We start from the raw sequence: 61,211 nt of genomic DNA, 5'->3' as shown, positions 1-61,211 counted from the left end.
GCAGCTCCAAACTCTCTATTCATTTCTCTTACCACTAGAGGTCTGCTTGGACCTAATTTGAAAGCCTGACTCCAACTAGCCCACAACCGACCTGAACCCAACCCGAGCCTGAGTGTTGAGTCGTTTTCAGACCTGACCTGACCCTGACAGTCCCCCTCTGTAGGATGTAATATGTAGACTGTCAGTGTCACCACCTCATCTTTGGGGTTTGGCCTGATCGGGTTTCCTGGTCCCCAGTCCCTGTGCACACAATCCATCTCCTGCCACGCCCTGCCTCTGGGGTTGGCTCAGCAGCTGCTGCATGCCCCACTCCTGACAATCTCCACACCTCACTGCACTGTGTGTGTGCTACAGAGTGAGAGGTGCAGCGAGGTTGTGGCGACCAGCAAAAGTGGCGCACACAGCCTGGACCACCGCGCCAACCCCACAGGCAGGAAGAGGTGATAAGAGACCATTGAACCAGTGCTTGAGAGTGTTGGTTGTTTTTAGGGCTGACCGAACCCTGACGCTTGTAGTCGGGTCCCATCAGATTCAGGTCACATTGCAAGACTCTTACTACCACTTACTAAAGCCAGAATTGCTGGTAAGTAATAGCAGACACACAGTGGATCATTTCTGAACCCATGCAGTAGAGGGCAGTGTTGGCACATACGCACTTCCAATTCATTACCATATAAACCATGAGAAGGTACAGGAAAAGTAAAAAATGTTAAGTTAAGTAAAATTTAACTCGGTATGTTACATCATATAATAAATGCTAAGAAGCAAAGTCATGACCATTTTTTTCATATTATTATTATTATTGAAACTTATATCTCTCACCTACCTTATTTCTATGATTTGCAGTGTGTCAAAGGAGAAGCAAGAAGTTATATTTTCAGTATTACCAACTCTTACAATTTTATTGTGACTCTCATGAAATTTGGTTTTATTCTTAAAGTCCCAGCTCCAGGAGTCATGTGACTAGAGTGTTTCTGAGCTTTCATTAAAAAAAAAAAGTAAGTTTCTAGCCCTCAGGAGTGCCGAGAAAAGTTTCTAAATGTGATAAAAGTTCATAAAGGCTCAAAACTAGAAGACAAATGAAAATAATCCAATATTTATAAATTTTTAACTCATCTCATGATTTTTAAACTAATCTCATGATTTGGGGGCCTGACATGTTTTTTGAACATGTTGAAACAATACTGTGTTTTACTCTGAAGCTTTCAAAATACAATAAAAGATCCAATCCTTCCTCAACTCACAGAACATCCTTTGTACTTCTATGGCATCTTTCACCTGAAGCTCTCTAAGCACTGTATAAACATTAAGCTTCTTAATACCCCTGCATAGTAGCAAGTGTTATTACTGGAGAAACTGATGTACAAAGAGGTTAAGAAACTTATCCAAGCTCACACAACAAGTCAGTGACACACCTGAGAACAGAGACCAGAAGACTTGACTCCTTTTCCTCTGAATCAACCCTCTCATAAATTATCACAGCCTCTTATGTGAGAGTCCACTGGCATGTCCAATGACAAGATAATTATTATGTTTATAGAGTTAATTGGTTAGGGGCTATGACTGAAAACAAGAAGGTAGGAAAGTATAACAAGTAAGTTAGAGGAGGAAACTGAAAGCTACTATTTACAAACAGTGTGTTGTTCTTATTAAGGCATTGCCAGCCTGAAATTAACAACTAAATTATTTTTATTTAAATATTACATAAAATCAACAAGAGTCTGCTGTAGGGCCTTGTCTACATATGAAAGATTTTTTAATATATCTTTAGTTTTTTTGGCATAAGTACCTGCATCTGCACACAAATGATCTTTTTCTACCTTATTTTGCATCTTATCCTGCTATATATATAATTACTCCATTTTGGAAGCAACATATTTTTGAATGAGTTATACTGCTATAAGGTTAATGCGGATGCAACCCTATTTCAAATTAATTATACCACTTTAGGTAGTCCTTCCATTGCAATCCCACACTTCATTGCTTCACATCTGGATTGACCTGTCTGGTTACCTGTTACCTGCACTGCTTTGGGGCCATCTTGACCAGATGTCCCCCTGTATTTGAATGCTGGCACACACTTAAGCAAACCGGCTTATGACTCCAGCTTGTGGCAAATTCACAGACCCTGAGTCCATTATACTCACCTTCCTCATGCTTTCACATGGTCCTGTCAGGATATCCTGGATTTCCTTGCCTTCTGGGGAAAGTTCAGTCTTATCTTTCCAGTAATCACCAGAATGCAAAAATAGACCAGTGGCTTGTAGAGCAAATTAAGGGGTATTCCTAGGATGCATGCCAGTGCCATGCCAAAACCAGTGAACTGCAGAATAATTTCAAAAACACCAAATTACACAGAACACCAAAAGGCAAAAATAAGACCGGTAGTAATACTCCCGGTACATGCGCTTGAATTTTGCTCAAGGCACCACAGAACTTCATTATATGTTAGACAGTTTGACTGCAGCCTGCTACACCGTAGTGCAGGGACCCTATCACCAAGGAAATAACTAACAAGTCTTACCAGCTTCAAGTGCGTAATAATGAGCCATAATGGTAAATTAATAGTCACTTTAATACAAATGATATAGCATGTGCTTAGAATTACAGAAAGAACTGAGTGTGTGTATGTGTGTGTGTGTAGCATGCACACAGAATACAGTTTTTTAGGAGATATTAGAACCTATGATCTAACATAAACTCATTAAACCTTCAGCATTACCAAGACAATGAAAATCTTCTTGAAATCAAACCACACTGTATCCATTAACAGCAACAGCTGCTATTACAAAATCTAGATGGCTTTAAAAGTGGCTAAACAGTCTGCTCTGGCTTGGTGGGAAAATTAAACTTGCCATTTACCTTTCTGGCAAAGATAGCTGTCTATGAACTACAGTACCAGACTATAGCTGAAAACCCCAAACCCAGCCTCTCCAAGACAACTATTAAAGAACATACTTAAACTGAGGCTCAGCCTCAGGAACACTTAGAAGATAGGGAAACTGAAGAATGGAGAGGTTAAGTGATTTGTGCAAGCCCACGACTGAGAGATAGGTACCCAGACCACCAGTTGGGCACCTATCCATGCATTTAAATTTTTGAAGAAACAAACAAATAATAAAGCCCACACAGGAAGTCTGTGGAAGGTCTAGTAAGCAACCCTCAGGAGCTGATCCTACTCTACTGAAGTCAATGGGAGTTTTGCCATGGAAGTCAATGGGAGCAGGATAAAGCCCCAAATTTCCAAAGTCCCAGTCTGGGGCATTAATTACAAGGCCATTCTTTGTTTCCTTTTTTAAAAAAATTATATTTAAAACACTTTAATGTTTCTAAAATAATGTGTTCTTCTGTGTAATTATTTACGTAGTGATAACAATGACTTTTATATTACCTTGCAGCATTTCTTTAGATACTGAGTTGCCATAATGCAGCAGTTACAGGGAGTCCGGTATTTGCTCTCACCTTCCCTCACAGTAATCATTATAACAGTAAATTAGAGAGTTTACCTCTGCTACATGGGCTGAATACTCCATTTTTTTCAGTACTCTGAAGTACAGACCTATTGTGATGCTTTGTTCGTTTCACTGCTTCAGCTAGCTGGGAGAAGTGACATTAGCATTTTTGTTATAACAAAGTGATTTTTTCCTGTGATTTAGAATGAGATGTGTCACGGAAAAATAAATCTAATCTAATCTAATCTATCTATCAAAAATTTACATCTTTCATTTTAAAATGTATTTTAAAAGGCAGTTTCCATTCACTGGGGTTTGCACAGGTGTACCTCTCTAATTTCCCTAACCTAGACAAGTTCTGACTCAAATATACACACTTAGGCCTGGTCTACACTAAGGGGGGGGGGGGGTCGAACTAAGGTACGCAAGTTCAGCTACATGAATAGCGTAGCTGAACTCGAACTACCTTAGTTCGAAGTACTTACCCGTCCAGACGCCGCGGGATCGAAGTCTGCGGCTCCCCCGTCGACTCCGCCACCGCCGTTCGCTGTGGTGGAGTTCCGGAGTCGACGGGAGCGCGTTCAGAGTTTGATATATCGTGTCTCCGAGATAGACGCGATATATCGAACTCCGAGAAGTCGAACGCTAGCTGCCGACCCGGACGGTAAGTATAGACTTACCCTTAGGATCCTAATGGAGGAACAAGAGTCAGAGGATCCAGAGAAAGGAGATAAATGCTCAAGAAACAGGATGTTCAATAGTGGCTATAGATTGTTAACTGGGGAACTGCTTGGGTTGGACTGGGAAGGGAAGTCCATGTAAATGAGATACCTGCTTTCCGCGTGCCACAACTTCTGCCCCCAGGACACTCAGGACATGCCTCTTCCCACCCCTTATACTGGGTTGGAGGGGGAAAGTTGGCATCAGAGCCACTTCCACTGGCAGAGGGTTCCCATGAAAGGGGGGAGATTCTTCACTGTCTCTGGCCAGTTTAAGGCCACTTTGCACTGATTATGGAATGTACAATTGATGGGATATGTTCTGGGCTGGACTCATCACTATGCTAAAGCCACTTTGTGCTCTTAGCCCAAAATATATTCCATCAACCACAGCTCGCTCTGTCCTTCAAAAAAATAACCAAACAAGGACATGCAGTGCCCAAAGCTTACGTTATTATTACATGATAGCTAAGAATTTAGATGCACAGAAGTGAGGAAATTCAAATGTACAGTTTCTGCAGAAACCATAGCTCACCCACACTGTACATATAAAATGGCATAAAACCTAACAGCATGCACTATAATTAATACAAGCTATTATATATGTACAAGCAAACCAAGCCACTGTTGCTGGGGGAACCAGTACATTTAATTACTCGGTAAATTACACTGAATTACTTAATTAAAACAATATTGAATTAACAGAGATTTTCTTTTCCCATTGAGCTTGTACATAAATATTGGCAGTTTTTAGAAGCTATTGGGCCAAATTAACTGAAATCAATGGAGCTACATCAGGGATGAATTTGACCCATTGGGTGTTGGGCTGATGGAGAAAAACTACTGAAATCATGAGACTATTTGAGGCACAGACCTCATGTGAGTCATATGAACACTCTGGCATAACACGCTTCTAGCAACAGAGGAGCAGAGAGTCAAAGAAAGAGATTGAGATAATATTTTTTTTACCGAACTCAGGAGAACATGGGGGAAGCGCTGTGTGTAAATGCTCTCAAACCTGGATCATGCTGTTGCTGTTCAGAGAGAAAGGGCTCTCAACGCAGCCAGAGTACCCAGTCCGTGGAAGTGGAGTCTATGATGGAGGTATTCAGTATCCCAGCCAGCGTTTTAGCAGAGAGATAAATGAAGGAGCTCAGTGTTCCATTCTGTTTGGAAGTCTGAAACGTCTGCTGTTTTTTCTAATCCACTAAGGGTCAAACTTTCCATTGAAACCACACAGAGGACTTCTAGCTATCTCAGCTCTAGTCTCGTGGATTCCCTGCTGAGAAGAATTATAATCGCCCCATGATTTAGCTTATGAAGAATTCCCTAGATCTGATGTTTTCAGAGAAGTCCCACTCCAGCTGTCTCTGTGCAAGACAGGAAGGGGAGCCAAAGATTTACATCTTGCTAAAGGAGGCATCCTGCTGTGGATTATAAATCCTGTTACATCTGGATTAAATAGTATACAGGCATCCAGCTCCAGTGCAGTTGTGCTATATGTGTTTGGAGGCTGCACACCATTAATTATTATTTTTATTTAATGTAATTTCTGTAATTCTAATATCACCATAACTTTGCATGGTGTTTTACAGCAATGAATAGACAATGGGTCAAGTTCAGAGATGATGTATAAAAATGTATCAGTTACATATTGGTAAGAGAGTCCCAGTATGAAGGGTAATTGTGGGGGAAGGGAGCAGAAGAAGGTGTAAATTTAGACTTCTGTAAACCTCCCTTCTGAATTTGGTTTGCAGTCCCCACCCCAAACAGATTACAACCAAAATAGAAGGGTAAATCAGCCCAGTTATTGATTCATTCTTAAATATCAGCTTCACAAGCTATACCATATACAAAAGCTGTAGCACTTAAACAGTTGCTCCCATTATGGCTACTTATAGAATCGGCACATGAGTGTGGGAAAGGAGATGGAAAAGAAAACAAGAGCTGAAAATGAGGAGAAAAGAGAGAAAATCATGAATAAGTAGGAGGAATTTGTCTTTGATTTAGTTTGCTTCCCCCCTCCCAGTTACCAGATCTGAACAGAGTGCCACATCCCATGGATTCACTCCAGTGGTTCCAAACACTCCAGCTACAAAAGTCTGGGAGGAAGAGACCACGGAGTAACAGCGAACCTTCCCAAGAGACAGATTTTGTGAAGAGATTCCAGTGGGTGAGTGTGCACTATGTATACAGCCATTATAAGATGTTTATCCAGAGATAGTCATTAGCCATGAATCACAGTGTAATTACCAAGCATTGTGTACAGAATAGACATCATGCAAATAGCCTCTGTTTTTGCTGGGGGACAAAAGGATCTAAAAAAATGCCTTTTCCTTATCTAAGCAGAGACAGGGCCTCCCATTTGGAACGGCTTCATCCTACTTGAATCTGGAGAAGCTGTGCGAAGGTTCTTACTCTACAGTTTACAAGGGGATTAGCAGGTGAGCAGGTTCCAGAGGGAGCTTCCTGCGATTTTGCCATTTATTTAGTCCACTGAAACCAGTGGAGCTTCCCAGGAGTGAATTTGAAATTAGAAGATTCTGAATATTCAAAATGAGAGAGGAGCAAATAAAAGGTTTTGTTTTCCCTTTACTGGGATATTACACACACTGGTGAGCCCCATTAAGTTTCTCAGAGAAGTTATTTGTTAAGATGAAAGGCGCTTTGCCCTATCAGAGCTGTGCAAAGTCATCTTAAAGCTGTTCCAAAGGAGGCGCTCTGGATTCCCCTGGCAAAGCAGAATCTTCGGATGGTGTGAAGCTGGTTAAGTCTTCATTGTGGTGGGCTGCCTGGAGGCAAGGAGGGTGTGTTTTGGCATGTGGAGAGGGCAGAGTGGAAGTATAATACATTCCACTGACACTCAGCCAACAGAATGGTTCTTAGTGGACTGTTTTAGCCAACTCAAATTTGTGCCAGTGCCCAAATGGCAGCAACCTGTCCAGGATCAGAGGAGCCAATCACCTTTGCTGCCCCTTCACAGTTGTGCTGAATATGACCTTGGCAGAGTTTGGGACTGAGCCTTTAACCGCCTTATTAGAAAAGCACAGAATAGTCCCCAGCAGTTAGCATTAGTTGGCATGTTAGGCACTGATGGGCACCTTCTGAGTCCATTTATGTCCTTTCACTCCAACCTTTTAGAATAAATGGCCAGTTGGTGGCTTTGAAAGTAATCAGTCTGGAGACAGAGGAAGGAGTGCCTTTTACCGCCATCCGAGAAGGTAAGGACATGTAGTCAATCCAAACATTGACGGGAGAGTGGGAATATCATTTTTCAACAACATGTATTTTAATTTAAAACCTCCATATGTGGCAACTTCCTAACTTCTTTTCATTTTCTTGCCTGCTCTGCTCTTCTGCTTATACTTTATTATGAGCATTTATGTAATTCTGTTTGCCATTGGTGGGTTTAGGAACAAGCAGAAGTTTGGTTTTGTGATTAAGGCACTGGATTAGGACTCTAGACATCTGGGTTTGATTTGTGTGTCACTTAACCACCTAACCTCTCTGGGCCTCAGGTTCCCATCTGTAAAACATGGATAATAACACTTCCTTTCTTGCATCCTTTATCTGTCTTTAGATTTTGACTGCAAGCTTTTCAGGGCAGACACCATCTCTTACTGTGTTTGAACAGTGCCTAGCATAAATTGGAATGTGTAAGTGCTACAATAATACAAATAATAAATAATAACAATTGTAGATCATTGAAAATGTCCATGGCAATAAAGATATGAGTCGACAGTGACTCTTTAATAATACAGTAATACTTTGATGAAGATCCCAAGTGCTTTATATAAAGGGTAAGTATTATTACTAAGCATTTTACAGCTGGGAAACAGAGGCAGAACGAGACTGAGTAATTTACCCAAAGCTACACAAGAAGTTAGTGTCAGAAATTGGACTACAGCTTAAGTCTCTTGACAAGCAAAGCTGTGCTCTAACCACTAGATAAGGCTGCCTGTGGGGGAAAAATAGCATGTGATCATATAATTAAGGATTGTGTCATGCATATGAACAAGGGCTTTGCAACCTGGATGCTCTTTTAACGTTTTGTAGGTAGTAGATTATCATACTGATGGCTGCTGATATCAGGAGCATTAGAAATTCCAGTCTGATGGAATTTTTAGATACGGCTAACTTTTGGGAAAATGCACCATTTCAACATGGCAAGAAATGTTTCTCAACATGAGACCTCACAGAGCACTGGACTAAATGTCTGCAGCTTTCTTGATTTCTTTCCTTTATGTCTTTGCTTAAGTTCTTGATTTTTTTGCCCCTACAAACATAACTTCCCAAACTGCCTGTTTAATCTACCATTAAGGCTGCTTTTTAGTATGCTATAAGATCCCAAAGGAAATATAATCCAGTTTCTTTTTTACACTGAGGAGAATAGAAGTAGAAATATGTAACCTTTCTGTTGTCTAATATAAGTAAGATCTATAAATGGAAGGGGTCATGACACTCCAGTTTTATAGTTCCACTGAGTATTGCACTTCAAAGCTGGGGTTGATTTTGCCAGTGCTCACATTAGTGGTATGCAGCGGGAGACCAGATGGCCCACATTCATAGGACAACCCTAGAACAGAGGAGGTCCAACCTCTGATCTCAGTTACACCAGTCTAAATCCAGAGTAGCTGCAGAGAAGTCAGTGGAGCTGCTTCAGGTTTACACCAATGTAAACGAGATCAGAATTGGTGTAGATACTTTACCTCAATTCTGGGTGAAAGCAAAGAGGGATACCGACCTGTCCCTATTTGCAGGGAAGTTCATCTTATAGGGCCAGTGACACTCAAAGTAGGACCATTGGCTGATCTACTTACTACAAGAACTTACCAGTACAATACGCTTTAGAAGAGAATCCCTCCAACATTTACTTGCTTAGAACTCTGGTGCTAGTTCTTTGCTCAAACGATCAGGCTGCCCTAATTTTAGGGTGAGCTGCTTAATTGAGGTGCCTTAATTGAAATGCCAAGAGCCTTTAACTGCCATTCACTCAGATAAAACTAGAAAGTTCCTAAGAAGTGTCTATTTTAAATAGTTCTTTTGTGCTGTGTTGAGCTTTGTGACATCTGACATCTTAAATTTACAATGTGAGTCAATAGTTCAAGTGTCATTAAACAAAGCTTTAGATTTATTAACATGTTGCACTCTATGTTACTTTGAAGGAGTGGCACTAAACACTTAACAGCCAAAGGGGTAATTTATCTCAGAGAGCCTCAAAAGGATTAAACATACTTAAGGCTCAATTATGGCTGTAATGCTATGGTTGAGGGATGCTGAGATGCACCAGCTGAAGAGCACTGAGACCTCTAAGAGGCACTATGTCCAACGCAGGACACAATAGTCTTGATTCTTTGTTTCACTACAGATCCTTTGTGCTGCTCCAATGGTACAAAAGGGCGGGAAACCCACAGGATCTGGCCAGCTGGGAATTCCTCCATGACAGAGGAATCTCTGGGTATCATAAAGCCAGTGTAGTTGCATTATGTCTCTCCTCTCCACGGCATAAGTAAGGGATATGGCTGAAGTATCTTTATTCGATCCATAGGCAGACAGATATAATTTTTAGAGAAGCCCTGAGGCTGCTCTCTTATGTCAAGGGCTTGACTAACCCTGCCCTGGACAGCCTTGGAATCAGGAGGTCTCAAAAGGCCGCTTTTACCAGCCTCCGGGTGTCTTGGACTGAGCACAATTTGAGTGCAAGAATTGGACTCAAAATCTCTGGAGCACCAGGGATCTGAGGGCCAGCAGGCTCTGCTACATCCTTTCTCCTCCCTCTCCACTGGGAAAGCTATTATTGTCTCAAGCCTCAGGCAGAGCAAGGCTTCTTCAATTACACTGCAGTTACAAACCTGTGGCTAAGTCAGGCTAAGGAGCTGTTTAATTGCGGTGTAGACATTTGACCAAGGCCTGAAGTCCAAGCTCGCAGGACCCTAGAACCCAGGCTCCAGCCCGAGCCAGACATCGACACTGCAATTAAACAGTCCCTTAGCCCAAGTCAGCTGGCACAGGCCAGCCGCAGGTTTTTATTGCAATGTAGACGTTCCCTGATTGGGACTATCCCCTAAGCAAGGCACAAAGTGCTGAGACTTTGTGCAATCTCTTTCTGCCAGCCCGTCTCTGCTGTGCCAGGCAATCTAGACCTCAGAATGCAAAGATGAGTGTAACAAGCTTGTTTTATAATAGTAAGTAATGCGGTCATCAGCACACGTTACAGGAAGAACTACAACCATGAACCAAACATTTTCACTTACCTAAATTGGCTACCAACATAAAGATTTAATCTGGCTGTGTTTCATTTTAAATTGGTATTTTTACCCCTGGAGTAAACCACCGCAGTGTCAGGATGAGAGCTGTGCATAACTAACTTTTTGGTTCAGTGGCCGAATCAAAAAATCAAAAATATATTTAATTTCAGTTCAAGCTGAAATGAATTTTTTTTTAATTTTTCGGCAAACCCAAAAAGTATAAAAATAAAATAAAATTGTTTAGGTTTGAACAAAACATTTAGATTAATTTTATGGGGTTATTTACCTTTTAAAAAAATAAAGCTGAAGTAAAATTTGAATAAAAAAGTTGTTTCAAATAAAAATGTAAAATGTTTTATTTCAAAAATGTTTCAACTTGTTTTATTTTTTTTAATGTAAACAGTTTGGTGAATTCAACACAAATTCATGAAATGTTTCAATCAGTCAACCCAAATCTGCATTTTTCAGCCAAAAAGCGTTTTTCTGAAAAATTTTGTCCAGCTCTAGTCAGGACATCATGTGATGCCTGCCCTAAGTTGGAATGCACCGTGCTTGAGCCACATGTGGCTTGTGAATCTGCTGGTTGAGTCAATGCTCTTTTTAAGGCAGAGATTGCCTGTTAATATGTGTGTGTACAGTGCCTACCACAATGGGACCCTGATCCTGATTGGGGTCCCTGAACTGGACTGTATTGCAAGCAATAAATACTAATCGCTCTAGCAATTAATGTCCATTCAAAATTCTAGAGACATTCTGTTGGGAAGTTTCCTTCATGAGATTGTCAGCTGGAGCCCATCCTAGTGTGAGAAATGCTAAAGCATGCCCACGGGGGAGAGTTGAGTCTAGGGGGCTGTATACTTGCAGTGGCTCTGAAGTTATTATATAAGTTATATAAATGCAGTTGAGATACTGTTAACTTAATAACTGCACTCTTGGCACTCAGAGAACAGTTCTGTGGAGCATTAAGGTGTGAGAATTAACCAATATGCTTTTCAGAAACAGAAACGGGCTAAATCCTGCCTACCATCTAAACCAGTTTAAACTGGCATAGATATCAGCACAGACTCCCTGATATTGCACTTCTAGAAAGTGACTCCAAATCCTCTTCTGCACAAAGTCAACCTTGCCCCAAAATTGGGTGGCACTTCCCATGTGCAGCCTAGGAAGTCATAGAATGTGCTGAATCAGTGAATCTTCTCAGAAACCATAAGAGAGGACAAGTGGTGACAATGTTGCCAGCCTTCCTTTAGGGTGAAATCCCCCTTGCAGTACACAAGGGGCCAGACTGGTGCATGAGGGCATAGTTTACATGTAACTCCCTCCCTCAGCTTCAGAGTATCTGGCTCAGCGCTTTTTCCAGACAGCCTGATTGATGGAGCCATGTACAACCCAAGCCATAAATATGCTACTTCCACTGCCAAAAGCAGCTCTTGGGATCATCGCTTCATTTCTGTTTCACTAGCTTCTCTTCTCAAGAGTCTGAAACATGCCAATATTGTGCTCCTGCATGACATTATCCAGACAAAGGACACGCTGACATTTGTCTTCGAGTACATGGTGAGTTGCTCTTTTGCTAGTTTGGTGATAGTATAATGAATGTTAATATTTAAAAGCATTATAAAAGGAAGGTGTTACGAACAATTTCATTACAGTGATTATTTCTTTCACTCTTGATATCTGACTTCAGTCTATATGGCCTTGGCTCTTCCTGCTTCCTTTCTCCCTTTAGTGACAGCCACATTCAAGAAGGGTCTCCCATCGTATTTACACTACACTGGCAGAAACTGATTTCCTTCATTGCTACTATGATAAAGTGATGAAAACCGTGCTGTTGAGCCACAGTTTCTCTCACCGTGGATCTCAGTCAACAAGCTCCCTAATTTCAGCATCTGTTTTGGTAAAAACCAACAAAAAGACCCCTTAAACAAGCAGGAAAATACATGAGCCATGGTTTCCTCTATTTGCAGTTTTATGATGAATTCTGACAACTAGTAGCCCCTGGTCTTAAACTGTTAGGGATGAGCCAACATGCTGATCAGGGCCCTGATTTCATGTACCACTTAAGCATGTGCTTAACTAAGTGCTATGCTGGATCAAGGCTTAAGTGAAGTGTTTCTTTCCAGGGTGAAAAAAATTACAACTTTGCAGCCTGTGTTGTATACTACACTTCAGTCACAAAAGGGTCACTGTCATTGTATGTGTGTTGTACCACTGGCTAAGAGACCTGTGGATTTGACTTCATAGTGTGACCTAGTCAGTCTTCCCTAGAGTTGATTCACCTGCAGCTTTGTCCTAAGTCTTCTTTCCTTCTCCCCTCCACACTTATTTAGCACACGGATCTGGCACAGTATATGGCCCAGCATCCTGGAGGACTTCATGCTCACAATGTCATGGTGAGTACTTTAAGGGACAAGTATCCCTTAAAGCATGAAATGTATGTTTATATTCCATTATGGAGAGTCATTGTAAAATGCTGCAGTGCTTAAAACATCTTAAATCTTTTGCTAATATCTATTTATCTCAAATACCTGACAATCAGTTGGGAGAAAAGATCTAGTTGTTAAAGATTCAACCTTACTCACTCTTCAATTGAAGACTGAAAAAGTCCTCACTCCAGTTTTCTGACTATTCAAGAAGGATTTCAGCTTTTGGCCTCAACAACATCTTGTGGCAATGAGTTCCATCTCTATTTAATTCATTACTTTATCATCTCCCCACTAACTGGTCTCTTCTCAAAACTCAACCATTTGTCTCTCCTAATATGGAATTATCTTCATGTCTCTAAGCTTTCTAGATCCCATTTATTTCTGCTATATCTTTCTGAGGTAGGTTGACTACAAGCGAACAGGGTGAGGGTATGCCATTAATTTATAGAAGGGCATTGTAATATTTTCTGTATCTTTTATCCCATTTCTTACACATCCTCAACATTTCGATTTCTTTTTTTGACCTCCACTGCACACTGAAAAGCGGTTTCCATTGAGACGTCCACAATGAACCTCCAGGTCTTTTTTCCTGAGTAGTTTCAGTTAATTTAGAACCCAGCATTTATGCATAATTCAAACAACTCCTCCCAATGTGCCCCATCTTGCATCTGTGAACAATGAATTTCATTTGTCATGCTCTCCTAGCTTTATTAGGCCCCTCTGAAGTTCCTCAAAGTCTTCTCCCATCTTGACTAATTTAAATAATTCTGTCATCTGCAAATTTTGCCACTTTACTGGTCGCCCATTTTCCCAGATCATTAATAAAGTTATTAAACTACACCCTTTCTGTTGGTCAACCCCCTGTAAATCTTTTGCCTTGCTTAAAAATAAGGACTTATCTGAATCCTTGTTCAGATTTCAAACACTCTCAAAGTTCAGAGATGTCCAAGATCCAGTGTTTTGGTTTTGGCACAGTTCTACTTTTAACAAAATCTTTGTTAGATTAATATTCTAAAACAAAATGGAAGGTTGCAAGTTCTCTGGAGCAAAGACCACATCTCCCCCTACATTTATATAGTACCTAGCACAATGATTCTCTGATCCTGGTCAGGGCATCTTAGTACGACTGTAACATAAATGTTAAATAGCTGAAATATTTAAGGCTGAATTCTGGTTCCATTAACTAAAGAGGAGTTTTGCCACTAATTGTAAGGGGACCAAAATTCAGCTCTTAGGTTGTTAAAAAAAAGGAAGATTTTTTAGTGTATAGTAAAATAATGTAGGAAAAGCAGGTTCATACCCTGCAGTTTCTACTCTCCTGTAGAGCACTGCATGAGCAAATGGCTCCTAATATTTTTTTAATTAAGGTTACGATTCAGAACGGAAACTTAAAATAATTGGAATGGAATTCCTAAGGTAGCTGTGCTTGTGGAGCTCAGCCCTCGCCCATTATAATTCCAAAATTAATGCCAACCATGACTGACAAGGGAGATCTCAGAAGCATGTGGGCAACTGTCACTTGCCCCTGAAGATGGAGCTGCTCGGTGTCTCCACTTCCAGGAAACGATGGGTTGGTGCATCGCAAAAGTGCTAGGCCACCAGGAAGGCTTGTTAAAAAACAAAAACAAAACTGTAACGTGTCCTGACTGGCACTTGCATCGGTAAACACCAGCCAGCTGCCCTCCTTAGATGTTTTCGTTCCTCATTGACAAGAAGACTGGAAAACAGCAAAGTGATTTACTATGAGCCTGCAGGAGGGTGTCATATGGCTTGTTTCTTTCATCCTTGCAAAGCAATTTTGGAGATCTCACATGGAAGATGCTGTAAAAATGCAAAATATGATTATATATCTGATTTTTGTTTGCCGCTTTTCCAGTAGAAAAGCTAACCATGGATGTCACCTTTTTTCCTAGTCTCCAGGAAAGGTCTCAGATAAAAAGTGTTTCCCCTCTGGAGAAGGCTAATAACTTATGCCATTAATTGTTTGCTATCCTTCATGCCTTTTCAGATCCTGTTCTGGGCCTGATTCTCATTTACTTTAGGCTCACTTTCCGCTGCCAGAGTAGTGAGAATCTGTCTTTATTTTTCCCTTCTGTATCTTCTTTCTTCTCCTTCTCCCTCTTTTCTTCTGTTGTTTTTCTTCCTCTGCCTTCGTTTTTCCTCTCTGGTGTCTCCCTCAGTGATTTACACCAATACCAGGACGTCTGACATTGCAGATGCTGAGTCTGTGCTTTGGGAAGCCTTGCGTAATCTTTGCTCCTAAAATAAACAGTCAGATTCTAAAGGGAAGCAAAGCTTTTGAAATGCCAATTTAGGATATGAAGAGTGACAGCTCCTTCACTGCCACAGTATAACACACTGAAAGCATCAGGGAGACTAGGAGGAAGCATATAACCATCAGCTGATGTAACTATCAAAGATTCCATAATTTTTATTGTTGCAATTTTCCAGTCCCCCTTCTCAGCCTGTGCCATTGCTGAACAAGTTGACAAAGTTTTTACTGATTCCTCCCTCCCTTTTGCACTGTTTCATTGTAAAGGTTTTCCTGACATTCAGAGTTAATATACTGATGCAAAATCCCACAAATCTGCTTAAGTTTGTTGCCTGTTTTTTCTAGCTCTTCATGTTCCAACTTTTGCGAGGCCTGGCTTACATCCACCAACAACACATTCTTCATCGTGATCTGAAACCCCAGAACTTGCTCATCAGTTGCCGGGGTGAGCTCAAATTAGCTGACTTTGGTGAGTCACTGCCTAGTTACAACTAGTGCATCTAAGAGCCGTGTTTTCACATACTTATATTTATGCATCTAAAGCCACCAATGGGTATATGAGCATAACCTCTCTCACTGCACTTCAAGAAAAGCATTTCTGTGATCAATCTGTAGACCTGATCCTCCTCTCCTTATACTGGTATACACTGAAAGTAACTTGTTTTAAAACAGTGCAATTACCGTAGTATAGGACTCATTCCAGGGAGATGAGAATCAGACCCTTACATTAAATATGTGGCATACAGAATAGATGATTATATAGGGAAGAGTAGAGATTTTATTGGCATGAACTGGCTTTGCCAAAACTCAATTATACAGGTCATCCCAAATGTGTGCTAATAAAACCTTCCTTCCACACCATCATGTATTCTGCATATGCCACATTTTACAGGACAAAATTATGTTAGAAATGTTTGCAATTTACTTTTTTTTTTTACTTGGCAGCATTTCTGTTACCCTTCCTCTCTGTAAAGCCAGTTCGTCTCAGCCCCATACAGCCAATGATACGGACCTTGTAGAGAGAAAAAATATAACTAAACTTCCAGAAACCTTGAAATAATTTGTATAAAAATCATAATGTTTTGATTTTAAGGTCTGATAATTTGTGATCTAACAGGGCTACAAACAAAGGCCTTGAATTCTCCCTTACGCAAAGGCCCCTTTAAACCTCTCAGACAGTTACACCCACTTTAAGGGCCAAGCTACCGCAGTGTCAAAGGGCCTTAGTATAACTGAGAATTCAGGCCAAATGCTTCAGAGCTGTGGGAAGGAGGGATTCTCAGCTCTCCAGTGGTATAAGGCTTCCTTTTTCCAGCCCTGATGAGTCTCACCGTATTTTGGGACAGATCCTCAGCTGGTAGAGTTGCCACTTTTGAGTGGACGTATTCCTAGAGGTTTCATCACATGACATAATCTTTAATTAAAAATTAATCTTTAATTCCTAGGGACTGCAGGACAATCCTGGAGGGCTGGCAACGCTACCAGCTGGTGTCAATGGTCATAGCTCCATAGAAGTCCATGGATGGAACTATGACAATTTTTACACCAGCTGAGGATCTGCCTTTCTATCTTAATCTGCCATGATCTAGGACTGACTCTGGGACATCCTGCACTTTGGATCCGTATTATTTTGAGGAGTGGGGAGAGAATGTCACATTTTGCAGGAAGGAAAGGAACATTCTGAAGGTGTCTGTTCATTCTAAAATAGTAGCTGTCTGAAGCTGCTCAGAGGTTTGCAATGCCCATAGTTGTCTCACCCGATTTGAATCAGTGGGCTAAGTGAAACACTGAAAAGGTGGAAGATAAATGCAATTTATCCCATGGCTATAAATACTGTGTATGTATAAAATGTATGTAAATATTATATACACACAAATCAGCATATGTGCTGAAACTGGATATTTCAGACAAATTCCAAAACATTTTTAAAATATATGTCGTACATATCTTTAAACTGTATGCTCTCTCCATTCTTCTGAAAGAGAGAAATTAAGTACCAGAAAAGTAAGTATAAGTGGGTCTTTAAGTAGAGACCTTAGAAGCCAAGGTCCATCTGCTTCGCATAAAAACTGGTGGCACTTTTTTTAAGAGCAGGGCTTTGCCCGGTGTCCTCAGTCAAAACATCCTTTTTTCCTCCTCACTGTTTTACAGAATGCAGCAGGTTGTATTCTACATACTTGGTATGTATCTGTTGATTGTAAAGTGCTTTGGGATCACTTAGGATGAAAAGTGCTACAGAAAAGTAAACTGTTCTTCTGATTATTAGGACTCAGGTACTGTCCAGGCAGAAGGAAATGATATGTCACAATGAGTTACAAAGGGACATGGAAGTGTAACTAGATACATGTTTTTCCTATTCTGGCAGGTCTTGCTCGTGCCAAGTCCATCCCCAATCAGACATACTCCTCTGAGGTGGTGACACTCTGGTACCGTCCTCCTGATGTGCTCCTCGGAGCCACTGATTATTCTTCTGATTTGGATATCTGGTGAGAAACCAACTTTGACACATTTTGGTATCTCTCAGGGAAACTGAACTATCATTTGCCTCATCTTTAGATGACTGAAATGGAGTCAGCCAAGTTTGAGCAAAGATTGTCTGAGGGCTTGGCTACACTTCAGAGTTACAGCGCTGGTGCTGGCTTTACAGCGCTGTAACTTACTCCCCGTCCACACTGGCAAGGCACATACAGCGCTGTATCTCCCTGGCTACAGCGCTGGTTGTACTCCACCTTGACGAGAGGAATAAAGAGAACAGCACTGCTGTTGCAGTGCTGGAGTGCCAGTGTAAACAGTGATTAATCTTACTATGCTGTAACTGACCTCCGGAACCTTCCTATAATGCTTTTTAAGTAAAGATAACACTCTTTGTTTTGTTGTGATGCCTCTCTTTGTTTTGTTGTGAACTCGGGGCTCCCGGAGCTGCTTATCTAAAAAACAAACACAGCTACTGTTTGCTCGAGCAGAGGCAGGGGGATCTGGAATGTTTGCTTGAGGAGAGAAGCAGCATGGCGTGCGGGGGGTTGGGGGATCCATTTCAGAGCAGCTGCTTATCTGGTCTGTGAGGGAAAAAAACAAAGAGGGCTATTTGCATTTAGTGAATGAGAGAGGGGTGGGGGAAGGGGTTGGAACTTGCAAGGCAGGGCCCTGACACAGTGTCAGATCCAAAAATCCACTCTCTCTGTCTCCCCCACGCTCCCTGTCACACTCCACCCCACGCCCCTCTTTTGAAAAGCACATTGCAGCCACTTGAACGCTGGGATAGCTGCCCATAATGCACCACTCCCAACACCGCTGCAAATGCTGCAAATGTGGCCACACTGCAGCGCTGGTAGCTGTCAGTGTGGCCACACTGCAGCACTTTCCCTACAAAGCTGTACGAAGACAGCTTTAACTCCCAGCGCTGCACAGCTGCAAGTGTAGCCAAACCCTGAAAGCTGTGTCAAGGCCTGTGAGTAGTGAAGGTGCTGTGCTTATACTGTTGGGTTCCTACAAGAGGCAGTCATCAGTAGCTATGCTTTCAGGAATATCATCCTCATATCTCACCTACATACCTCCCAGAGGTGCCATGAGTCTCAGTTCACTAACCTTTGCAAAGCACTTTCAAATCTAATGCAAACGTGTATTATTCTGGAGGTATCTGACTGGCTGAGGCTGTGGTATCATTCTGGAAAGACTGCTTTCTGGAGGCATAATAACTAGAAGAATTACACCAAGAATAAATTTGACCTTTGATAACAAAACACAGCTGTGGCCATCAAAGAGTCCTAGATGGGTTTGGAGTTAGAAGGATATTGGGATTATCTTTACTTCTGTGATACCTCATCTTGTACACCACTGATCATTTCCTAAACACACTCCACAGTTAAAATAGGCAAAGCCCCATGTTCTATACAATTACACAGCTGAGTAAACTACTGCTCAATTTCACTCCTTCCTCAAGTGCCAGTAACTCCTTGTAACTCCATCATTCTGCTATGACTGCTTCTGTGCCTGACGTTTAGCCTGTCTTTCCGGAGCTCAACAGCTCTGCAAGGACAAAGACCTTATTAGGGTCTGGGGGACTGGGCAGGAGCCTAATAGACTGACAAAAATCTGCAAGAAGCACAGGGAGACTTGTGTTAGCAGGTGCATGCCCAGCAGAACTCCAGCGCCACAAGGCAGGCATCTTCTCCAGCAGCATGAGCCTTATCAGAAGTTCTGGTGGCTTGGGTCTAGAGGGCAGTGCAGGGGAATGGGAGTGCTAAGTCTCTTCCTCTCTCCAAGGCTACTGCCACTTTAATCGCATCAAATTTTCAATAACTAAAATAACCTGTTTCTCCATTATAATGGCTCTCAGCTGCTGGGCAGATCTAAATTGCAATGTCCTCCCCCGGCCTCTCTCTAAGCAGCCACCAGTCCATTACCTCCTCCCCAGGCTAAGCCACCTACAGCCACTCAAGGACTGTTGAAGAAGATGCCTGCCTGCCTAGTGGAACATGCAGTTGTACTCAAGGGTGTCAGAGCCTTCCCAAAAGTAGGGGAGCAGCGGGCCCCACCCCTGCCCCCCTCCACCTGCCCGGGCTCCCTGGCTGGGCTCCACACTGGTCTAGCTGGGGGGCGGAGCCTTGGGGGGGGAAGAGGAGGTGAAGCGGGCAGGGTCCACCCCAGCAAAAAGTGGGAGGGCTATGGCTCCCTTGGTCCCCCAGTTCCAGCACCACTGGTGTACTAGGCAGACACCTCTTGGTATCTGACCTCCTGCTCCTCACTGACTCGAGGTCAGTCCACGGGCCTGATCATCCCCTAAATATATAAACCTGGAGTTCCTGCTGTACAAAGCCGGGACCTCTGTTGCATAAGTTTGCCCTAATGTACCATGTAGGACACAGGGGCTTGACTATAAAGGTTTCATCCAGCACTCTCTGTCACCAATAGCACAGCATAAGGGACTTTGAGTCCCACTCCACTACGTTCCAGTATAGCACCTTTGTTATAACACCTCCTCATAATAATAGCATTCAAAGTGTTTGCCTTTCAGAAAGACTTCATGCTGAGAGAATGGAAAGTATGTGAACTCTATTCACTGACTTCCTCTAACAAGAGTCATTTATTATCTTCATGTAGGCTCCATATAAGTTCAATTTTTATCTATTAGGAAAAAAAGTCCATTCACAGAGATGTTACTTGTTTATCAGGACATGGCAATTTACATGAAGTCAGGTCAGAATGCCCTTGGAAATGGCATGTAACAGTGAGTGTTATAGCCTTGGTTTAAAGGAACCAATTATAAAAAATAAAACATGATGGCAATTCATCCATAATGCGCGTGAGCAGCAATACTGTCAGTGGGAGGCACATGGAAAGTGAATAGGGCCTTGAATAGATTAAGAGAGATATAGAAGGAGGCTCAGTAGCTCTTGGACTAACTTGCAGAGCTTCTTTAATCTCTTAGTATCCTTTCTCTTGCTCTCTTTCTCCCTCACTATCTTTCCAAGACCTTAGAAGATTAAATTAAGGGACTTCAGGGAGACTAACAGAATGTTTTGGGAAGATTACACTGAACATCAGGGCAATTTTTTTTTAAACACAAAATCTGTATGCATGAAGAGAGTTGGCTTTCAGCAGCTGCTGGTTTCATGAGTACTGCCAGCTTGTCTGTATATCTTATTTTCAGTCAACCCCGCCCCCACAAGTGCCCAATATAATCTTACAGGAATATTACACCCAGGGCAGATTCATGCAGACCTGGAACCCCTGTGAAGTCATTTCTTGGGGATCTGTCCACTGCAAGGCCCTAAATTCAAGATACAACCTTCTTCTCACTCCTGCCTCAAATTTCTCTGCTCTCTATGCCAGCTAGGGCACTCAAAGGTGTTAAGGACAAAAGGAAATGCATCTAGAACTAGGAACTGGACGTGAAGACGATGGGAATAGTGGATGAACAGGAGGAGAGGGAAGCCTGCAAATTACCCTTCTCAGTGACATGATAAAGAGGGAGATTGAAATCCTGAATCCCTGGAGGGCCCAAGTTCTTATCACCACAGAGATCACCATGGCCCAGGAGCATGAGCAGCAAGTATTTAAACCTGTCCCTGGTGAATTGAGAGATGCTGTGACAGCAGATTTCGTAGCATTGTCTAAACCTTGAATTGAAGAATCTAATACTAAATTTTACATCTCACTGCACATCAGCAATTGGTATCTTATTTTACAGCCCACATGTACATCAGGAACTTGTTGAAATCACAACTGTAGGCCCCTTCCTGAGGGATTTCACGAAGGGATTTAAGATAGCGCTCCCTATTATTTAGTATTGGGGTTGGTAGGAAGGTCTGTTCAGGTTGGGTCACAGGAGGTGGAAGAGAAAATCCAGGACTGAAAAGCCAAAAAAGGCAGAAAACATACTCTTAATTGGGTTAGATGCAAATATCACTTGCCCCAATTTTACACCAGAAACTAAGGAGAATAGTTGTAGAAAAAGTAAGAACCAAGACAGCTCATCACACATACACATTTAAATAAATGAGGTTGAATGCTCATTGGAAAATTGTTTATGTTTAGTTGTTTTGGGTTCAGTTTTGCAGGGAGGAATTAATTACTTCTGCAGGAAAACTCTCTGAATGCACAATGCCTTCTATGCTTTCTCTGGCGTGGTGTGACAGAGGCCAAAAGCCAGAAAAAAAGCCCTATCTGTATCACTGTGTAAGTGCCAGGGACCATGACTACAATACTATCTACCACTCTACCCAGAGTTACATTAACATCTAGGCCAAGATGCTGGAGGATAGACTTTTTTTACCTATATATATATATACTCTACATGCTGCTTACTTGAATGAGTTGGTATTTTCTTTTTTGCAGGAGTGCAGGCTGTATATTGGTTGAAATGCTCCAGGGTCAACCCATGTTCCCAGCAGTTACTGGTACTCTGGAACAGCTGGAGAAGATCTGGGCGGTGAGTAAAATACAGTCAGGAAAATGAGAGGAAAATATCTATATTGTTAAATTTTACATCCTGAGCATGGCTGCTTTATACAAGAGACGTAATTTGGTTTGAATCCTCAGTCCAATGTGCTAAGTTTACAGCCATATTCTATAAACCATTTTATATTTGGTAACTTTCCTGTAGTCACTAGAGTACATCAAAATGATTTTCCTTTGATGTTTGTCATCTCATCAAAAATTTAAAACCAATTACACTGACATCAAACTGAAGGAGGCATAAAAGGTATGTAGTTACTGCAAATCCTGTTCCCTTACTTGGCCAAGGCATATAGTAGATTGTCCTCTTTCAAGAGGTGCTAATATTGTCCTTGTGCAGCATTTCTCAAACTGGGGTCCTTACTCCAGAGCGTCCGCGTGCCCCACTGATCAATTCCTCCCCTGCCCTCCCTCCCTCCCCGTCCCAGCGTCTCCTGAACACCGGGGAACAGCTGTTCAGCGGCATGCAGGAGGCGCTGGGAGGGAGTTGGAGGAGCGGGGACAGGGTGCGCTCGGGGAAGGGGGCTGAATGAGGCAGGGAAGAGGAGGTTTAGGGGTGGAGTGGGAGCGGGAAGAGGTAGAGCGGGGGTGGGACCTTGGGGGAAGGGGTGGAGTGGGGACGTGGCCTTGCGCTGAATGGGGAGCTTGGGGGTCCATGAAAAAATTTAAATCAAAATGGGGGTTGCTAAAATTTGAGATCCACTGTCCTACCGGCTTATGCTGCTGATTTGTGATTGCTGCACTGAAAATGGCAACAAGATTCTGGGCTAGTCTACACTAGAAAATTAGGTCGGTAGCTAAACTGACCTATGTCCCCATGTAAACAGCATTAGGTCATGGAAGATTCTTCTGTTGACCTAGCTACTGCCTCTTGGGAAGGTGGATTACCTATGCTGACAGGAGAATCCCTCCCATCAGCGTAGGTAGAGTTTACACTAAAGTACTACAGTGGCACATCTGCAGAGTTGTTACTGTAGCTTTGTACATGTAGACAAGCCCTTTAAGGACACACTCTTGTTCCCATTGATGTTAATGTCAACACTATCATTGACGTCCGTCAAGAGGAGTAGATTGAAGGCCTAAGCCCATACAAGAGACTCCTCATGGAACTATATGCTGCTGGATAGTTAAGAGGATTAGGAAAAATCAACAGGGTCTGCCATTGTTCTGTTTCATAGACCCTCTCAGAAATTCTAGTTTTAATTTTTCATCTGGTTCCAACTGATGTTGGACTCGAACTATGGGTCTACTGATGTCCATGGGACTCCTGGTGCACCAGCAGAAACCAAGAAGAAAAGACAGTTACCTTTTCTGTAACTGGTGTTCTTCGAGATGTGTTGCTCATGTCCATTCCATACTAGGTGTTGTGTGCTTGCCACATGCACTGGTGCCAGAAGTTTTTCCCTTAACAGTATCCGTACAGGACCAGCTCTGGTGGTCTCTGGAGTGGCACCTGCATGGTGCAGTATAAGGAGCACCACCGGCTCCCTCCACCCTCAGTTCCTTCTTGCTGGAAACTCCAATAGTGGGGAAGGAGGGCGGGTTTGTATGGAATGGACATGAGCAACACATCTCTAAGAACACCAGTTATGGAAAAGGTAACTGTCTTTTATTCTTTGTGTGCTTGCTCATGTCCGTTCCATATTAGGCGACTCCCAAGCAGTACCCCTGGAGGTGGGTAAGAGTTCACGGACATGTAGATTGCAACACAGCTCTACCAAACCCAGCATTGTCTCTGGCCTGCTGAGTGATGGCATAATGAGAGGTAAATGTGTGAACAGAGGACCACGTTGCTGCTCTACAGATGTCCTGGATAGGGATGTGCACCAGGAAGGCCACCGAAGACGCCTGCGCTCTTGTTGAGTGGGCTCTGACAATCGGCAGCAGTGGAACCCCTGCCAGGTTGTAACAGGTCCTTATGTATGAGATGAACCAATTGGAAATCCTCTTCCAGGACAGCAGGTGACCCTTCATCCTATCCACTGTAGCAATGAAGAGTTGAGTCAATTTTCAGAAAGGTTTGGTAGGTTCGAAGTAGAAAGCCAAGGCCCTCTGGATGTTCAGGGAGTGAAGACATCTTCTCACTGATCTTGTGCGGTTTGGGACAGAACACCGGGAGGAAGATGTCCTGGTTCATATGGAAGAAGGAGACCACTTTCGGCAGGAAGGCCAGGTGGGGCCACAACTGAACCTTATCTTTGTAGAAGACCAGGTATGGAGGTCCTGAGGTCAAGGCCTTAATTTCAGAGACCTGTCTTGCCGATGTCACCACCACCAGAAACGTAACCTTCCATGACAGGTGGGAAAAGGAGCAGGAACCCAGCAGCTCAAAGGGCGGGCCCATGAGCGGAGAGAGGACCAAGTTAAGATTCCACTGTGGGACAGGAATCCGTACCTGTGGGAAGAGTCTCTTGAGGCCTCTCAAGAATCTGACCATCATGTCATGAGAAAACACCGTCTGGTCCTGGATTGTTGAGTGAAAAGTGGAGATAGCCGTGAGATGCACTCTAATGGAAGAGTGTGCCAGGCCCTGGTTTCTCAGATGAAGCAGGTAGTCTAAGATAGACTGTATGGAAGAGCGCGTGGGAGAGGTGCCATGCTTGGACGCCCAGTAGAAAAACCTTGTCCGCTTGACCAGGTAAGTCAGTCTGGTTGAGGGATTCCTGCTTCCCAGGAGGACCTGTTGGACCTCATATGAGCAGGTCCGCTCCTCCGGGTTCAGCCACGCAGCATCCATGCCGAGAGGTAGAGGGACATGAGGTTGGGATGCAGGAGCTGACCATGGTCCTGTGACAGCAAGTCCGGTCAGTTGGGCAGGGGCCAGGGAGGGCCACTGCCAGGTTCATGAGTGTGCTGAACCAGTGCTAGCAGGGCCACAACAGGGCAATCATGATAGCCTGTGCCGTGTCTCTCTTGATCTTTGCCAGGACCCTGCTGATGAGAGGAATTGGAGGGAACGCGTATATCAGGTTCCCTGACCATGACAGGAGGAAGGCATCAGAGAGGGAGTCCTTACCCAGGCCTTGCCACAAACAAAACCGGTAGCAATTCCTGTTTAGACTTGTGGCGAACAGATGCACCTGGAGAGTTCCCCAACGCTGGAAGATCGTGCAGGCTACCTTCGGGTGGAGCAACCACTCATGGTGAGAGGAGAAGTCCCTGCTGAGGTGATCCACTAATGTGTTCTTGATGCCAGGGAGATGACAAACTTCCAGATGGATTTTGTGGCTGATGCAGAAGTCCCAGAGACGGAGTGCCTCTTGGCAGAGAGTCAACAAATGTGATCCCCCCTGCCTGTTGATGTAGAACATTGAGGCCGTGTTGTCAGGAGAGTTGTCAAGACTCTCACCACCTTACCTGACAGGTGAGGTAGGAAGACTCCACATGCCAAGCAGACCGCCCTGAGTTCTTTGACATTTATGTGTAATGTCATCTTCTCCGGGGACCACATACCCTGGGTCTGGAGGTCGCCAAGGTGCGCACCCCAGCCGAAGTCTGAGGTGTCCAATACCAATTTGATGGAGTGATGTGGGGTGTCAAATGGAACCCCCTCTAGGATGTTCATGCAATCAGTCCACCATCACAGTGAGGCGAGTACCGTCAGGGGAACGGTAACGACCTTGTCTAGGTGATCTCTGGACTGGGAATAGACCATGGCCAGCTATTGCTGCAGGGGACGCATCCGGAGCCTGGCATCGTAGACAACGTTTGTGCATGCTGCCATGTAATCCAGCAGGCACAGGTAGACCCTGGCTGTAGTCAGGGGGAACCTGGAGACCTGCACAATGAGGTCCATCAACGGCTGGAACCTTTCTAGTGGCAAGAACGCTCTGGCACAGGTTGAGTTGAGCACCACTCCAATGAACTTTATCCTCTGCACCGGAACGTAGACTTTTTGACGTTCATCAGAAGGCCAGGGAGTGGCACATGGCTTGCAGCACCATGACATCCTCTTGAACCTGAGGCCTGGAGTTGCCTTGACAAGTCAGTCATCGAGGTATGCGTAGATCTGGATACCCTGATGCCGGACGTAAGCAGCCACCACCGACATGCACTTGGTAAACACTCTGGGTGCTGTCCCCAGGCCGAACGGGAAGACCACAAACTGGTAGTGGTGGGGTCCCACTGTAAACTGGAGGAAGCATCTGTGACCTTGAAAGATCACTATGTGGAAGTATGCGCCCTTCAAGTTGAGGGTGGTGTACCAGTCTCCCAGGTCCAGGGAGGGGATGATAGAAGCCAAGGAGACCATGCAGAACTTGAGCTTCTTTAGATATGTGTTGAGGTCCCTCAGGTCCAGGATGGGCCACAAACCACCCTTGGCCTTTGGGATTAAGAAGTACCGGGAATAGAACCCCTTGTTCCTGTACTCAAGAGAAACTTCTTCCACCACACCGAATTGTAGCAACCCCTTTACCTCCTGTGCAAGGAGACTCTCGTGAGAAGGTTCCCTGAAGAGGGACGGGGAAAGGAGACTGGGGGTGGGAAGTAAACTGTAGGGTATAACCCTCCACCACAGTATTGAGGACCCAGCGGTCTGAAGTGGTAGCTGTCCAGGTGGGGAGGAAAAAAGAAAGGCAGTTGGAGAACAGCAGGACAGATGGATCCGGGGTAAAGTCTGGTAGGTCGCCCTTGAGCGCACACTCAAAACGCTCGCTTGCCCCCCTGCTTATTGTGAGTTGAGCCTGACTGGGCAGAGCGAGGAGGTGGGTGGCTCGGGTGGCGCTTGTAGCCCCTAGTCTTCCTAATTGGAGCTCCTGGCAGGTTTGACTCCCTTGGCCCTGAGATTGCTGCGGTTTGAACCACTTACGGGCTGTACTGGGAATATACAGCCCCAGAGTTTTCAGGGCAGTGCGGAAGTCCTTAAGGCCAGGCAGTTTACCGTCTGTCTGTTCTGCAAACAGTGCGTGGCCGTCGAAGGGGAGTCCTGCATCGACTACTGAGCCTCCGTTGACAGACACGAGAGGAGCAGCCAGGACGCCCTTCGCACGGAGATGGCTGAGGCCATGGTGTTAGCCATGGAGTCTGCTACGTCCGAGGCTGCTTGGATGGCTGCTCTTGCTGCAGCTGTGCCCTCTTCAAGGATTGCCTGGAATTCCTTCTTGGACCCTTCGGGCAGCAAGACCGCGAATCTGGCCATACACTGCCACAGATTGTAGTCATAGTGGCCAAAGAGGGTTTGGTGGTTGGCCACTCTCAGTTGAAGGCTGGAAGGTTAATACATTTTTTGCCCAAACAGATCCAGTCTCTTTGAGTCTTTATTCTTGGGCGCAGCCCCGGGTTGACCCTCCCTCTCTCTTTGGTTTACAGCCTCAACTACGAGGGAGTATAGAGATACTCATGGCCTTTAGCTGGCACAAAATATTTGCGCTTTGCCCTTTTTGAGATGAGTGGCAGGGAGGAGGAGGTTTGCCATAAGGCATTAATTATTTCCGATACCCCCTCATTCTAGCGGTTGCCATGGACATCAAACAGTGAGTCTGACGGCTCCTCAAGTTCCTCTGCCTGGAGCCCCAGGTTAGAGGCGACCCTCTTCAAAAGCTTCTGATGAGCCATGGCGTCATCTTGTGGAACTTGGCGAGGGGGACCCGTAATCGCTTCGTCCGGTGATGATGAGGACAAAGCCAGTGCTGAGGGATCCACCACATCCCCCGGTGGTCCAGTGGCTGCTCCCCTGTCCTCATGGGTCTGGGGGGATCTTTGCCTGGGAGCTTCCACCTCCTGAGGAGGGCGGGATGCTGCAGCCGATGGCCTATCTGAGGCTCCCGCCACCAATCAGGATGCTAGGGAAGGCTGGGTGAACCCCCATGGATTCCAGGGGTACCACACTGCCAGCCATTGACCCAGAGGCTACGGGATTGGTTGCAGTGCCAATGAAGTCAACGGTACCACTTGTGCTGGGGCCTGTCCTGTTATCAGGGACTCCTGATCAGCACTGGAGTCGTAAGCAGAATGGATGCTGCGGAGTGACCATGACCGGCTGGCCCGGTGACCCTCCTCACCACGGTGCTGGCCACTGTGCCTTGATGCCGACCTGTCTGATCAGGACGAGTTCCTCCCGGGGGACCCCGGGGATCTTTGGTGTTTGGCAGATCTGTGTCGGTAGATTGGCAATCTATGCCTTACGCTGTTTGACATGTACCAGGATCTAGAGCAGAACCAGGAGTCTGAGTGGGCTGGTCATCGATAGAATCTCCCTGATCGAGGGGATTTGCATCTTGGGTGCTGTTGGGCAGGTGACTGGCGACCCTGTTCCGCTGATTGGTTGCAGGACCAGTACCGAGAGGTTGGAGACCTGATGGGTCGGTCTCGATGCTCATGCCAGGGGGTGTGTGCCTCCGCAGGTCTGTGCCAGGTTACCGGCGAGCCATGCCTTGAATCCTGCTGTTGGTGCTCGTGGTCTGGAGATCGAAGAGGGTTTTTCTGAGCCTGCCTCCCAAAGTTTGAGGCATGACGGCTCCATGCAGGCGAGCGCTGGCAGGATGTCCCCCATGATGGGGAGCAGCGCTGCTCAGGCAGGGACACTCGGAATGGTCCCAAGGCGGGTTTATCCCTGGGCTTGGGTACCATCAGAGCTGGTGTGGGCGGCACCGGTAGCATCAGGATCTCCTGCACTGCCTGCAGGGAGTCAGGCATCGACGGGACTTTGAGTTGGCAGAGACTCTCAACAATGTCGACATGAGCTGGGGCCCGACTCCCTGACAGAGGTGTTGAGCCATCCAGCATGGGTCTTGGCTCTCCTCCGGTCCTCTCCTTTCCCTTACGGGAAGTGGAAAATCTTCCCCTTGCAGACCTCTTGGGCTTCTTGGCCAGGGAGAGTGATTGGTGCCGGCTTGTAGACGGCACCGGCAGGGCGCTCCATACTGATGCTGCGGTGCTCGGGACTGAGTTGGACCTCTGCTCCGGTGCTGGGGTCAGAGCCGACTCCATCAGGAGTGCCCTGAGATGGATGTCTCTCTCCTTTTTTGTTCTGGGTTTGAACAACTTACAGATGCGAGACTTGTCGCTTATGTGTCCTTCTCCTAGACACTTTAAGCAGCTAATGTGTGGTCACTGATGGGCATGGGCCACTTACAACGACTGCATGGTTTAAAGCCTGGGGAACGGGGCATGCCCCGTCTCTAGGCTGAGTCCCATTCGGGACCAACTAACTAGAACTAATAAGAACAGATACTACACTATATACAACTATTTTACAAAGAAATGTTCATGAGACGCACTAACTAAGTAAAAGCTAGCCGAAGCAGCAGAAGTTCCAGCACCATCCCTGGCAGCAAGAAGGAACTGATGGTGGGGGCAGCCAGCGGTGCCCCTTATAGTGCACCATGCGGGCACCACTCCAGAGGGCGCCCGAGCTGGTCCCCTACGGATACTGCTAAGGGAAAAACTTCCAGCACCGGTGCAGGCGGCGAGCACACATACCTATTATGGAATGGACATGAGTAAGCACTCGAAGAAGAACTATAAGGAATAAGGAGAGACCAGTAGGAGTATTCTAATGAAGTCTACTGGGGAATTCACTAGGGGATATAGAATTTCTGAATGAGAAATCATTTCTATGACCTGCAGTGTCCCATCCTTTATTTGTGCTACTGAATGATCTACATTTCCCTGCACTTGGGCTAAATCAAGGTGGATGTAACCAATATATGCACTGTTGTATATTGCTGTTGGTCATTGACTCTTCAGAAACGTGAAACATTAGCTTCTTGTTGTTTTTTGCTTTGAGTGGCCAACACTGCCATCCTCTGGCCACATCTTCAGCTTCTCTGTGGACTTACCCCTCTGAAATGGGACTTTCCCAAAGGTGGTTGATCCAAGGAGGAGAAAACACAGAACTCCGCAGCCAAGGTGGTAGGAAAATGGTTCTTTAGCCTCAAGCCTGAGGCTATGTCTACACTACAAATTACTTCGGTATAATTTAGGTCACTATATATATGAGCTGGTTGAAACCTTCTTATGCGTTGGGTTAATAATTCATACTACAAAAGACAGAAATAATATTTAAGAATCAGGAAAGAAGGTCTAAGAGCCATGAAATAGTTACTCCATTACACAGAAGGTTCATTGTTGTTACACATTTACATCGGGAAGACAACTATACTGAGACCAAGATTTTCAGAACTGATTAGCGACTGTTGGGTGTCCAACTTGGGACACTTTAAATGATGTTTTTAGAGGATAGGTCCTTGGTATTTTCTAAAAATCAGGTTCTTTAAAATGTCCCAATTTAAGTACCAAAAACTGAGGCAACCTACATCACTAGTCACTTTTGAAAATCTTCAACCTACGTCTGGTGTGCTTGTCTCAGTTTGAAGCTGTTTGTATATAATCTGCACCAATGTGTTGAGTTGAACTGTAGACAGTTCTGACTCTGTGAAATGAGCATTGATCCAATCTAGTCAGCAAGGCTGAGAGTCTGATTAGGTAAAATGTGTTCTTTAAAAACTTGCGTTGTAGATAGAAGTAAACTTAATAAGCTTAAATTATTAGCACAAGTTCCCAGGTGTCAGACATGAATTTTGCACTAGATAGCCACACATTCAGTGGCTGTCAGTGACTTCTGTAGGGCTCAATGTGGGTACAGGAGTTCACCCGTGTGATTTTAGGAATGGGGCCAAAATAAGGCAAGCTCTACCAATTAATTGTCCAAAATGTTACCGAGCTAAAGCACACAAGGGAAAAACATAAAAGGGTTAGTAACACAAAGCAGCCAATAGACAGGATGGGAGGGTGGGCTCTGTGGAATATAACGTTGCATTTGTATGAATTTTTTACAAACTGTTTTATGAATGGTGGCAAGTGCTCTAGCCCCATCAGGCTGTGACATTTTCTTACCCATGTCTTAGTTCCAGATGTGTGGTATAGGAGGATATTTTTCATCTACAGCATTCTGTAGGACTGTGTGACATCGGGAAATAAAATGCTTTGGACTGTTTTTATACTGAATATGTCAGTTGTGTGAAATGGTAGCGACAGCTAGATTCAGCACATGTAAAATCATTTTGTTTCTTTATTGTGGTGTTGGTGCAGCTGATTGAAGGGCAGAACAATATTATGAGGAGGGAACAGTATCTTTCCTGGTGTAGGAATTAATATTTTATTTTTGTTTTCAGGCTGAAATTGAGTGAGTTCTTTGGACTGTTTTTATACTGAATATGTCAGTTGTGTGAAATGGTAGCGACAGCTAGATTCAGCACATGTAAAATCATTTTGTTTCTTTATTGTGGTGTTGGTGCAGCTGATTGAAGGGCAGAACAATATTATGAGGAGGGAACAGTATCTTTCCTGGTGTAGGAATTAATATTTTATTTTTGTTTTCAGGCTGAAATTGAGTGAGTTCTACAAGTGTGACAATCAAAGGGTGTTTTATATTTTGAAATGTGCAGATTTTGTGGCTATTTTTCAGGGACAGGGCTTCAATCAGGTTGATTTTAGAAAATGGCAAGTAATTTGTTTCAGACAAGAGGTTAAGGTATGCGGGAGAAATCACATTCTGTTCAGTCATGCGCCATGCTCACTGGAACAGAAATTTTGCCGTTCCTATATCAGATATAGTGATGCTGCACCGTGAGAATCTGGAAGGACAAGATGCCTTGTTTCCTTGAGCAATTTTAACTTACTAATGCTAATTCTACGCTTCTTATTTTTCCATAAAAAAATGTTTGATAACTTGACCCAGAGATTTGTTATAGCTAGATTAAAAGACTGTAGAAAGGATTGTAAAGGGTAAAGTAATCTTAGGAGTATGTTTATAGCAATTAAATATATATAGTCCAGGCCTACTTTCTGATCAGGCACCTATTCATTGAGAGGGTCAAACTCAAAACAAAGCCCTAGATCCAAATCCCTGGAAACTGAACACTGGACCCAAATGTCATGGCTTGCGACCACATCAATTTTTAAATAGCAGACTGAAAAAACGGATTTCTAGCTTCTGATGAAATCGTGTAATTGATACTATACAGCGGTATTCTGAACCCTTGCCTCATTCACACTCCAGTTCAGCAAAGCATTTAACCATGTACTTTAATCCCTCCCTGCTCAACAAAGAATTTAAGCACATACTTACAGTTAAGTGCATTCTTAAGTACTTTGCTGAACTGGAATTAATTCTGTAGGAATTAAAGACTCTCCGTAGCTCAAAGAAGGTGCTCAGCATATAGCTGAATCAAGGCCAGAATTACAGCAGGAACAACACTTCAAACCGTAGAGCTGGATTTTCTACACTGTGTATTTCAGGGATTTCAGATTCCAAGTTTTGATGTGGCTTGTTAGAAAGATAAGAGCCTACTGCAAAATTCTGAATTCAGGTTCAGATGATAAATGACCCCCTCTCCCACCACAATTTAGGTATGCAGGTCTGGGGTTTGCTTTGAGCCAATCTGTAGATATAACATGTCCTATCTGTACTATGAATTTGCTATTTATAAATTAATGTATCCTCATCCACATCCAGACCAGTCCCTAACTGTTCTGCCCATCTTGCAGCGTATAAGAATTTGCATCATAGCCCTATTATTGTTTCCAAAATATATATATGAAAAAGACATGCCACTTTTAATGACCACTCTCCATATTTGCTGTCTGTATCATATTTCAGTGTTGTCAACTCTTGCAATTTTATCACAAGTCTCATAATATTTGGTATTTACTTCAAGCCCCAGCTCCTGATGTCAGGTGATTACATGAGAATCGTAGCTTTCATTTTAAAGAAACGTTAAGTTCCTAGCCCTCCTGGTTGCAGAGAAAAACCTGAGAGTAATCTAAAGGCGCCGAAAAGCAGAAAGCAAATAAAAGATTTTGGGGGCTGACTCAGATTTCTGAATTCCTGGAGTTGGCAGTATGGTTTTTATCATTTCATGCCATAAACTGGGTATGAGCTTTATGTGTTTGGCACAGGTCATTTACAGAGTGTTATACACAGGGCACTTTGTATGTAATAAATAATAACTATCACACTGAACAGCTGCAATTCCAAAGAGAAAATACATATATATATGCTCAATTTCATTGTCCTCTGCAGCAAAAGTGACCTTAGGGGATACTTATTGGCTTGAATTCCACTACTTGAGGGGTGCTGAGCCACACTGATTGACATTCAAGGCAAAAGGAGATATTGAGGCTCAGCACCTCTCAGAATCAGGCTCTGAATTATTTTTTAGCACCTGTCAGTAGATGTTTACCATCTTTCCTTTTTGATCTCGAAACAGCAGGGGTCTCTATTACAGCTACAGTGCATGGCCACTGAATGCATATCATGTGGTGCAAGTACAACTGCAGAGAACCACTCATCAATGTAATCCTGGCCCCAGAGGGACATCTTTAGCTGTAAACACGGCTATACAATGACCCTGTTATTGCAAATACCCTTGTAAATGACACCTGTCAGTGCAGCTGCACATGTACATTGACATTCCCAGCAGCAGTGGCATTAAACTCTGGCAAGTCCCTTTTTATTAGAAATTCAGCGGTACTAAAGCATCTCTCTCCTTCACACATAGGGCCAGATTTCAATTTCAGCTGCACTAGAGTAGGTCCAGGTGTAATTGCATTGATTTCCAAGGGATTACTCTGGATTCACACTAGTGTAACTGAGGTCAGAATCTGACTCTCAGACTGTACAAATGGATTCACAAACAGTTGATTTCTGTTCTCTTGCTTTTGCTTCACACAGGTGTTGGGGATTCCAACTGAGGATACCTGGCCAGGACTTTCCAAGCTTCCCAACTATAAACCAGGTACAGCCTCACTGAAAGAGCTTCTACATGCACTCTGAGTAACTAACCTTTTAAGAACTGGATCAGTAATTTTCCATACAAAAATTCAACACTTTGCAGAAATTAGGGGGGTCTTAGTATATCCCATAAGCTTAGATTGTTTTAACATTTTGTTGTACCAAGTGCTGAAGAGTCAGGCTTTGCCTACACTAGCACTTTTGTTGGCAAAATTGTGTCGGTCAGGGGTGTGAAAAAAAACACCCCTGACTGACGTAAGTTTTACTGACAAATGCACTAGTGTGAACAGCACTATGTCGGCGGGAGATGCTCTCCCACTGACATAGCTACTGCCACTCATTAGGTGTGGTTTAATTACGCTGGTGGGAGAGCTTTCTCCTGCCAGCATAGAGCAGCTACACAGGAGACCTTACAGTGGAGCAGCTGCAGCACTACAGTTGTGCCACTGAAAGGTCCGTATTAGACAAAGCCTTAGTTAGGCTAGTCTACACTGGCAAGGTTAAAGCGCTGCAGTGCCAGCGCTTTAACGTGGCTTGTGTAGTCGCTCTAAAAACCCACCTCCATGAGGGGCGTAGCTCCCAGCGCTGGGAGTGCGGCTCCCAGTGCTGGTGCACTGTCTACACTGGCGCTTTACAGCGCTGAAACTTGCTGCTCTCGGTGAGAAAATTGCAGCGCTGTAAAGTTCCAGTGTAGACAAGCCCTAATTAGTCTACTGCTCAACTTAAAGGGCCAGCATCTCCTATTTTACACTGGACGAGGTGACAAATGCTTGTAGGTATGGTCTATCTATGCCTTTTATTCTTATGGAGCTGAGGTCTGAGGCCTTTAAACTTTGTTTTTAAAGGTCACTGCCCCTGATTTTGATGTGGGCAAGGTGAGAAGTGTGTGTGATTTATAAAGCCGGTTTCCCTTATTTCCATGCAGGCTGGTTGAGAAGTCTGTGTCCTGGACTTCAAAGGGCCAGTTGTTTCTTATTTTGATGTGGGCAGGTTGAGAAGTATGCTTTGAAAAGCAGGCGTTCTCTCTCTCTTTTTAATGTTTTCTCCTGGGATATCTTTCAGTGCAATATATCCAAGTGTCAATGAGGGAGAAATGATGAGCACTGATTCTCAGCCTCTCAGCAGGATCATTCTCTAAGAGAAATATAAAAGTGAAATATTAAAAACCCTGGAACGTGAAATCCATCCATCCGCTGACCTAGCCAGTCTCTCTCACTCACTCCCTGAGAAGTGGGAGGGGGGGGATATCTATCTTGAAAAAATGTGGAGGAGGGAAAAGAAGTGCTTTGAGCAAGAGGTTTACATGTTTAGTAGAGCATAGTAACATCCCTTCAAAGGAGTGGGTGTTGCTCTGTGACCCACTCCAAGACACCCCTCCTTTGACTCCAGCATTTGGACACTAAACATCCCCCATTTTCACATGCTAACTGTGATTGGATGAACAATAACCTGGTCTCACATTCTAAAGGACTGGAATCTTTCACACAATTAGCGGAGACACATTAATCAAACTGGCGTGAAATTTGGAATGTGTCGCCTTCTGCAGCAACTTGCTAGTCTGGCTGGGAAGGGAGCACAGAGCAGACAGTTGGGGGGAAATGATTGGCTTTCCTCCCTAAGCGCTGGATTGGGATACTCTCACTCATAACTGTGATCAATATTTTATAGCACAAACTGTCCCAGATTGCTTGTGGAATAAGGCAATCCTTATGCGACTAAGGGTAGCATAATCTGACCCAAGGAAGGGAATTTTCTGATGTCAACAGAATAAACAGGCCCACTCACAGGCAGAGTTACCATAAGTTTTAGCACTAAACTCTACCCAATCCAAACTGTACACATTCCAATGCTGTCCCAGGTGACTGTGATGACACCAGAGCTGATACACTTCCATCCACACGGGGGGGGGGGAGGGGGGCGGGGGGGAAGCAGGCCAGGATTCTAGGCTGTCTTGAAATTGTTTCAGTGAAAATGGATCAGGCCATCTTGGGCAGCTCTCTATCTGGTTTTGAAACCGCTTCATCTGAAGTGGTCTGAAAATCGGTGAGAAAGTTTCCACAGTGTAGACAAGCCCTAGGAATTCATGAGGGCAGAGCAGGCTTCCCATCTGCTGTGAAGCCCACAGGCAAGGCATTTCTGTGGGTGGGGCAGAACAGGGGCATGGGAGCTGGTGGACACATCCCTGTATATGTCCCCTCTATTCAGGCACCCACACGGGGGAAGGAAGAAGGATGTGCTGCAGTCCTAGCAGCTACTGAAGCCACTTTGTAAACCAGCAAGGATTCCTTTCCCGTCCTCAGAGCCCCCGAATGACTCCTGCACACACCTGGCGGCTCTTGCCATACTCTCGAGCCAGCATTTGATTCCAAATCAGGAATATATGAACTCGCTTGGATAAAATAAGAACCAACCTGGGCATCTGCCCTAGACATGAACTGAACCAACCCATTTCTGGGGCGGGGGGGTGGGGGGAGAGGGATAGATGAAACAAACATGGTCTCTTTTTTTAAATGTATTTTTCATTTGCACACTCTTCTGCACTTTCTGCTTCCAGCCAAAGCAAAAGTGCTGTTATCCCTAAGATATGCCAAGCCCGAGGAGAGGCTGCGGGGATCAGATGAGAGAACGTTTTCTCTTGAGATTATTTCCAGCCCAGCTGTGCCGATCTAAGTGGCCGGGATAGTTCAGCTAAGCAGACAAACTTTCGAGTGCTTCTCCAAACCTAGATACACTAGTCTGTATATAGCTAGTACCATTGATGTTCACAGCACTGCACTATAAGCACAGATAACAAATAACCAGGTGCATGCCTGGAGACACAGAAGGAGAACATCACAAAACAAAGCACAGCAGGTCTGATCCTATTCTCATTGAAATCAATAGGAAATCTCCCATTGGCTTCAGTTGCACAGGATCAGATTCAGAACTGCGGTGACCTCACCGTGTTGTGGTCGGAAGGGTTCCTGGACTAGATAGGTCTGTAGGATCCTATTAAAATGGAACCTCCAGGTGTACCTGGCACCATAAGGGGCTCCCCGAGTGTAGCTTTGCCACAAACCCTGACCAAGGGGTGGCATGCAGTTGTGCAGGCCCTGGGGTCTGGGCTGCAATCAGGGCCGGCTCCAGACCCCAGCGCACCAAGCGCGCGCTTGGGGCAGCGTGCCGCGGGAGGGCGGCAGGCGGAGGGTCCGCTGGTCCCGCGGCTCCGGTGGACCTGCCGCAGACATGCCTGCGGAGGGTCTGCTGGTCCCGCGGCTTCGGTGGAGCATCCGCAGGCACGCCTGCGGGAGGTCCACAGGAGCCGTGGGACCAGCGGACCCTCCGCAGGCACGTCTGCAGGAGGTCCACCGGAGCCGCGGGACCGGCGACTGCCAGAGCGCACCCCGTGGCGTGCCGCCCTGCTTGGGGCAGCGCAATTCCTAGAGCCGCCCCTGGCTGCAATCACTTCCTGCCCACAGGAGGGGAAGTAACAGCCCCCCCGGAGGATGCTCTCTCCTAGCCTGTACAAGGCAGTAATAGGGCACCTTAAGCCTCTTTGCTCCCTTGCGTAAAACAGTTCAGAATAGGGCCCTATATTAAAGAAAACTCTGTCCTTCCTTTACATCATTTTAACTCAGCTATTGTTGCTTATGTGCCAAATCCTCAGCCCAGGTCCAAAACCCAACTGAACAGGAAGGTGAGGCAAGGAAGTCTCCCTCGTGCCAGAAGCAGTGCCCTGGGCTGCAATGTCCACAGGCTAGCCCTTGCACTCCCCCTCCTTACTTAGTGGATACACATAACTGTGGCTCCATGGGCACCCGGCCCTTACTCTGACCCTGCATGCACGGCTGCAGAACCAGTCACTGCAGCATGTCATGGGTATGGAAAGCCCCTGTCTGGCGTCTCAGTGGCCCACCTGCCAGTCCCACTGCACTCAGGAGCCACTATATCCTCAACAGCAATGGCAAGACTTTGCCCTGTGTTTGTTCATGTTTTTGTCTCTCTCCTTTTGCTTCCTGTGAAAGGGGCAGTTGTAGCTCTGTTAACACTATTTTTGAAAGCTCTCATGCTGTGTGAGCTCAAATCCTTGCATTAATCTACTGCTGTGTTCATTTCACCACACTGAAAAGCAAGGAGTTTAAATCCCCTCTCAACTCCATTTGTGGCACGAGAAGGCCAGTGTCTTGATCCACCTCCACTAATGGTTACAAGTTAGAATCTAGACACCAGGCAGGAAAGAATTAGGAATAACAGCACGACATTAACCAATGTTTTTGCCAGATTGTAATGTAGTTACTGATATGCTGAGTTTTTCACATCTCCACTTTCTGACACACGGATTCCAAAGGGAAGGGAACAGTTCATAATGTTCTTACAACTTTGTTAGCACTAGTTGCCTTAAATGCCTTTTAATGCTGAGCAACAGCAGAACATTTGGTGTTTTCTATGTTGATTAGTATCATCTCAGTCATGATAGATGAGTTTTGCAAGGAAGTTCTTCTGATGTAGCAATGACATTTAAAGCAAAAGAGGCTCACTAGGATCATTTATTGAATATATGCAGGCGGCTCTGCTACCAGGAATGGGATTTAGATGCTTCTAAAAATGAGCTCCCCCCCTACCTCCAAATACTGAGGCATTTTCAGTGTCCCTGGCTTTTTCAACTTTCCACCAGCAGATGGAAGCAAGAAGCAACAAGCACTGAAACACCAGCATCCAATTACATTTTTGCATACAAATGAAGTCTCAGCTCTCAGAGTGGGTTGTTTTTTTTAATCTCACTTTCTGTACTGAGACTTCATTTAACAAGAAGTCTCTATGGGAGAGAAGGAAACTGAATCCTAAAATGATGGAGATCTTTATTTCGTAATAAACTGCATATAGTTTTGGACCCAAAGGGAATAGGAACCCAGGAACTCATGAGCAGTGCCGTCAGTCTGCAGGGCAGCTCGCTAGGCCTGGCATTGGGCATGTACTGCAGTCTATGCCACACAGCCACACTGATTCTGGCCTGCTGCACCACCAGTTTTGCTGATGATAGATAAATATTTTCTTGAGGCAAGGTGGGTGAGGTAATGTCTTTCATTAGACCAACAGAAGTTGGTCTGAAGAAGAGCTCTGGGTAAGCTTGAAAGCTTCTCTCTCTCTCACCAACAGAAGTTGGTCCAATAAAAGATTTTATTAAGATGATGTTTTTTAAAAAAGTGAATGGTACAGAGTTTAAGCACAGAAGTTTCTGGTTATCAGGCAATAACATGCAGATTATCAAGGGGTGTGAAGATCAGGTGGCATACGGAATACATAATCTGCAATATCCCCAATTGGGGGTAAAAGGTTGACAGGTCAAAGTGCAGACATTGAGATATGAGGGTATGTTGTTCATATAATGGCTATGTTTGGGTGCGGAGTATAATGAGTGGATACGATGATGAGGATGGGTTGACCCTCATTTGGTGAGATTTAATGTTCAGTCAGTTTATGGTTCCAGTTTATCACCTCACCCACCTTGTCTCTCTAATATCCTGGGACCAACACGGGTACAACACTGCATAGAAGTGTGCACGTATGCAAAAACATTGCCTTCAAGTAGCAGCATTTAATATAATCTTCAATGTTCATCAGATGGGATTGTTTACTACTTTAACTTTTGTCCTCTAGGTTTGCTTGTCTCATTATCTGCCCATTAGCAGTTTACCTTTGTTTTGCAATGGGGAGGTCTTTTCTAATGAGCAGACATTGCATTTTGTATTGCTAGAAAATAACAGAATTACTGAGTATCTAGGGTTTGCACTCATTGTTAGTTAAGACCAATCAGCCATAAATGGTATCATTATCTTGTGTGTACATCACCATAATCATATATCACTTGATCAGTATTTCACCCATTTTGTTGAACAGTATTCAAAGATCCTTGAATTCCTTTATCTTCAATCAGTAGCTATTTACATTGCTTTAAAACTGTAGATCTGTTTTACCCTTTGGGGCAGGAACTATATTTACCTGGGTGTTTGTAATGTGCCGCTTACAAGAGTGCCTCAAGCCTGTCTGAGGTCTTTGAGAACTACTTCAAATAAGAATAGTAATAATATTTTCCACACTAATGAAGTTGGAAGGTGTCCATCTTGCCACTGGCCTTGTTCAGAATATAGGAATTGTCAAACTAGATCAGACCCAAGGTCCGTCCAGTCAGTCTCCTGTCTCTGACAGTGACCAGAACGAGATGCTTCAGAGGAAGGGGCAAGAAACCTTGCAATGGGCAGATGAGGGATACTTTTCCCCCTCCACCAAATTAGGTCTCATCCTGATCCCTAATAGTTAGAGATTGCCTTAAAACCTGAAGCATGAGGTAGTTACAAATTCTGGCAGATGTAAGTACTTGTAAAGGATTTGAAAAACGTGTTTTTTAATATTAGTCCTGTATCCCCAGGGATTAAAGGAAGTAGCACAATTTTGTTAGCTCATCATATTTCAAAATGATGTTTTAAAAAAAAACGCTTACATTTCGTCTAGTCCCTCATTTACTGTATTTAAAGTTCCTTTCTGAATTTTGCACCTGTTCCCAACTGATATAATAAAATAGTAATTCAGACCACAATTCAGGGAAAGATTCATGTTCAGGAAGGGCACTGAAGCACATGCTTTACTTTATAGTTAACTTCAAGTCCCAGTGAGCTTTCCTGAATAGAGATGGATTTAAGCACATGTGTAAGTGCTTTTCCTGAAGCAGGGCCTAACATTTATAGTGTTTTGCATACATTTTCAAAGTTCTGTACACACCATATGGCAAACACAACAGTACTTACTGAAGCAAAAGACTCCTATGGGAGTTTTGCTTGGGCAAGGACTGCAGCATGTTGCTCATTAGCTAACCCTAATACCACCATTCTGAGGTAGATAGGTATTATTCTCCCCATTATACAGGTGGGAAAACCAAGCCAGTGAGGTTAAATGACTCACCCAAGTTTGCACAGCAAGGCAGTGGGATATTCAAGAGTAGAATTCAGGAGTTCCTGGCTCCCAGCCTTGTGTTCAGAACACTACACAACACTGTATCTCTAGCCTAATTTAAGAGGTAGAGCTGGTTGGAACCCAGAATCTCATTCAACAGGAAATTTCAATTTTTTTCATTCCAAATCAGAATGAACATTCAAATTTTTGAAATTTCCCACAGAATGGGAATTCCGAGATTTTGCGTAGGAAAAATCAGAACATTTCATTTTGATTTTACTGATGCTGTTTTTAATATATTACCTGTATATTGTAGATTATAACATAATAAAATGTAACATTGAAGTCTAATTGAAATGTTTTGGTATGGTCAAAATTAAATATTTTGAATTGTTTGAATGATTTTTGTCAAAAACATTGACTAAATCGATACATTTCCATAAAACATTCTGATTTTATCAAATCAGCATTTTCTGATGGACAACCATTTTGTCAGAAAAATTTCAATCAGTTATATGAATAGGCAAAAAGTTCTATAATAAGCTAAATAATTATAAATCATGTAAAATTATAAATAATTTTACACTCTCTTTGGGATAACATTATTTCGTTTCATCCCTTTTCTTTGCTCTCTGCTTTAAAACAAACTGCATCCCTACTCAAAACAGACAAATAATTACCACAAATTTACTAAAAGGTGAGAAAACAAAATAAAACAAAAAGGAGGGGGAAAGGCAGATCCCAGGGAAATGGTTAACAGTGATCCAAAAGGGATACGGAGCTGAGTTAATTTCAATGATTGATTAGAGGAAGGGGTTATAAAAGATGCTAATAGTAACTCCCAGGGAGATATTTCCAGAGCTCTGGCACTAAAACAGTAATGAATCTAATCACCATTTATACAGTCAGCTACTATTAGTGACTTCATTAGCATTTGGAGGCAGGAGTCTGCTACATTTCTGAAGTATTGCTTACATTGTGATACAATCTAAAGGTGTCAGCTACTTGTTTGCCCAGCCTAATGGGGAAAAACTGTTGCTGAAAAGATTAAGTTTCGAGAGCTTATTCATTTATGTCTTTGCAGACATGTCTGCATCAAATGAAATAATGCATGACCCAGCCCTAAAGCCTGGCTCACCACTGTCTCGCACCCTGTTTATTTATTCACAATCACTTTCCAATGATGTAAATTACTACACAAGGTGCAAGGAAGACGAGAATCAGGCCCCCAGTTAATAGTCTACCCTGAAGTAGCTTGTGGCTCCAAACAAGGTGGCTGTATTAAGCAGTTACGCTGCTACCAAAGGCAAACAATGACCCTGATTCTACACTGCTGTTTTGCACCTGTCCACTGGCATAAAACTGGCTTAGCCAGCTACCTGAGGATCTCCCTGGTACAAGGGTAGCCCCACGTGGCATGGGGCTAGAATATGTGGCTCTATGCTACTCCATCCAGTTTCTCTTAGGACAGAGGATGTGGCCAAGGAAGAGGGGCATGTAGAACACCCTTGTTCTCCAGAGATCGTCATCGGTCACAGGTACTTGAGGGCCTTTGCAGATGGGCACAAGCTAGAGCACCCTTGAAGCTGCTCTAATGTATACTGGGGCCTGCCCCAGGACAGGGGAGCATAAAGGTAGCACACAGCCTCCTTCCAGCTCCCTGCCTACAGGACTCCATTGAAGTCATGCTGCCTGAGCTTTCCCAATCCCAACCCACCACTAGCCCTGAAACTCCTCTAACTTTGAGGGACGTGTGACAGGGAGCTTGTCCTGGGATGCATGTGCCTGTCCCAGCAGCCTGTTTCAAGGGGGTTCCAAGGCAAGGAAAGGGCTCCAAAGAATATGTAATCTAGCCTCAGGCTGCATTAACTTTTCTGAAGACTCCTGGTGAGGTTGGTGGAACAACACTGCACGTCCATTCCTCCAGCCTGGCTTACCTCCTTCCTCTACACTGAACCTGTGGAAAGCTGTTCAGAGATCTGGGAATAAGTGGTGGGGTGGGACCATATGACTGATATAACCAATGTTCCCCTTTGGAGCAGAAAGCATAAGATCTGCACACTGATCACCAGGAGCTGGCTCTCCTACAGCAAATTAATTACACTCCCTGAATTGTACATCTTTGTATCCCATCTTTGTGTTTTCATCAGAATTAAAGAAGAATTTGAATTTGGAGTTGTTTAGGTTGCCTCAGATTCTCCTCTCCAGTGTTTTCCTAACACTATGATTTGAAAAGCCAATCAGCAGAAGGAACCATCCCCCATCAGGAGGAGGAGGGGTGGGAGAAGATATCAAAGAACTGCCATCTGTCCATTCACATGTTTATTAATTAAGTTGTAGTTCTCAGGATGTTCCAAGAATAAACCTAGGGTGTATTTTTGATCTTACCTAAAATCCTATTTTTTTTAAGCGCCTACCTACTCTTCTGTGCAGATTACCATTGTGGCAGATTACTAAATATTACATTGCACTGTAAAAGTGAACACTGGTTTGTCATAGAGCTCAGTCTTAATTCTGTTTGTTTGATAAATCATTGTAAAGTTATATGTTAAGGCAGCTAAGTAAGACTGGTAACAGTTTTATCCCTTACTATCTCAGATCAGTAGATACAGTGCATTGCCTTGTGGCAGTTTTGGGAGTGCTACTTCAATTATACTCAGTACTGCAAAGGAATCCTGTAGTCATTGTAGTAAAACGATGGTAACTATACACCTGTATAGCTCAAACTTGTAAGTCAACATGGTGAACATTAGTAAGACTGTTGTGCTTTCAGTGAGACAGCACTATGGTTAGGACATACTGTAGACCCAATCTTGAAATCCTTACTGACTTCAGTGGGAGTCTGGCCTATGAAGAGATTTCAGGAATGGTCCCAAGATTAATTTAATTAATTTAGCAGTTTCTTGTAATATTACTATAATAGCTATAGCTCTGCCTTAACCTTCGCCTTCCTGTCAAACCTGTGGGTTTAATTCAGTCCTGCTGCTAGGGATGCTGTGCTCTAGAAGTGTTTGCACTGCTATCCACCATCCATGATCTGCCAAGTGAGGGCAACTTTTAGAGGTAGCTGAGACTTCATAGGAGTCCTCTGCCGATAGCTTCTGACCCTGGCCGCCCTGGCCAGCACTGCACACTTTGGGTCACATTCATCCCTGTTCAGAAAGCCTGCTTAATACATATCAACCGCTTAAGTCCCAATTAAGTCCCATTTTGAACACCATGTGCTGTACAAGTCTGCTGTGGGCTTTCCACACAGATGTGAACGTCTTCTTGGAAGCTGCACTGGGTGATTGTGGACATCCTAGCACAGTGGGGAATCACAGGTGCTTTGTGCCTCTACAATCCCACCCCAACAGACTTTGCAGGAGGCATAAGTAGTGGCGAAGAAGGCTCCTTTCACTCTCCCCACCTCAGTGCACTCATGCAACAAGCAGGCGCTATCTTGTGACCCTAAATGTGGATATACAGGGCCAAATCCTCCACTGCTGTCAATTGGCACAGCTCCATTGAACTCAGTTGGCGAAATCCTCAGAGGATGTACATCATCCTAAAACCACTGAAGGCAATGGAGTAATATGTCACCACCACCAGAGGATCTAGCCCATAGAATTTCTGGACTACAGACTACTGCACTGTGGAAAACAATGGCTCCTTCTTGAGCCATTTCAATCTAAAGGGTGCAAAGCAGCTGCAGGAAATCTCACATTAAAAATTATTTTTAAGGCTTTGGTGTTATAATGGCTGTGAAGATGCAATATTTCCCTTATTTGAAATGAAATACAATGGACCCTACTGATAGTTTGGGAGCGAGTGAAACTCCATTGAACAGTGAAGTGGAATGAAAGCCCAGAACTGTGTCCGTGCAATGCAATGTGCAGATTGCAATTCCAGTGACAGGGAATTGTTTGGTAATAAGAATGTACCAGTTAAAAAGCTCAAAGGGGATTGTTTCTTTTTCTCTTTTTTGAAAGCTTCAAGTGACTAGTCTATACTATGGATGCCGTACGTGTGACGTTACATTAATTTTTGAGCTTGGAAAGTGGAAGATGATATTTGAAAAATTTGTTTTCACTCTCAATGTATAAATAAAAAAGATTCCAGTTGTTTTGAAAATTGACCGTTAAAAAAACCAACCCTCTCCCAAACCGCAAAGTCTGCAAGGTTTCAGTCTGCTAGAAAGGTTATAAAGCAAGCATGGCTGTGGGAATCTGGCTAAGCCACTTAGCCATCCTAGAGCAGTGGCTCTCAACCTTTCCAGACTACTGTACCCTGTTCAGGAGTCTGATTTGTCTTGCGTAACCCCAAGTTACACCTCACTTAAAAACGACTTGCTCACACAATCAGACATAACAATACAAAGGTATCACAGCACACTGGTACTGAAACATTGCTTACTGTCTCATTTTTACCATTATTTTATTTATTTTAATTATAAAAGAAATCAATTTGAATATAAATATCGTACTTACATTTCAGTGTATAGTATATAGAGCAGTATAAACAAGTCGTTGTCTGTATGAAATTTTCATTTGTACTGACTTCGCTAGTGCTTATTATGTAGCCTGTTGTAAAACTAGGCAAATATCTAGATCAGGGGCAGCTCCAGACCTCAGCACGCCAAGTGCGTGCTTGGGGCAGCATGCCGCGGGGGGCGCTCTGCCAGTCGCCGGGAGGGCGGCAGGCAGCTCCGGTGGACCTTCCACAGGCGTGCCTGCGAAGGGTCCGCTGGTCCTGCAGCTCCGGTGAACCTCCCGCAGGCGTGCGGAAGCCGCGCGGGACCAGTGGACCCTCCGCAGGCATGCCTGCGGGAGGTCCATCGGAGCTGCGGGACCAGCGACCGGCAGAGTGCCCTCCACGGCGTGCCGCCCTGCTTGGGGCAGTGAAATGTCTAGAGCTGCTCCTGATCTAGATGAGTTGATGTATCCCCTGGAAGACCTCACGTATCCCCAGGGGTACATGGACCCCTGGTTGAGAACCACTGTCCTAGAGCCCTCACTCAAGCTCTGTCCTACAATCAGATCCATAAAGGCGAACCCTTGTACCTATGTGGGAGCTCCTGGACCTCAGTGGGGGATTGGGTGTAAGGGTCTGCCCAGGCAGATCTGCTTGCTGGATTGGGTCCTTGGTTCTGACTAGGCAACACTACCCCTGATTTCTTAGTCTTAGGTTTTGGGGACTGACCTTGCTTCTGTGAAAGTCAAAAGCAGAACTCCCACTGGCTTTCATGGAAACAGAATTAGGCCCAAGACCTGCTCTCATAGGTGTATGAAAAGAAAGGGTTACAGACTGCTAACAGCCTTATTAACATCAATGCTGATATCCAAGTCCTATAGGAATAATGTATATTTATAAATGCTACAGTGACAGATTCTATAGGAGCCTTTGAAATTCCAAGTGCGTGTTTTTGTAAGGGCTCAAAGAATGGTTGTTTGCTTGATTTTTGTTTAATCTTTTGATTGCATATTAATTTTCTAGAGAGGGTCGTCTCCAGTAGACCTCAGAGGCTCCAGATGATCTGTGCCAGGTAAGCTACCTATGACAGCAACGTCAAAGCAGCCTCTGGGTTTGTTTGTTTTTATATGCAACCATTTAACTTTAAATGAGCTCCCTTCAGTGAGTTCAGGATGAGTACGGCAGTTCTTAGTAATAATCAAACCTGCCATAAGATAAGCATCAGATTCTGAGAAACTGCAGTAGGGATAGGCACCTACTGGCTTTATTATTCTCAGACAAGCAGCAGTTCCACAGCATTATGTGTGACTATCTGAGGGGCACAATTTGATTCAGGAAGGTCATGCTTTCCCAGGCCCTCTGGAGGCAGACTTGATGACCAATTTCACTTGCATAGAAATAGCTGATAGGAATATCGCCAGAATGAGTTAACTAAGGCATACAGGGGTCCTGTCAGAAAATGATCTTGGGGTTAGTTAAGGCAAGAGAACTCACATTCTTTAGTGACCAAATGCTACTAGAGATGGCCTGCGCCTTGATTTAGCAGCTCATCCTAAAGACAGCACTTCAAACAGTGCAGAGTAGAGCACCTTTCTCACTCACTCTCTCCGGTGCTCGAGTGTCAGCATTAAAATAGCTCCCCCTCCTCCTTCCCTCCACTGCCAAGGAAAGGTATTTATAATCTGGGAAACTGCTTTTCACTCATCACAGTACCCACATCTATTTCAGAGGGCCTGGTCACTAGTGTCTGATTTGATCAATAATAAGGAAGTATTATTGTGAAGTGGCCCCGAGAGGACTGAAGTCCTCCCTGGTCACTGCTAGCTGGCACTTTTTAGCCAGATAGGCCACCTCAGAGATAACATCCCTGCACCTTAATCCCTGAAGATTGGATTTGAGGTCAGGAGGGGAACATTGCCTGATCATGGACTGGCAGCGGCCATGCTGTCATCTGTGATGAACCTGGCTGCACCAGATTAGTAATAACACAGTGGAGGTTTTCGCTGCCTGGAGTAAAGCTGCACAACGTGGCCAGGGACATTCAGCACTACAGACCTTCCCTGTCTAAGCACCCCATTGTGCTAGGTGCTCTGCACTCATAGGCTAGCTGAAAAGACTATTCCCACTTATAGCAGAGTGCAGCTGACCCGCCTGGCGCCTGCCTCTGCTATGCTCAGATAAAGTCACTCAGCCACCCTCGGGTTCTGAAACCACTAACGCTTTTATTTACAGGTTTGTGCTCCCACCACCTTCTCACCACACAACTTGTACAGCTCTGGGTTCCTTGGGGCTGAACCCAGGCAGGAAGGGCTTTCTCCTTAGGTGCCCTCCCTCACTCTCCTCCATCCCACCACCCCACTGCCTTCTTCCCAGCCTCTTATATAGCCCTGGCCTGGCAGCTGGCTCTCATTCCCCAGTTAGGGCAGGTTTTTTCCAGCCAGCTCCACTTGATTCACCTAAATGGGGCTGGAGTGGCAGGGGGCTGATTCTGCAGTGTTTCTGCTCAGCGCCCTGTCACACTGCTCCAAAGCGCTCGCACACCTGTAGGTCCAGGGTGGAATATGGCGTTTACACAGTAACTACCCTTTTAATCATCATTGTTCAGTACCTCACTTCTTTGTCCAGTACCACTCCAGGGGAAAATATGCTCTGCTGTAGAGCTGGCATCCTTAGCCTCTGTTCTGAATTTCTGAAAGGAGACGCTGCTGAAGTCTTCAGAAAAGTACTGTTCTTAGACGCACGTGCAATTTTAATCCGTGTCTTCAGAAACTTTCAGGAATACACAAACTATCACTTCTCTAACTTGGATACCAGGCTCCCTTCTTGCTACCATTACGAACAGGGAAATGGATGTATTCCCTGACACCATGCTTGGTGGCACAGCTTCCGTCTCACTCGCCACAGTCCCTTGGTAATAGGACCCAGTCGCTCAAACTTGAAAGGGTCCATTACAGCTAACACCAACGAGCTGGCCAGCACCTTCGCGACAGAGTTCTGCACTGAATGCTATGCCAGCTTTGAATCTTCATTTCTGACTCTTTAAGTCAGCAGGATCTAAACACTATAGAGGCAGCACACTGAGCTCTTGAGAAGGGAAGGAGAACGTCATAGTGTTAAACCCTCCATGGCCAGTTAAGGAGCTCTACCCAGTGCTTGGGAGCTGTGTGGAGCCTGGAAGAGGGGTACTGGAAAGCTTGGTGGCATAGCATGCAGCCTTGAGGATGGGGATACCAAGCAGGGCAAAGGAGATCACAAGGAGAGGGGAAGAAGAAGAGCCTTGCACCCTTTTTCTAGTGGTCTGCCTTACCACAGGCTAACACCTAGAATTTGAGTCCCAGTATCTTGCTCTCCTAACCAGCAGGGGCTGGTCTGGTTTTGCCTGAGGTGAGAATTGAGCAATCATCCATCACAACCTAGAGTAGCTAAGACCTGACTTTTTCCAGAGCTGTGTGCTCTAGTGTCTCTTTTTTAACATCCTCTCTCCTCACCCGGAGCGTGAGGCGCTCTGTGCAGCATAAGCATTAAAGGAATGAAACAGTAGGACACATGGGCGATACCAGGCCTGTGATGTCATTTAGAGGGGAAGCACCAGCTGGGGTAGTCAGTAGAAACACAACAGGCCAAGCTCTGATGTGCCACCTGATGCTGAAACACCAGGAGCAGAGCAAACAAAGTAAAAGCTGTAAAACCAAAAGCCCTGTTTTTATTTGTTTGCTTGTTTGTTTGTTTTCTCTCCTTCACTTCCTAGTCTCCCAGCTGCAGTCAGCTCTGGGAGTCGGCCACTTGCCATTGACATTTACTGGGCATATTTTCTTGTTTAAAACATTCATTCTGAGCAAGTGATTCACATCGGCGCAGCTCCAACACATGTACAGCCCAATTGCACTGTCAAACTGGAGGGTAGCAGATGGGGAAAGGATATTTTATTTGGCTTCTTAATTCTGAACGCAAATCTGGAGTGGCCACTGAAGGTATAGCTCTACACAGCTAAGAAAAACCCATGGCTTGCCCATGCCAGCCTACTTGGGCTCGCAGTGCTTGGGGTACAGAGCTGTTTCATTGCTGTGTAGACTTCCAAGAATGGGCTGGAGCCCAAGCTCTGGGACCCTCTCACCCTGCAGGGTCCTAGAGCCCAGCTCCAGCCAGCCTGCGCCTGAAAATCTACACAGCAATGAAACAGCCCCACAGCACGAGCCCGACTTGCTGCATAGACATAGCCTGACAGGTCTAGCAGAGTATTGGCAAGTTGACATTTGACATTTTCTCACCTATGCATTTCTAAGAGCCTGACCATAATAGTAACATCTGAGGTTCTAGTTGTGACACATGTAATATTCAGCCCTCCGTAATTGCTAGTGTCTTTTTTTATTCCAATCCCTTTCTTTGCTAAGTAACAATTTATCTTCAAAAGGGAGAAGGGAGGATTCTAAACAGGTTTATTTGGAGATAGGTCTGAACCAAATTCTTGGACATATGCACCCTCAAAATGGAATACATTCCCATGAAGCTCCAAACTTCAGGACAGGCCCATATCTCCATAACGGGCATACACAAATTCCCCAGATTGTGCACCTCTCCCCTTCCCTAACCCCCAAGCTTTAAAGGAAGTTCAGATCCAGATCTGGTTCCAGATCTTAGCTATCTGGCTTGGACCCATCTCTGGTGCAATTTATTTCTCTTGCTTTTCTAGGCTGGGCCGGGTGCCAGGAGCTGAAGACCTGGCATCGAAAATGTTAAAAGCTTTTCCTCGAGAGCGGGTCTCTGCACAGGATGCACTTGTTCATAACTTCTTCAGTGCTCTGCCATCTCGGCTGTATCAGCTTTGTGACGGTACGTTATCTCCTGATCCCATCTCAGGAAGAAGGGAGCTACTTCACATTTGATTTGTTAAGAGCATCCCTAGTAAATTCAAAGCCTGAGGGCTCCTCCCATAAGCTGCAAAGTTTTGGGGCTCTGAGCTGCAGTTTGAACAAGTGTTAGCTTTTTTTCCCAACACATGACATTTGGACCATGGAGGGGACATGGAGGGGACCTTAATATTGGGGGTTCATTGAAAAAGGAATGGTGCGAATGCCTTGAGATAGTGCCATCCTTCCCCAATTGTGTAACTACGAGTCCAAAGTTCTTTCCTAGAGCTGGGTGATGCTCTATTTTCAGAGGGAGTCGTTTAATTCAAATTGTGATTTGCTCATATCCTGAATTCCCAGCTGCTTGGCGCAATGTGTTAGCCCTTGTTCCCTGAAATAGACCTCCTGCTGCCTTTTGAAGTTTGAAGACACCAGCTGTCCTTTGCATCCTGTCATACCAGCTCTCCCTTAGAACTACCTGCATTTACTTCTCTCTCCCTCTGTAGCTCACTCATCACATACAAACAAAAACCACACATTCACATACTACTCCAGTACCTAAAGAGAATGGTGCCTGCCTAGCTACGGAACTGGAAAATCTCTTCCTCGCCCTGTATAATGTGCCCAGTGGTCCTGGCATTCTCCAAAGATTCCTGGGCACCAGCTCCTTTTCTAGATAAGGGTGATTAAGGAGGAACCTTCTTGGCCCAAGCTGCAAAGTTATTTGAAAACTTTTGGTTTTGGATTTTCTGACATATCCCAAGTAAAGAGGCTTGCAGCTAGCATCTCTCCTGCACTGCCACCCTTCTGAAGGTGCTGTATGTGAGTGAGAGAGACACATCTGTATTCCTTTTCTGTTCACCCAGTCACAGAGCACAAATCTACTTTGACACTTTCAGAAAAATGAAAGATGGAATCTCGCAGGAGCCTGCCTGTGCTGTGGGGGAGGAGGGGAGCACTCACAGCAGGAGGGAAGTTGACTTTTCTTTATACATATAGGGTTTTTTCCATGCAGAGTTTAAATTATGCCTGATAAAAGGAGTTTTGTGGCTGTTTCAGTTCTTTCAAACCCTCCTGGCTTCCTCCCAATTAAATGAGGTTTGTCAAAGCCACAGGGCTCTGCTGCTGCCGGAGAGGCGGACAAGCACTTCCTGCAGTGACATCTCAAATCCCCAAGGGAGGAGATGAAAGTGCCAGTGCCAAGAGACAGAGAAAGAGAGAGTGTGGAAAAAATAGGTACAGAGACAGACAGACGGTAAGACAGAAGGGGGGGGGGGAGAGAAAGGAGAAATAGGAGAGGGAATGAGACAACAGATTGGCACAATGTGTCACTCTCCTGGACAAGATATAATATCCAAGGCATATTTCCATACAGGGGATGAATTCTTTTCACATGGGTTTATATACCATCTCATATTTATTGTCACTAGTATTGCACTGCATAGCAGTGAGAGGCACCTCAGTGGACAAGAAATTACATGTCGTTAGCATAACAACGAATATGCTGGGAACAAAATTAAAGTCTATTGGATTGAAACAAGTACAGTATGATTGTACAAGATCATATTCATGAGCAACTCATTAGGACTGTACAAATTAGGCAAGTTTGAATAATTCCCAATGCATCCATCTCCATTGCTATGATCATGTAAGACATTTGTTCTCCTGTGTCATTTTGGTATCACATCATTTTGGAATTGAAATTTTGCATTCTGGTTGCTATGATAACAGTGCAGATTTTAAATATGTTCTGTTCCTACTCTGTTCTGAAGGATGCTGGGGGGTAGTTTGTGTCCTCAGAAGGAGAAAGTTAAAGCAGGAGGGCAAAGAATGAGATGGTGATAAAGGTAAAAGGGGGGGGTTAGACTTCAAGGGATGCAGAGAGGAACCAAAATAAAGGGGAGAGAAACCAACAAAATCAACATAAAAAATGCTCCCCCTGGAAATTCTTTTATCTTTTTGTGAAATAATTCTAGCTTGAACTGTCCTTTACATAAGTCGCCCAGACAAGTTTGTAGCCAGAGGATATCTCCTAAAGGTTACGTCTGAGGGGAAATTGGGGAACCAATGATTCAAGGGCAAGAGCCCTCCTAAATAACATCTTTGTGATTACTGAAATGAATGCTAATGGAGAGACAGTGGCTGCTGGCCCGTGAGCCTGAGAGCTGGGTGACAGGAAGCAGGGAGCTCTTTCTTCCCGCTTGAGAACCTGAGTAGAGGGGGCTAGAATGTGGTCTTTGTGCTCCATTGATACAAGATACTGGGGAAGTGGTGTAACCCACACGAACAGGGTATGGGTCTTAATCCTCCCTCTACTGGTTGGTCCACATAAGACGCTGCCAGCTGCCAGCTAATGTACTCCACCTTTAGCGCCAATGACAGAGATTCAAGCTTTCAGCAAAGTAGGTCCTAGGTTCAAACCCCACTCACAGTCCAGCTACACTCAAATACATCAGCACCCCTGTACTGCTGTATATCAAAGGGTCACGGTCCTGCCTTTTTCAGAATGAGCTGGTAGTCTGGAGCCAGCAAGGCTGGTCCCTTTAAAAAGGTGTAGCAAGTTTCACTCCTTCTCACCCTGAACTACCCTATGACACAGCCCCCTGCCACAGCAATGCAGATAAAGCCACAAGCTAGACCAGTGAAGTGCATCCTGCTGCCTGGTAGGGCTCCGTGTTTACAGCCTGAACACCAGCATGTCGGATGAACAATTTATGTGGAAAACCAGAGCTCCCTCTTCCTTTCATTCTAGTGCCCCATTTCTAATGGCCTTACACTAAGTTAGCCCCCGAGGTTGTGTGCCAGCAGAACTAAGGCAAAGTCATATTTGCCGTAGCTGCAAATGTAGTTTATTTTTCATTTCATTTGCCTTCAAAGGCTTTAGAACTGTCCTTTGGGATGGGAAGGCAGCAAGCTGCGGCACTTTGTGGATGGCACCAACATAGTCCTGTAGGAAGAACTTAACTAGAGAGCAGCTTCACTCAAGAACCCGAGACTGTGGTGCTTGATTACCAAGGGTAGAGGAAGCACAGAGGTCTGAGCTTGATGTGCCGTCAAGTTCCCATTGGACTAAAGGCCCAGCTCAACAGAAGCTTTTCTCACGAAGTGGGTGACATCCAGCCCTGTGCAGAGGATCAGCCCAAGGCCTGTGGACCATTAAGGCTCACTCAAGTCCTATTTTGAGGGGCTAAGTAAGATTTAAGTGGTGCACGGGCCTGATGCTAGGCCTTTGCTAGGAGGGGAATTTCACCCTTTGTGAACTGGTGATGAGAGATTTCAAGACATGCAAAAGTGCTTCCCAGCCACCTTCAGGCACACATGGTGTGTCTGCTCTGCCTGGTTGGCCTAAAATTCCCCATTGTTGCTACCACCACTTCAGTTCCAGTGTGTGGGGTGCTGGCGTCAACAGGGCACAGGCCTTTTAGCCGCTGTATCAAGTAACTCTGCTCAGAGCAGGCCTAGACAACACAGTGGTTAAAACAGCACTACCTTGTCAATGCCTACACTAGAGCTTCCACTGCTGCGCCCACTGGCCCAGTGCAGCGTAGTGTAACGTCAATAGGCAGCCTGCAGGAAGCTACTGTCTGTGAAATAATCTCTTGAGTGAGTCAGCTGCTTTGATTAGATTCTCAGTCACAGTTGAAAAGTTTATGTACTCGCATCAGTGTCCGACCACGTGCCTGTTCCACCGCTGAGCTCTGCCGTTTGGATGGAGACATCCTCAGGACTCACTGTTAGACACCTCATGTTGAAAATCAATTTTAGATGCATTGAAAGTTTTAAGGCCATTTTAAATGTATAAATCCAGTTTTAATATGTCTTATATGGGAGTGACTCAAAGTTCTGCAGTTGGTGTTAAACAACAACCTCAGTTTATGCTGGCCCATGAATCAAGGCAATCCTTTCTATAGGGCAGGGGTGGGCAAACTGTTTGGCCCGAGTGCCACATCAGGGAATAGAAATTGTACGCCAGACCATGAATGCTCACAAAATTGGGGTTGGGGTGCAGGAAGGGGTGTGGGCTCTGGTTGGGGGTGTGGGCTCTGGGTGGGGCTGGGAATGAGGAGTTTGGGGTATAGGAGGGTACTCTGGGCTGGGACCAAGGGGTTCAGAGGGTAGGAGGGGGATCAGGGTTGGGGTAGGGGTGCGGGAAGGGGTGCAGGTTCCAGCTGGGGGTGCGGGCTCTGGGGTGGGCTAGGGATGAGAGGTTTGGGGTGCAGGAGGATGCTCCAAGCTGGAATCCAGGGGTTTGGAGAGTGGGAGGGGGATCAGGGCTGGGGCAGGAGGTTGGGGTGTGGGGAGAGGCTCAGGGGTGTAGGCTCTGGGCACCGCATACCTCAAGCGGCTCCCGGAAGCAGTGGCATGTCCCTTCTCTGGCTTCTATGTGGAGGTGCGGCCAGGCAGCTCTGCATCCTGCCCCATCCGCAGGCACTGCCCCTGCAGCTCCAATTGGAGTGCCGGAGAGGGCCATTGGGGCACGTAGGAGCTGGAGTGGGGCCATGCCAGGGCTTCTGGGAGCTGTGTGGAGTGGCCCCTGACCCAGTGCCCTGACTGGAGCACCAGAGCGGGGCCGAGCCGCGTAGTGCGCCCCGCCCCCCCGACCCAGCGCCCCAGCTGGAGTGAAGCTGAGCCGCATGGTACAGCCCCTGACCCAGCGCCCAGGCTGGAGCGGGGCCAAGCCGTGTGGTGTGGCCCCCGACCAAGCGCCCCAGCTGGAGCACCGGAGCGGAGCAAACCCCAGACCCTGCTCCCCAGCGGGAGCTCGCGGGCCGGCTTATAACGGCTCACGAGCTGTATCCACCCTTGCTATAGGGTTATTTTGGGACAATTTTCCAAATCTTTTCTCATTCCTTACTCAGGCAAAATTCCCATCAGCCTCAAGTGACCTGATTTTCAGAGAGGCTGACTTGTATGGAAGTTCTGCCTGTGTAAAGACTGAGCTGTCGGTAGCAGGCAATGCAAAGGTGCACCACCCTAGAGCAGGAGCTCCTGGAGGCACAGGCCTCTGGAAATGTAGCCTCTGCTAAACCCTTTGAAGTGCCTGCAGCTGACTTTGTGCTGCCTGAGCGCAAGGAGTAGGACTATGCCTGGCCCCTGTACAGGAGCACAGGGGAGTAGGGCTGGGTGATGGGAAGGAAGGAGGGTTCCCTGTGCCTATTCCCCCATTCATGCTCCTGAAAAAGTACAACTAGCCTCGAGCATAAACCTCAAAGTTTGGCCCATATGCACTCTGGCAAACTAAGTACAACAGACAGTGCTGCTCTCAGTCACGCTGGTGTAAGTCCAAAGTAACTCGACAGTGGGCCTATGTTTAATAAGTAAATGTTCAGGCAGCAGAACGTCCATGACCGATGGGTGCTGTTAATACTCTTGAATATTTACAGACACCACACGCTAAGAGGTTACTAGACAGTCTGTATTATTTTGTCTAATTACAAAATTGTATCAGAGGTTTCTTTCAGTTGCACTTTTCCTTTAAGACCATTGCAGGCAAATCTAAAAAGATTTAGTTGTCTTGTTTGCTGTGAAAGGTGCTGAGACCAGCAATACCATTTAGTCACTTTCCACTCTCGACTGCACTTCTGCCTTCATCAGGTTATCAGCAGAGAAGCGTAAATGGAGATGCAGTGATCTGATTTCTAAGGCACAAAAGTTAACGCTAAGTTTGAGACAGTGACAGCAAGCAGCCATGAGCCTAGGAACTCAATTAGTCTGAAAGACAACTATCTCATTATCTTTCCCAAAATGATATAAATACATAGGAATATAAAAATTTAAAATAAACTCTCTCTATTGACTGTCTAGATGACTGAATTTCCCTTCTCAATTTCTTTAAACACCCACTTTAGTATTTATTTATTCTAAGCGCGAAGCAGTCTGATAATTAGACTGTCAGATTCGGTAAGTTAATGAGGAGTCACTGGAGTGGAAGGTTTTGCATTTGTGAGATTGCTGAAGGAGAGAAGCTCTATGCCTTCGCTCTCTTTTCTTTTTCTTTCTTTTCTCCCTCCACCGGGTGGGAAGGAGAGAGCATGGCAGTGCACAGATCGATCTGAATCCTTTTGATTAGCAGGTTGCATTCCCACCACTGTTCTGCCAAATAATGTTTTCCTATTGTTTGTTTTTTAAAAAAGGAGCAAACAAACAAAAACATAGATGAGATTTTTAGGGGCAAGGGAGCCTGAGTTTAAGAAACACACCTGCATTCGCTCCTTCCCTCTCCAAATATGCATAAGAAAGCGAGCGTTAAGAAGTTTCCAAACTAATTTATGTCGGGTGATATGAACTGCCAGTAGTAGCAAAGTAATAGTGTAAGATTCCCCCTTCCTCACACTTTACAAATGGGGGTACTGTTAAACAAGGAAAGTGATTACAGGTTTGCTTCAACTGAAACTTGAACAAAGGAATTTCAGCAGATCTGCAGTTAAAAAGTTCCCCTCTTTCCACTGGCTAAACAAAGTTTCAGTGGATTTTAGTTAACTAAAGGGGGGCCTGATCCTGCAAAGCACACAATTAATTTTATTCCTGTGATCAGTAATGAGATTGCTCATGCGCTGAAGTGTTTGCGGGATCAAGTTCACAGCTAATATGTTTTACAGCATCCTAGATTTTGTTTTTCTAAAGTGCCTGCTCCTCAATTAAATGCCATATTTTTAACACCAGGAGTTGGGGACAACTGTGATTCAGATAAACAGTTTATCTGCACTAAGATGAATTCAAGTGGAAGGATTTGCCTGGGCAAACGTTCCACGTATATGAAACTATATTTCTCTGAACAGTGGCTTTGGGAAACATTAGGGAGATCAGAGCTTCCCTGGTGTCTCTGTGGCCATTGCTGCTCCCACCCACAATTTTAGATTAAGAAGCAGAGATATTTGCAGGTGGAGTGAGAGTGTAGACGATACAGAGCAGGTATGGTGAGGAAAACATCCTTTTCAGTCTCTCTCCTCAAACTTGGTTTCTCCACAGCACAGTCACTGTTTACAGTTCCAGGAGTGAGGCTGCAGCCAGAAATCTGTGACCTATTTGCTCCTTACCAGAAGGGTCATCGCCAAGCCAGTTCAAGCAAGTTTTGGTGAAAAACAAGAATCTTCAACGGCCTTTTAGGTAAGGAACTAAAAGAACAGTGTTTGTTTTTCACTATAGAAGCTACTGCCAACATCCTCAACAAATGAGATCCCATAACGAGTCTCCATGTGCGCTGGTAAGGCCCTAAGGTGGGGAGAGCAGGACAGAAAGGGGTTACAATCTCTCATCCCATGGCAAAACCCGTGGCTGACGAAAGGTTAAGCAGGAAATTCTAAAAAGTTCTTATTCCTGAGCTTCCATCCAGGTGGAGGAAGGGGGGATTGCAGGCCTGTAGCCTCCAAACACAGCTGCACCGACATCCACAAAGATATCCCACAGCTCTCAGAATAGCCAGACAGAGGGCAAACCAGAGGTGAAAGTAAGCTGGTACGGGCCGGTACGGCATACCGGCAAGAGCCAATACACCATGCCGGACCGCACCGGCTTCCGCAGCGGGGATTTAAAGGGCTCTGGGCTCCACACCGCAGCAGGCAGCCCAGTGCCCTTTGAATCCCACCCGCAGCTCCGGCGGCTGGGCTGGGGACGGGTTTAAAGGGCTCAGAGCTCCCCGCAGGCCACACCTCTTCCGGATGAGGCCACGCCCCCTCAGAACTCCGGCAGTATCGGTAAGTCCTGTAAATTACTTTCACCCCTGGGCAGACCCTTCTGCCACTGACCCCTGGGCCCTCTCCCCTACCCATCATCTGAAGGGTGTAGACAGGGGGAGGAGCTCATAGGGTTAGAAGCATCGGCTCCCATGGTAACTTCCCCATACCTGTTTTTAATAGCGACATGTTTGCCATATCAGCTCTCCTAACTCTGAGACCAGTGCCCTCCCCGTGAGGCCAGGATGCTCCTGCTTCCCCCCCCCCCCACCTCAAATATTTTTGAATTTTATGTCATTCATAATTACAAGACTGCTTAATGCTTTTCTTTGCTTGGTCTGCATTTGCCAATGGTGAATTAATCAAGTTTTACAGTTAGCTTCTGAGCATGATCAGCAGTTAATTTTTTCCCAAACATTGTTCAGTCATACAAAGAGATTACTGTTGAAGTAACTGGGGAAAGGTATGGGTGCTCTACTTATCTGAACAGGGTTAGTCATAACAAATGTTCCCTGTCATGCTTAGATTTTGCACTATATACATTCCTTCAGGGGTGTGTATACCCTACATTAGATTATCTGAGCCTAGGAACGACTGATGGATGGCTTCTCAGCTCCTGGGACTGCTCTCTGTCATATTAACCTATTCTAGTTCTCCACAGATCTGGAGGCTCAAATTTACTGTGTAGGCCTTTTCCTTTTAGGGTTAAAAATGCCAAAAAGTGGACATATTTCATACACGCAGGTATACTCCCCACTACCACTCAGATCTTCATTATCTAAGGCTATGTCTACACTTGCAGAGTTTTTGCGCTCTTAGTTTCACCGGTGAGAGGGAACCAGTAAAAGAAAAGCGCTGGGTTGTGTACTCACTGACTTCCACAGGTGTCAGATCCTGTTCACATTTGCAGTACTTCCATCCCCGATGAGAGCAGGGCACTGAGGGCAGCTATCCCACAGTGGAGCTCTCTCCATTTTGAAGATAGGTCTTGTGGGAAAGGGAGGGGGTGATCGTGGGGCATCCTGGGTCCCTGCACAGCCTCATCTCCCCAAACCCTGATCAGCTCCAGTAGCACAGCATTGCTCCAAGCAGGGGATCGTTTGCTCCATGGAGCAGCCATTGTCACCTGGCCAGATGATAAGTGAGCACTTGCCAAGAAAACAGGAAGGAGAGTTTCAAAGTTCCCCGGGGCTTTACAGGGGGAGGGGTGGACGACTGTTTACCTGGCATCAGAGCGGCAGAGCTGCTGGCCAGAGTGGTCACCTAGGCACCATGGGATATCTTAAACTGTGTAAACAGGAAGAATGTGTCTTCACTTGCACATCACCGCAAAGTATCACTGGTAAGAACTATACACCTCTTGTGGAGGTGGTTTTCTGTTTGCGGTGAAACTCAGACGCTCCCGCGGTTTTTGCGCAAAAAAGGGACTTTTCGCGCTTTAAATGGCAAGTGCAGACATGCCCTGAGTAACTCAGCACACATGCCATGGATCAGATTATGCTTTCAATTACATCATTGTAAAACCAGGACCACTTCAGTAGATGGAATTACTTTGGGTTTAGATCAGCATAACAGTATTATGAGAATTTGGCCCTATGTGTGCTCTAATGTCTGAGAAGAGCTAGGTAAAGATGCTGAAATTGTCTTAAATCATAACAGCATTGATTTTACACGGTGTGTATTTCAGTTTTACTGGGAAACTGTTAACTTAAAAATCCTACTTCAGTTTGAATACCTTTTACCTACTATTGCACCAAATAACACCTCAGATCACTATTACTGAAAGAAAATGCAGAAAAAAAGTTCAATTCCCCCCCCCCCCCGTTTGTTTACTTTGTGCATTTGTCAGGAGATTTCGTGCAGTCAGTTTTGCTGTTTCCTCTGTGCAGTCAGATAGGTGTTCGCAGGATCAGGACCTGAGTAACTTTATTCTTGTCAGTAATTCCATCGAAGGCTCTAGACTACTCACTTGAGTAAAGTTATGCTTATGCTTCAGTGTTTGCAGGATCAGAACCTTAATCTGTTTCCCCTGTTTTTGTGAGTCTTTCACACACTAAATTTTTAAAATAGCACAATCACAAAAATAATTATTTTTTAAAATATTTACTAGATTTCATGTTGACACTGTTCCTTCTTATTTCCCCATCACACTCTCTCTCTCTCTCACACACACACACACACACTTGCCTTACATACTAGACAAGTTAAATATCAACTCAAGTTCTCTTCCAATGTTCAGTTACTGAGATGTAATGTAGTAGTGTACAAATTTAGATTTTTTTAATTTATATATATATTTTTAGAAGAGTAAGATGTTAAATGTAATAGAAATGGTTTTACTATTTTAAAAGCTGCCAATTAAAAGCAGGTTTAAAATAATCTAAATAATGGTAACTTGGCATCTAAAGCACAACATTGAGCTCATGTATGAGAAAGTGAAACTGACTAGAAACAGTGAAACTGGCAGCCTGCTTTCACTACTCAAACTGAACGTGGTACAAAAATAAAAACAAAGAACAGAACATAAAAGGTTCAATGGTGGCTTTGCCAGGAACCCACAGGAAGAGGCACCACTTCATTGTTACAATCTCCTCCCTGTACTCCCAGTGCTCTGGGAGGAAATAAACTGTGCCACGTCTAAATCCAGGATGTCGTATGTTCCATGCCATAGCTCCGTTCAATCTCCACCCGGTTGTATCTCCGACCATCCATCGGCCGGAGGGGGAATTTAGTGGCTCTGAGGAGCCTACTTCCCCTCTTACACTGGTACCCTTAATGCAACTATCCAATGCAGGGGCCCCTTTATAGCTCTGTGCTACTGAACTAGCTGGGCCACAGGGGGTGTCCACGCAAAGCTTAGAGTTGTTTTAAATTTATCTTTAATAATAATCAAAGTCACTAAAGCAAATAAATCTGCAGAATATTTGGGATTATTGGGATGTTTTTTCTTTCAATGTATAGATTTAGCCTATCAAGAACTCTCTAGGCACAAGATTTTTATCCTGATCGCATTCTTGGTTATAGGGGCAGATTCTGCTCTCTGTTACACCTGTGGACATCTGGAATGACTCCTCTGAAATCAGCAGATTTATACTGATGTAACTGTGAAGACAATCTGGTCCAGGGAGATTTCTTTATAAAAGTCACCTTTCAATGGGAAAGAAGGAGACAGTGCAGATGCCCTGATGTGTCTTTTGTATTTTTTAGAAAACAACATCAGGAAGATTGACTTGGCAACCAAGAAGTAAAAGCACAGTCTAGAGTTTGGACCCTCCGAATAAACCCAGCCATTTGTCTCTTAATAGAGAGATCCCTGGACCAGAAGATTGATGAACAAACAGGACTGATGGGGGTTGACAACTGAAAGAAAGTAGGGACTGATCCAAGTCTTACAGAGACCTGTCAGGCCTGGGGGCTTGCCTACAATCTCCTCCAACAAAAGAGCTCCTGAGGGAAGCAGGGGATTAGTCTAAAGTTGAGTGAAGTTTCCAGGGAAGATGG

At 44.8% G+C, this 61,211-nt stretch overlaps 1 protein-coding gene across 1 annotated transcript; it reads left to right on the top strand.

The window, feature by feature from the left end:
- The first annotated feature begins 5,155 nt into the window (after positions 1-5,155).
- On the top strand, positions 5,156-60,930 carry CDK15 (cyclin dependent kinase 15). The gene is made up of 16 exons (XM_039494290.1): positions 5,156-5,275; positions 6,201-6,344; positions 6,521-6,615; positions 7,313-7,392; positions 11,882-11,976; positions 12,750-12,812; positions 15,463-15,586; positions 17,483-17,603; positions 21,955-22,048; positions 33,752-33,815; positions 46,159-46,165; positions 48,095-48,101; positions 49,337-49,358; positions 49,829-50,020; positions 57,007-57,144; positions 60,918-60,930. The coding sequence occupies exons 1-15, from the start codon at positions 5,156-5,158 to the stop codon at positions 57,114-57,116; spliced, it is 1,338 nt and encodes a 445-aa protein (XP_039350224.1). The 3' UTR covers positions 57,117-57,144; positions 60,918-60,930.
- The last annotated feature ends 281 nt before the right edge of the window (positions 60,931-61,211 follow it).

This window comes from Mauremys reevesii, linkage group 11, assembly GCF_016161935.1.
Source record: "Mauremys reevesii isolate NIE-2019 linkage group 11, ASM1616193v1, whole genome shotgun sequence".
Taxonomy (NCBI): Eukaryota; Metazoa; Chordata; order Testudines; family Geoemydidae; genus Mauremys; species Mauremys reevesii.
This window is presented reverse-complemented; position numbering and strand designations above follow the sequence as displayed.

What these genes read in the sequence shown, in the direction of transcription:
- CDK15 (XM_039494290.1), top strand. Translation starts at nt 5,156, where the DNA reads ATGGGGGAAGCGCTGTGTGTAAATGCTCTCAAACCTGGATCATGCTGT. An exon ending in CATTTGTCTTCGAGTACATG is followed by an intron (nt 11,977 to 12,749) that starts GTGAGTTGCTCT and finishes ACACTTATTTAG; the next exon opens with CACACGGATCTGGCACAGTA. An exon ending in TGCGCCTGAAAATCTACACA is followed by an intron (nt 49,359 to 49,828) that starts GCAATGAAACAG and finishes TCCAGATCTTAG; the next exon opens with CTATCTGGCTTGGACCCATC.